The 72,089-nt window shown below is 41.2% G+C and overlaps 1 protein-coding gene across 1 annotated transcript; it reads left to right on the top strand.

Annotated features, from left to right (window-relative positions):
* The first annotated feature begins 21,683 nt into the window (after positions 1-21,683).
* Positions 21,684-34,265, top strand: LOC307126168 (uncharacterized protein). The gene is made up of 2 exons (XM_079816574.1): positions 21,684-21,865; positions 32,414-34,265. Exons 1-2 carry the CDS (start codon positions 21,739-21,741, stop codon positions 33,502-33,504), a joined length of 1,218 nt encoding a protein of 405 aa, XP_079672700.1. The 5' UTR covers positions 21,684-21,738; the 3' UTR covers positions 33,505-34,265.
* The last annotated feature ends 37,824 nt before the right edge of the window (positions 34,266-72,089 follow it).

Here is a 72,089-nt window from a genome sequence, read left to right on the forward strand (position 1 = left end):
CTAAGGGGGAAAAAATACCCATGTCTCAAAATGTGTAAAACACAATACCAAAATGATGGGTGTTGCACTATCTTGACAATTCAGTTTTCTTCACAATCGACCCCTTTCAGTGAGATTGTAAACCAACTATTTGAAGAACACAGAATATGTGGGGTTACATAACATGCAAAACAAACAAAGGTTCCCTTCAGGCAAAACCAAAACCAGGGGAATTACTAATACCAAAACACATTTTATCACAGAATGACTTGTGGGTTTTAGGTTTGGTTATATGGATGGTTCGGGGTTGAATCCAAGGGCTGGAACATAATTTAATAAACTAAATATAATATATCATATGTGGATTACTTACACTGGAAATCTTGCAAGAAATGTATCCAGTAGCCTACTGTTCTGCATCCATGTTGTACCGATTTCTGCCTGGTTCAGAGAGTGTAATTTTAAACAGTTCCTCCATAAGTTTTGCAGTCAGGGTTTGACATTTCTTAACAAACAGTGCTCTCATTTGTTTGGGATGTTAGGACATTAAAGGAATCAACAGATTTGCAACACGTTGCAAGGAAATTATGTCCACTGGAAAAGTATGGAGAGCTCAATGTGTACTACTGCGGGGGCCTTATCAATCACCTCAACAAATACCTTCTTCCATACACTGGATTGTGGACCGGGATAATGCTAGGTTTGCCATTATTAAACAACATATCCTTTTTGGGTTTATTTTCTGAAAATTAAACGCATGGCTATATTTATTTTTGTACAAAGGTGAACCTGGATGACATGGAACGGGACCACAATACGGGACCACTCTAAGACAAGGAATGTAAACCAGAAATACACTATTCCTTATCAATCGCTGTTTACATTGAAATGTAATAAAATCTGAATCATTCTTGCATTTCTGGTTATTTTATTAACTTTTAAGATACTTGTCCGAGCCCTTACTCCAGTAGCAGTCTATGGTCGAGACCTGTGTTCATTCATGGTTTCTTTTGTGCTGAAAAGCGGAGGTGATCGGTTCATGTGCGCACTGCCGTTTGTTTGAACTGAGACGCTTCGTTGAATGTCACTCCACATTAAAGCGCCAAAAAAGATTGCGACAGCTCAAGAGACATCTGTGGTATCACTCCAGTCTATGGTAAATTAGCCCAATTATTATTTTGATGTTAACAATGTTTTCAACTTTTGGTAGTGATAGACAAGTTCTCGAGATGGATAGATGCTTATCCAACAGGGCGTGCTACAGCTGCACATATTGCTAAATGTCTTGTCACTGATTTCATTCCCAGATGGGGATTACCAGATTCCATTGACTCAGAACAGGGTACACACTTCACAGGACAGGTAGTCAAAGAAGTGTCTAAAATGTTGAAAATTAAGTGGAATCTTCACTGCCCCTACAGGCCACAAGCATGAGGATAGGTTGAACGAGCAAATAGAACAATCATAACTAGGCTAAGCAAAATTCATCAGGAAGGAGTATCATGGGTCGAGGTGCTGCCAGTGGTACTGTGTAGTATGAGAGAGTCACCAAACAGATCAATAGGACTGAGCCCTCATGAGATTATTACAGGATGCCCAATGACGATGTCTGGTGTGATTGATCTTAGAAATGCTGATGTACACATTGCCTCAGATGCACTGATCACTTACTGTGAAAACCTCACAAAGGCAGTATAGAGTGCTAGAGAGAGAGTTGAGTCGTGTTGGCCGAAGCCACCAGAAGGTGGACACACAATCATCCCAGGTCAGTGGGTGATGATAGTCATTCAGAAACAAGACGTTAGAGCCTAAGTGGCACGGACCACATCAAGTGATGCTGATTACAGCAGCTGCAGTGTTGTGTCAGGGAAGGAAAACCTGAGCTGTGTTTGAAATCGCCCCCTACACCCTCATTCACACTGAGTGACCCGGAAGGGCTGCCGCTTTTGCAGTTTCTGTTTGCGGTCGTAGCAAACCTGCAGCTCCAGTAATAATGAAAAGATTTATCTTGAACTCATGCCATGGAAACTGGCATGTATAAACCTTAATCAAACTATTTAATAACCAATTAAAAAGGAATTTATACCTGTATGCATGATATTGCACTGGGCCAGTGCAGTTTGGAAGATGGATGGATGATTGATTCAGCTGCGGGCGCCATCTCCTGGCAGATATCTCCCCCATACCCTCGAACAGGGCACTTTTTGAGGGAACAGCCATTTGAAGTGGTGTCCAAAACCATAGTGGACGTTATTGAGTGCACTCATTCTATCCCACAATGCACCGCTATAACGAGCTTACAACTGATGTATGCTCGACTCAGCACGTCCTAAGGTCCTAACACTTATTAGGACCTAATAACTAAGTGTTAGGACCTTAGGACATGCTGAATTAGAGACGATAAAATTGAGTGGATCCAAAATCATTGGTCTTGTCCCACCCATATACAATGGTTCCGACGTGGATGCCATCTCCTGGCGAGATGCGGGAATTCATTCGACGCCGCGATCTCACAGTGCATTGTGGGTATTCTCTAGCAGTCGAGCATACATCGGTTAAACACAGGTTGGACGCTTTATTTCCACTTTTCTAATATATCTTCATTTTCATTGAAAATAAATGCCTTTCCGATCTGATATGTGATGGGAAAAGGGAGTATAGCGAGTTCGGCAAAAGGCGGATTCGAACCTCAGGTAGATTTGCATCAAATCTTTCTGCCATGAGTTTTACCCCTACACTTTTGTTGCTGTATATAATTCTGGGTTTTATGTAAATTTGTCTGCCCCATCCAGACGTTTAGTAAACAAGGCAATATATTTGTACTTAATGTAAATTGCATCTACTCAAATAAAAATTCTCTTTGAAATGATCCCCCACATTTTTTTTTTGCTTCCGACGCCCATGCAATATAGTAGCTACTATATAGTATATAATATTATAGGCTACTATATTTTTTTTTACATAAAAATAATTTTTTTATTTTTTTAAATAAATGCTTGAGTTACTTTATTATTCCTTACATTACCCTTTCCCAGTAAGTTTAGTGCCACACAAGTAGAGAGCGCTATATAGGGGTTAACATAAGCTTATGACTTACAAGCTGTTGACCATTGCATAAGAGAATAGACGTCTCAGTTGTTGTATGAAAAGTTCTTCATTTCGTTGTTCTCTCAGTTCTATAATTTGAAGAACAATTGAAAATAATAATATTTCGTAAAAGCTCGACATGATGCAGCAGCTGTTCTCCGAGAAAAAAATCTTGCGGGAATACTCACTTGTCTGCGCGTGACACAAAGCAATGACCACACTGTAAGCATTTATTTTATTTTAACAAACAAACAAGCAAAGCTCAAACAAAACGGCATCCCCTCTGGCGCCTTCAGTGTCAGAATTCGTTCACTCGTTTTAATTCACTCCTTTAAGTGGACTAGTGGAGTAATGGGGAATGAGGGTACACGGGGCGAATCGGACAGCGAATTTATTCAGTGCGCGAATTTATTCAGTGCGCGACTCTCAGTGTGTTGAGAGTGAGAGCGATTCAAAAGCATAAGGGGATGTTTGCTCTCGAAACGCTCTCGTGGTACTTATGAGCCGATCGGTCTGCGCAGCGCTGGTGCATTGAACAAGCCTCTTCTCCAGCCATTGCTCGTACTACATCAGCTGTACACTAGTTATTGCAGTGCATTGTGAGATTGCACTCAAAAACGTCCACTATGGTTTCAGACACCACTAAAAAAAGGTGTTACATGGTAACACTTTACAATAAGGTTGTATTAGTTAACATTAGTTAATGCATTAGTTAACATGAACTAACCATGAACAACAACTCTGTTCAGCATTAGTTAATCTTTGTTAACGTTAGTTCATAAAAATCCAGCTGTTCATGGTTTGTTCATGTTAGTTCGCAGTGCATTAACTAATGTTAGCAAGATTTTAATAATGCATTAGTAAATGTTGAAATTAACATTAACAAAGATAAAAAATGCTTTATAAGTGCAGTTCATTATTAGTTCATGTTAATTAATGTACTAATGTATTAATGTACCTTAGATTATAAAGTGTTACCCAATACATTTTTGACATTTAGACTATTTAGAAAATGATGGGTGCGTCTCAATCAGCTCCCTAGTTCAGTAGTCAGGACACTGATCAGGGAATCAGTCCGTGGGCTGACTGCTGAACTAGAGAGCTGATTGAGACGCACCCTTTGTCTGCCCATTTGTGAGGTTTAAAACTTTTTCCCCTTTTCTTAATCAAATGAAGGTGGAGATAATCAACCCATCACTCGCTGTGGTGCAGTGATCATACATCAGATTCAGCCAGCCAGGGAGTAGAAACAAAATAAGAAACTTTTTCTTTTTTTACATATTGTATGCAATATAGTGTTGCTAAATTTGGGATATTTAATTACATTTTAACATAAAAACAACATTTTGTCTTAAATATAATACTTTGATTTTTCCTAAAAATGGATGTAGATTCTGGGCAAACAAATTATAAGGTGGTTGATTTTCAGTTCTGATTGTAACATGAGGCCAGAAAAAGTGACAGGTGAAGAAGAGACAGGTACCAGAAAAATACACACACGTTATACATGCATACATATATAACCCCAAATAGGGGTGGGCGATATCTCGATATTTAAAATATATCGAGATATTTTTTAAACACGATATGGATTTTGACATATCGTATATATCGATATATTGTTTATTTTTAATTCTGATTCCAGTACTTTGCTTGTTTGTGTTCTCTGTGCTGTGCTCGCTCCTGCTCGCTCGCCCCCCGCCCCCGCTCGCTCGCCCCCCGCCTCTCGCGTGTTGTCTCATTGAACATGGCGGCGTCCGCAACCAGCCCGGAGGCGACAGAACTAGTCTCAAAAAAAAGGACAACTGGCTCCATATATATATATATGGAGATACTTTGGGTTTAAGGCGTCAGACGAACAGCAGACAGATCTCTACTGCCGTGAATGCCGAAAGTTGGTGCCAACCAAAGCTTCTAGCACCACGAACCTGTTCCACCATTTACAGACGAGGCACAAGCTTGCATACGAGGAGTGCACCAGACTAAGGATCCCACTAGCTCTGGCAACACTCCACACACTACAAACACTAACGTTACACAGATAACACTCCACAAATCATTAACGCGGAGTGTAGAATACGAAAGAAAGAGCGCAAGGTGGAGTAGCATCACCGAGTCCGTTGCACTTCATATAGCGGTGGACATGGCACCCATTTCCGTCGTTGAACAACGTGGCTTCATACGCATGCTAAAAACACTTGATCCGAGATACAGTTTACCTAGTCGGCATTATTTTGCGAGACAAGAACTCCCGCGACTGTACACTACGGAGAGAGAGCGGCTTGCTGCTGAATTGGAGAAGGTTACTTACTATGCCCTGACTACAGACATGTGGAGCAGCAGGACATGCGAGCCTTATATGTGCGTCACTGTACATTATATTTTGGACTGGAAGATTAAAAGCGCATGCCTTCAAACTACGTATTTCCCACAAGATCACACGGGTGAAAATATCGCAGAGGCCCTCAGAGACGTAACAACAACCTGGATGTTAAATCCAAATGGACCCGTGGCCATTACCACTGACAATGGAGCGAATATCGTCTGCGCAGTCCAAAACAACAACTGGCAGAGGATGCAATGTTTTGGTCACAGACTACATTTGGCGATTGGTGAGTGCAATATACCTGGTCTTACGTGTGTGTGTGTGTGTGTGTGTGTGTGTGTGTGTGTGTGTGTGTGTGTCGGTCTGTGTGCACACTGCCTGGGTGTGAAATGTTTGGTTGGGTGGAAGGGGGTGTGGCAAATAATCTGGTCTTTTAAAAAAAAACTGTGTATTGCAGAATGATTAAAAGTACAATGTCAAAATAATAACTTTATTTCAAATTAAAAATAAACTATACATGTATACTTAAACAGTCACACAATTAAGAGATAATTCATGGCATGAGCTATTAAACTACATTTAAAAACAATTTATTTAATTTTTGCTTTTACTGTGTTACAGGTCATGGAATGCAAGACCCTCGTATCACACGGGCCATTTCTCTTTGCAAGAAAACTGTGAGCGCATTCTCCTACAGCTGGAAAAAACGGAGGGAGCTGGCCGAAGTGCAGGCACAGATGAATTTACCAGCTCATCAGCTCAGTACGGAGTCGACCACGCGGTGGGGATCACGTCTACAAATGGTAGAACGCGTCCTTGAGCAGGAAAGGGCTCTTGCCAAAGTCCTGTCTGCTGACAAGAAAACAAGACCTCTGGTTCTTACCTTGCAAGACATAGAGGTGCTAGAGGCCATCCAAAGAGCACTGAAGCCCCTGCAGGACTTCACTGACGCTTTGTCAGGCGAGGAGTATGTGACACTCTCATACGTAAGACCTGTGCTCCACCTCTTTAACAGCAGCCTCCTTGCTCCCGAGGAAGGTGACAGTGAGCTAACAAAGTCCATCAAACACACCATCCTGACTTACTTAAATGAGAAGTATTCAGAGCCCTCTACCAGTGACTTGCTGGACATTGCTTCCTTTATAGACCCACGGTTTCGGGGGAAATATGTCAGCAGTGGGAAACTGGATGCATTGAAGGAGAGGGTCATCTGCGAAGCACAGAGTTTGCTAGGTGATCAGGGGAGCTCTGCAGGTGTTGACAAAGCTGTGCCTCAGTCCGCACAAGAGAGTGCCATAGCAGATCCTGTGCCCCCCATTGCTAAAAAGAAAAAAAACACTAGCCAGCTTCTTTGTCCATGATTCAACCCCTTACTCCTCTTCATTCACACCTCGCAAGTCCATTGAGAATGAGCTGTCAAGCTATTTACAGTCTGTATGTTTGGAGAGTGAGGCAGATCCACTACAATGGTGGCAGGAACATGAGGTTGCCTATCCAGCACTGAGCACCCTAGCAAAAAACCTCTGTGTGCCTGCCACTAGCAGTCCTTCTGAAAGGATCTTCAGCTGCAGTGGAAATATAGTTACTTGTCAAAGGGCTGCACTTAAGCCTGACACAGTAGACAGATTGGTATTCCTTGCTCGAAATATTAAAATGTAGGAGTTACACAAACTTGTTTTTTGGCCAATTGTTGATGGCTACAAGAGAGTTAATGCAAAGATGAGGTTGAGTTGAGTTGTTTTATTTTTGAATGAAAAGAAGGCAATATGTATTTTATTTTACAGTTAAATTATTATTATTTATGTAATCAGGGATTTTTTTTATCTTAAATGTCGCAGAAGCACTTTGTTCCTATATGCACTGCCTACCTCGAGTTAAGTTGTTTTATTTTTGAATGAAAAAAAAAAGTATTATTTCTTCCTTTATTTTACTGTTAAATTATTATTTTTGTATACAGAGATTTATTTTTTTAAATGTCGCAAAAGCACTTTGTTCCTACATTTGAACTGCCTACCTCTTTGCACTTCAATAAAAAAAGGCTGTGGTATATGGCATATTTGTTTTTGCAGTAGTTTTTGGGGGGTTATTTTTCCTGTAAAGATATCGAGATATATATCGTATATCGAGATATAGAAAAATATATCGAGATATAGTTTTTGCTCCATATCGCCCAGCCCTAACCCCAAATCAGAAAAAGTTGGGACAGTATGGAAAACGCAAATAAAAAAAAAGAGAAGTGATTTCTAAATTTACTTTGACTTGTATTTCATTGCAGACAATATGAACACAAAATATTTCATGTTTTGTCTGGTCAACTTCATGTCATTTGTAAATATGCATCCTTTCCTGTCATTCAGACCTGAGGTAAAATGGTTAAAAAATGATTGATTTGAAACAGGTGATGTCAACAGGTGATTGTAATTATGATTTGGTACAAAAGCAGCATCCAAGAAAGGTCTAATTTGTTAGGAGCAAAGATGGGCAGAGGATCGCCAGTTTGCCAACAAATACGTGAGAAAATTATTGAAATGTTTAAAAACAATGTTCCTTAAAGAAAGATAGGAAGAGATTTGGATATTTCACATTCAACAGTGCATAACATAATTAAAAGATTCAAGGAATCTGGAGGAATTTCAGTGCGTAAAGGACAAGGGCGCAAGCCTAAGCTGAACAACCGTGATCTCCGATCCCTCAGGCGGCACTGCATCAAGAATCGTCATTCATCTATAAGCGATATCACCACATGGGCTCAGGACTACTTTGGCAAACCTTTGTCAAGTACCACAATACGTAGTTACATCCACAAATGCCAGTTAAAACTGTACTGTGCCAAAAGGAAGCCCTATGTTAACAGTGTCCAGAAGCGCCGTCGACTTCTCTGGGCACGGAGGCATCTGGGATGGACCATCACACAGTGGAAACGTGTACTGTGGTCAGATGAATCAGCCTTTCTTGGCCTGGGTCCGATAGGGTCTGCGAGTGTGTGAGAATCTACTTCTCCCTTGGAGACCTGGATCAAGGATGAACTCAAGGATGAAGTCTAGAGTGCTCCTAATCTTTCCCCTGACTGATTCCCTTATGGCTGGTCCACTAGTGGTGGGTGAGGAATTGGTCAGGATTCTGTTGTCTGACCTGTATCAAAGGAATGATCGTATTCCGATGAAGTCATTGAAAGGGCCTTACCGTCCAATCGGGCAGTTAACTGCCGGACAGTTGGTGAGTTGGCCAACTGGAAGTGTGTGAGCGGAAAGGGTTTGGATATCCCCACACATTTGGGAGGGCAGCAGACATGGTCACTTCCATGAGCCTGGATCCCATCCGTTGTTTGGAGCTCGGACTGTCCAAACTCAAGTTATTCCCACATATAAAATATTGGGATGAAAACAGGAACCGGAAGGCACGTTGGAATTTCAAGGATTTTGTCGAGCTCCATCAGCCAAGTCAGATTCCATCTGCTGCGTCTTGGGCAGCCGCCTACCTCGGGGACGTATGTGCAAGAATCAAGGAGTTGGATCTGTCTTTCCCCCGGAACCTGAAGAAATACCGTGAACATGGGATGCTGTGGCTCGAGACATGCATTGATCGTCTACCTAGGGGCATGCCGAAAGAAAGATTGATGACAGTTCTGGCCTTTCTCAGCTCAGTGGGGATGATCCACAATCTCTTTTCAAAAACTGGCAGAGTTGGAGCGCCATCTTCCAGTGACTCAGCACATGAAAGATTTGCGCATCTTGTCGAAGTTGCTTCTGGTCCAGTCTCCTGCAATCTGGAGGTTCCATGAATCTGTTCCTTCAAAGCTGGTCCTGCCTCTGGTTGTGCCATCTAGACCTGCCCGTCCGCGTCCTCCTTTTGTGAAGGAAAGAAGAGAAGAAGTGACAGAAGAGGTGGATGAGCAACCTCAAGAATTGGTTGAAAGGGTCCAAACATGTACAGTACCTGCAAGTGCCAATGCTAGGTGGACTAACATGGAGATGAGCTACATTGATGTGATTGAACTTTTAAAACATACTGTTTTTTTTCATAGTTTCAAAAATGTTGTTGGTTAAAGGAATATTCTTTATTGCTTCTCAAGCCACCAGTGGCACTCACACGGACATTGACTCCTACACCACCATTGACAGTGTTACAACCCAGAAACAGATCACCACATACCCAAATCAGAAGCCTTGGATGAACAAGGAAGTGCGAACTGTTGAATTCATGCAACACTGCCTTCAGATCAGGAGATGCACAAGCCTACAGCACATCCAGAGCAAACCTGAAAAGGCCAAGCACTGCTACAAGCTAAAGATAGAGGGACACTTTTCCAACTCTGACCCTCGACGCATGTGGCAGGGCATTCAGGCCATCAGTGATTACAAACCCACCCACTCCACCCCCGCAGCCACTGATGTCAACTTCCTGAACAAGCTAAATTACTTTTATGCTCGCTTTGAAAGAGACAATAGAGAAACTGCCACCAAGCTCAAACCCTCAGCTGACCACCCGCCAATCACACTCTCCTCCACAGATGTCTGCAAGGCACTGAGCCGGATCAGCGCGCACAAGGCTGCTGGACCAGACAACATCCCTGGACGTGTTCTCAGGGCATGTGCGGAGCAGCTCGCTGGGATTTTTACAGATATTTTCAGACATTTCCTGTCTCTTTCCCAAGCAGCTGTACCAACATGCTTTAAATGCACTTCCATTGTGCCAGTGCCAAAACACTGTAGCCCGAGGTGCCCTAATGACTACCGCCCTGTAGCACTCACACCCATCGTTATGAAGTGCTTTGAGCGGCTGGTCCTGGAACACCTAAAAGACTCTCTACCATCCACATTGGACTCACACCAGTTTGCCTACCGCAGCAATAGGAGCACAGAGGATGCAGTTTCCATGGCACTGCACTCTGTGCTCATTCATCTGGACAATAAGAACACTTATGCACGTATGCTGTTTGTTGACTTCAGCTCAGCATTCAACACTGTCATCCCAACCAAGTCAATAGCCAAACTTGGAGACCTGGGCATCAACACCTCAATGTGTAACTGGATTTTGGACTTCCTAACTGACAGACCCCAGAATGTTCGATCAGGATTCACCTGCTCCACATCCATCACACTTAACACTGGTGTACCACAGGGCTGTGTGCTAAGTCCGTTTCTCTACTCCCTCTTCACCTCCGACTGCAAGCCTGTGTATGGATCTAATTCCATCGTCACGTTTGTGGACGACACTACGGTGATTGGTCTCATCAGTAACAACGATGAGACTGCCTATAGGGAGTATATCCAGCACCTGGCCACATGGTGCACTGAAAATAACCTGCTCCTCAACACCACCAAAACGAAGGAGCTCATCGTGGACTTCAGGAAAGAGTCAAGAGGCACACACGAAACCATCCACATCAATGGAATGGCTGTTGAGCGTGTCTCCAGTTTCAAGTTCCTGGGGATCCACATCTCGGCGGACATGTCGTGGACGACCAACACCTGCAGCCTGGTCAAGAAGGCTCACCAGCGCCTTTTCTTCCTGAGGACATTGAGAAAGAATCAGCTCTCCTCGGCTATCCTGGTGAACTTCTATCGCTGCGCAATAGAAAGCATCCTGACCAACTGTGTCGCAGTATGGTATGGGAGCTGCTCTGTTGCAGAGCGCAAGGCACTGCAGCGGGTGGTGAAAACTGCCCAGCGCATCCCAGGGACTCCACTACCTGCCGTCGAGCACATCCAGAGGAAACGCTGTCTGCATTGAGCTCGCAGCATCCTTAAGGACTCCTCTCACCCAGCCCACAGACTTTTTCCCACAGACCCACAGTTTTCTCTCCTGCCCTCCGGCAGGAGTTTCAGGTGCCTCCGGACCAGGACCAGCAGACTAAAGAACAGTTTTTTCCCCAGAGCTGTCTCTTTACTGAACTCGAAACTCCCATTGATCCACTTCCCTCATATACTGCTAACTCTCCTCTCCTACCTCACATCTGCCTTCACTTGTTATTTGCACTACTGGAACGTCAATTTGCACTACCGACTGTTTATTACAGTAAAAACTGTTTACTTATGCATCTTGCACTACCATACCTTAATTGGATTATGCTCATTCGCACTGCCGACTGTTATTTACAGTACCAACTGTTTACATTTGCATTTTGCACCGTACTTCTAACTGTAATATGCAATCACTTTCCACTGCACTTTTACACTTTTTTCGGATAGCTTCTGTCCATACTTTATTGCACTACCTTAATCCACTGCTATATTCCTCATCTTAGATATGTATACAACATATCATTGTATACCTCTATCTGTAAAATTCTGTTTATAGTAATAGCCATCTGTATATTTATTCACTGTACATATTCACCTGTAAATTCTGTTTATAGTAATAGCCATCTGTATATTTATTCACTGTACATATTCACCTGTAAATTCTGTTTATAGTGACAGCCATCTCTATATACTGTATATATATTCAGTACATATTCATGTCCTGCACTTATTCAACCATTGTATATCCTGCACTTATGCAACCATTGTATATCCTGCACTTGCTGCTATTGCACTTCTGGTTAGACCTAAACTGCATTTCGTTGCCTTGTACCTGTACTTGTGTAATGACAATAAAGTTTAATCTAATCTAATCTAATCTAATTCGACGATGAAAATAGAAATAGAAACTGAGCCATAAGTTCTTTATTAAAAGCCTATTCACTCCCTCTTCCTGTGAGCCTGACCTGTGGACACAGAAACAGACAACTTAGAAGAAAGAGATGTTAAATATTCGGGTAGCTCCTGGCTCTGTGTCTGGGTTGGGTCTGGTAGCGGTCCTGATCACAGTCAGAACATACAGACTTCAGATTTCAACAGCAGTCTTTATGAGCTTAAATATTCACAGACACTAGTCCATATCAATATCTGATTCATTGTACAGCCCTACTTATGATTTATTTATCCAAAAATTGCCTAATTCTGTGACGTTCCGCTTTATACAGTAAGTTCCATTTGTGATGGGATTCCGTGATTCAATCTGTTTTTTTTCGGCATCGCGGACATCATTGGGCTCTACGTGATATTTTCAGTATTAAAGAGAGTTCATTTTTTGAGTGAGTTATTTATTGTTGTGTTATGAATTTATTACCATTAGTGTACGTAGGGTATGCAGTTAATAAAGGACTGCTCTTTATACACTCTACATAGCGCTCTACAGCAGCTGTTTCAGCAACGCATTGGGGTATGTCGGTATTTGAAAGATACACATCGGTCTCGAAATTAAAACAGGTTTACCAGACGAGTCAGTTTACCGCCCAGCACTATAGTGAAGCGTTTGTTCAAGTAGACTTTGGGCCCTATCATACACTCGGAACATTGCAAGTGTTTTTGATACTTTCAGCCCGACGCAGTTGTCATCTTCATGTCCAGCGCCACATTGTTGAAATAGCAAATGCACTCGCACCTATCTGTTCGCCCCATGGGCGTGCTGGTCTGAAAACCAGGTGTTCAGGCACATTGTTGGCGCGTTGCTTTTTTCCTAACCACATAATTCGGTGGGTCACATAATTTGGCACTACAGCAGAATGAATCAGCATTGAATGAATGGTTTACTACCTTACTAAGTTAAAGCTACACTGTGTGATATTTTCCCCCATCTAGCGGTTAAAAGGTATATGACCATCCTTAGTTTCTCTTCCTCTCAATTCCGATTTCATTTTAACTCCTACGGTGGCCGATTTAGTCCAAGATTAATATGGCTTCCAGTTCGACCTCGTCCACATTCGACACAGTGCCATGGAGTGTTAAAAAAGGTGACGCTTGAATTCACGGGTATGTCCCTCTTTGGCTGATGTACTTTCAAGATGGAGGGGCAACATGGCGACCCGCATTCGAACCCATTACCATATGTATTTTCAATGGCATATTATAAACTTACGAGAATACTTTATTACTTGAAAGAAGTAAATATACATTAATGAGCACATATATTTTTGAAAGAACTAAGTGTTTTTAGCTAAGAATAAACTGAAAAAGTTACACAGTGTAGCTTTAAGACAGCCTCTCGCTGCCACCTACTGGCATAACAATGTAACCTGCTATGAAAGTGCTGAAAAAAAGCAAAAACACAGACAGTTTCTCAAAATCAGGTATAAGTTAATAATTGAATACGTTCTAAATTGTATTTTCGATGCCTTATATCAGTCATTTGTGTTGAAAATTCATTGAAGCATAAGCATTAGTTTTAGTGCAATTAGATTAGTAAGTAATTAGTAATTAGATTGCAATATAATTATTAAAATAATTACAATAATATTATTTGTATTTATTATTTAAATTTGCCAGTCATTGCATGATTTGTGTTATACTTTATTTGTACCATTTTGTTTATTGGTGTATTTTTATTGATCTATTTATCTTGTTTAGAATTTTTATTCTATTGATATCTCTGATTGTAGTCTTTTGAAAAATAATCTTGAAAAGTCCTTGAAAATAATTTAATTTGACATTATCTCTACGTAAAATGAAAAAGCAGTTATCATTTAACACTTTTTTTGTTATTTCAAACTTGTATGACTTTGTTAGACGTTAGGCTAACAGGAGATATTAAGCATAATTTGAACCAAAGAAAGACTAAGGTTAACATTAACACCTCCCTTTTTGTTCAACAGAGGAAATAAAGTCATACAGGTTTAGATTGTAATAATGTGAGGATGAAGAAATTACAGATTTTTCTTTTTTGTGAGTAAATACAATGAGTGACTACATTTGTGTGTAGTATCAATTATTGGGCCTACATATGTTAATGTAGTCTTATAAATCAACAACCAGAGGTCAGCCCTACAGGCGGTGAAATGTAAAAAGCACTGGTAATAAGCTGAATATTCAGATCTACAGAAATATTGTAACCTGTAACAAATTATAAGGAAATCTAAAAAGACCACTTAATTAATCCATTTATCTTACTATACAGTTATAATATTGTTTTATATTAAAGTCATATTACTTTCAAAGATAACATTTTAACATTTTGATGACAGCCCGTGTGAAGTACCGGTTTGGATGTGCAAAATACGTTTCTACAACATATTGAAAAACGTCTGGGTTACGTATGTAACCTCTGTTCCCTGAGAACAGGGAACGAGACGCTGCGTCGGAATGACTCCAAGGGGAAGGCCTCGGCGTGACAGGTGTCTGAAGCTACTATCGAATCACGGCAAACTCATTGACCGACGACAGCCCATGGCGTCATCAACGTGCGACCTGGAAGTATATAAGGGCGCCTTGCCAACACAAACACATCTTCTCGTCTGAAGGGACTGTATGGCAGACAGGCCCCGAGGCCTTTCGAAAGGGAACTTGCGCTGCGTCGGAATGACGCTACAGGGAACAATATACCAATGCCCCCATGCTGAGGGGAGTGTCTGCCCACTGGCAGTGACAACTGTCAGCACAAGTGAATTCAACTGAAAAACCTGAGCCAATCCCCTTCAGGTCACACTGGGCTGTCAGTGACAGCATCCCCTGTAGTCATAGCCCAAGCTATACGCCTAAAACGGGACCTTAATGCAACTGCATGAGGTCCTATCCAGACTGCTCAAAGGCCCGGGACCAACTACTTCAAAAGGGAATGTGGCTAGGGGACCCGAAGGAACCCCAGCCAAGTCACTACCCAGGGAACATATTCGCCCGAGTGCAACCAGGGAGGCCTGACCTGGTGCCCTAAGTGTTTGGACACTTCGGTTTGGCCAACCCTGTCTGTTCAGAAACAGAGCCTCTGGACGGTGCCTCAGAGAGGCATCCAGACTAAGGGACTGAAAAACTGGCAGTCCTTCTTAGCTCGGATCTCAGAGACGGGTTATCCCAGAGAGCAACACTCAGCGTAGCACTTTACAACCCGCGCTAGCGAGGGGAGTCTACCTGCTCAAATCAAGTTTCTACCAAGTACTTGTGTTTCAAAGCAATAGGGAGGCCGGACAGGCCTACGGATTGATCTAACTGGGAGGCCTCACGAGAGGCCTGCGACCGTCTGATCAGACTCAGGTGGCTGTGTGCTCATAGACAACCCTCAGTGAGGGGAGCACCTGAACCTGCCTGGCGGGTAACCCCCAGCTCTAGGCTAAGCTACCATAGGTTCTACTCACAGAGAACTGGTAACAGAGAAGTGCCTAAACTTGGGAACTTTGCCCTCAAGGAGGCCCAGTGGGGCCTACTACCTGATAACAAGTTTCTCAGGGAGGCCTAAAGAGGCCTACCACCTGATAGCAATTTATGCCGGCTTCAAGAGCATTCAAGCTCACCTTCAGGGAGGCCTGGTGAGGCCTACTACCTGCCAGCGAGGCATGCTAATCCCAAGCAGCTGAGATCACCTCTAGGGAGGCCCAGTGCGGGCCTACTGTCTGATAGCAATTCATGCTAACTGTCTAAGTGACCACAACCTGGGAGCTCACCTTCAGGGAGGCCTAGTAAGGCCTTCCACCTGATAGCCTGCTAGGCTAAATACCCTGATGCCACACATCTGTACTCACCTTCAGGGAAGCCTGGTGAGTACTCCTACCTGATAGCAAGGCTCCAGGGAGGCCTGACGAGGCCTAACACCTGATAGCCTGCTAGGCTAAATACCCTGATGCCACACATCGGTACTCACCTTCAGGGAGGCCTGGTGAGGCCTTCCAACTGATAGCACTCCCTTCAGGGAGGCCTGGTGAGGCCTACCCCAATAGCAAGTCATGCTAGCTGCCCGAGCACCCAACCTCGGGAGCTCACCTTCTAAAAGAAGCCTAGCGAGGCCTTCTATCTGATAGCAAGCCTTCTAGGGAGGCCTGGGGCCTCATTTATAAACGTTGCGGACGCACAAAAGAAGGCGTACGCCACTCTCTACGCAATAATTGGTATTTATAAAAAGCAAACTTGACGGGAAAATGTGCGGTCCTTCACGCAAGCTCTGACCCAGGCGTACGCACAAAAATGGGTGAAATGAGAAATGGCGACACCGTCGGCAGATGGAAGAAACATGTGAAAGTGTGTGAAACTGCAGACCGTTGTGTAAAAGAAATGGCAATACTGCCTCTCATAAATAACTTGAAGACTTCACAAAGCAAGTATTACAATTAACAGCCTACACAAACACCCGTTTGATCGATCTGCAGTGTAAAACAAACAAAATCAAACGAAAATTACAACAGAAATACAAAAAAAAAAAAGTGAAATATGTTCTGCAACAATATTGGCATGATATGCAATTCATCCTCATAAATAATATGGTAAACAGAACGAAATAATGTACAAAACTGATATTCTCGTCAATGTGTCCGTCTGGCGGAGCAGATATAGATGCAATTAGATAGACAGATAGATAGATAGATAGATAATTAGGGAGATATATAAATAAATAGATAGATAGATGTATTAATTGTCCACTGGGGAAAGTTGTTTTCATAGTAAAAATTTCTTCATCAGCTACGGAATCATGGTATTCATGCAAATGCCTTTAGTTTGTTTTATTTTCGATAAAATAACATATGACGTATCTCTCAACCATTCAGAAAGCTGCAAGAAATTACATTTGCACTGAACTATTTCCCATTTCCACGTAGATAATAGGGATAGGGATTAATAGGGATTCCCCAATAATTGCCGCCAGTCTCTCATCAAGAGGGGTCAGCTCCGGTGTCCCCTTTCCCCCACCCGTGGCACTCTGGCGATGGAGCGCTAGACGCTTTTTTGCCTCGATGTCCGATCATTTCTTTTTTTTTTCGGCCACGGTCCGAGGTTGTGATGCTACAGCATTTACGGCGTCTGCAACCTTTTGCCACTCAAGTGCCTTTTTGGCATTAGTAGGCTAATGCCCACACTGTGCCCTCCAAAAAATATTTTTCTCCTCTTTTCCACCTCTCCAACGATAATTTCTACTTCACATTGAGTGAAGTTACGTTTTTTTTATTTCCTCTCTGTACTTGCCATGATTTCGCAATCGATAAATATTAACTTGTGGACTATTTATGGGCAACTATGGGCGTGACATGAAGCCGCAAAAGCTGCGATACATTTAGAATTGATTGTGATTTATTAAGGGAAAACTGCGTAGGATGTGCGTGCGCACGGTTTAATAAATCCGAATATTTCTGTGTGTACGCATGTCCTATGTTTCATGCGTACGCCACTTCTGACGCAAATCCTACGCAAAGTTTTATAAATGAGGCCCCTGGTGAGGCCTACCACCTGCTAGCATCAAACATGCTAACCGTCAAATGACTGAGACTCAGAACACTGAGAGGCCTACTAACTGATAACAATTATGCAAATTGTCAGAGTAACCAAAAAGACCCTGGGGGCCCATCTTCACGGAGGCCTGGTGAGGCCTACTACCTGATAGCCAGTCAGGCTAGCCATCCCGATGCCACGCATCGGCACTCGCCTTCAAGCAGGCCTGATGAGGCCTACTACTTGATAGCAAGCCATGCTAGGTACCCGAGTATCCAACTCCGGAACTCGCCTCCAGTGAGGCCTGGTGAGGCCTACCACCTGGTAGAAAAGTTTTCAACTGACTGCTATGAAAACCTTGACAGTTAGACCACTGGCTAACTAATAACTACCCATTGCACTGATGGGGACCCGTCCTCAGGGAGGCTCCGTAGAGCCTACTAGCTGGTAACAAGTCTTCACAAAGCCAAAGTCTTTGGGAAGCATGTCACACCAATTCACACAAACTGGGGCTGCCCACAGGAGGCCTCTTAGGCAGCTACCTGGTCGCAGCTGCTATGCACCCCGACATTAGACAAAAGGGCGGGCTCTGACCGAGCGACTCTCACGTGAGAGGAGGCTGATAACACAGGGATGCTATATGGGCTTAAATTCACGTAGTGAACAGCCAGTGGTGATCATGCCTCAGCAAAGCACCTTCATCATCCCTACAGCCTAGGCCAACTAAGCAAACACACCCAACTGAAGCTCCAGCGTCAGTCTCAAGTAAACGCACTCTAGAAGTGACAAACTACTCTAACCTGCGGTGGCTTAGGGAACCGAAGACACACAGTAACAAACCCCAAGCGGTAGCAAACACACCATACCACCGGAAGGAAGTCCTACCGCTTAGAATTCCGCTAACATTTCAGAGGAAATGAGCGGCGGCCTTACACAACTCTCACCCTGATAGGAAGCCTAATTTACATACATATGACACCATGAGCGGCGGACTGCCCCGCGAGACCACAAAGGGGAAAGCCAACACACACTCACCTCCACAGCCCAGAACCTGGTGCTGTAATAAGCCACCTACAGGGGTAAACTTCAGTTAACTTCCTCCTACGTTTGACGTAAAACCCATACTCTATTCAGGGAACGGAGGTCTGTAAGAAATACATCTTTAGTGTTACACACAAAAATTACCACTCTCACCTGCGGCACATAGAGCGAAGACTCACCACGCAGCTCTCACCGCGATGTTCTACCGCCCTTGCATGCCTGAAAGTGGTGTTCTCACTAACCAAGCCAAAGCGGGCCGTCAGAACATAGTTCATCTCATCATAGGCCCGCCTCAGGCCTGATGTAAGAAGCGCCTAGGAATTAAAATACATTAAAAAGGAAAAAGGAGAGGGTTAAGATGTAAACGCCCTCAAGAGAAGTGATCCATCACCAACGCCAAGCGCGTTTGTCCTGGATCACCTCCCTCAGATTCTTTTTCCTGCGGGACTCCCGTCTCCTCTGTGCCCTACTCCTCCACGGAGGGGGGCCACGAGAGGAGACGCTAACCCTCTGGTCCTGCCTACGGCCCTCAAGCCGTGAAGGACCAGGTCCCGCCAACGAAAAGTTCAGTAGGTGAAATCGGTGAATCGTGGAGAAAGCCCTTCTCTTTCTCCCCGATGTCGACCAGGCTCAACCACAGATGCCTCAGCATGAAGGTCCGGGAGGAATGGAAGGCTCGTCAGAGGTGTTGGTCTATGGACGGGGAGAAATCGATCGTCGAGTCTGCCACGAGTGAGCTCTCCCCCAGCGCGCCGCTAAGGTAGCCGCAGCCCATAGCATTCAACAGCTCAGCGTACGCGGGACAGGGTGGCTGAGAGGGTCCAGGCTGATCCTAGTCGCTGTTACCACCCTCCTCAGCCCTCTCGTGCCCGTCCAGAAGAGCACTCGCTGCAGAGCTCGACTGAGAACTCATTCTCCAGCCGCCAGATCATCTGAGAGAACAACACCTCTCTCCAGACGATCAGCGAGCTCCATCTGGGAACCCCATGATGTGCGTAGCCGCTCTGCCTCAGCACGAGCGGGACTCACATCGGCAGCACCAGATGCTGTGCCCTCCTTCTTCGAGAAGAGGGCCAGACGAGAGCGGAGCGTTCTCAGCGGAAAACGCGCACCTTTTGCACAGGCAGCTCCCTCAAGAACTGCCTGTGCGTGCTCTTCACCCAGGCAAAAAACGCACAGAGTGTGTGTGTCCTCCGGTGTCAGCACACTTCCTGAAACTCTGTCTCTTCTCTGCGTTTCATTTCTCTTTCCTAATAGTTTACTTTTTTTATTACCAGATCCGCAGTACCGCTTCAAACAGACAGTCCCTGAAGACGAAAAAGATGTGTTTGTGTTGGCAAGGCGCCCTTATATACTTCCGGGTCGCACGTTGATGACGTCATGGGCTGTCGTCGGTCAATGAGTTTGTCGTGATTCGATAGTAACTTCAGACACCTGTCACGCCGAGGAGTTCCCCGTAGCGTCATTCCGACGCAGCGCGAGTTCCCTTTCGAAAGGGAAATGTATTTATAACATGAAAAAAAATATACGGCGTGAAAAAAAAAAGGCGTAGCCATGGTATGGCCATGGTACGGCCGCGAAGATTCGCGACTATTACGCAGGAATGAGAAAGTAGTTCCTAGCCATATAGGTGTAGAAAATCGCAACTTTTAATTTTCAGTTTGTCTTAGCACACGATGTAACTGTAGAAAAGTTTTAAATAGGAAAAATGTTGAAAGTGTCTTTGGTCATTTTTTGAATGAGATGCTAATGGACTGATTAGAATCAATGATGTATGCTAAGCTATGCTAAAAGTGCTACCGCCAGATACAAAGATCGGCTGAATGGATTCAAAAGCGGTAAAACTCAACTATTTAACTCTAGGGGACTTGTAAAATGAGCCTATTTTCAAAAAAAGTGGAGTGTTCCTTTAATATCAGCTGAAATGTTAACCATTCCGTTTTGATTTTCCATTTTCAAGTCTACGTTTGAAAGAGTCATGAAAGTAAATAATAAACCATGAACACATTTACTTACAGCAGATGAGCTCAGTCAAAATGAAATCAAACACTATTTCACAATCATTTTTATTGTGTTTGCCACTTTATAAATTAATTTTAAAAATACTTTCAGGAAAACACATTAATACAATAAATACAATATGAAGAAATAATTATTTATTTGTGTATAATGTATAAACAGGACAGATTTTAATTTATATATAATAGAAACTGGAGCAGGTATGAATTGAGTCTGTTCACTCATTAGTGTTTAATAGTGTTTAATTAGTATTTGTTTAGTATTTGTTTAATTAGTAATTAAACAAACTTTTTAACATGTTTGTTTTTATCACATTTGTCACTGTTTTAAGTTTAATATAGGGATTGTCTGGTAAAAATAGTGGACAGACATTTCTCTGCACTTCTGTGATTATAAGACAGAGTGTGAACAGGACTTTTATTTTGGTGTGGCGATGTGACGTCATAAGGCTGCGCCGCGCTCCTGCATCTGTTGTGATTCGCCTAAAGAAAGGTTTGTTTTAAGCATTTAATCTGTTTAAAGCGATAGAAACCGTTCAATGGTTCATAATTTATTAACTATTGAATATAACATTGTAATGCTTTATCTAACTTTAATGAAGGCTATTTTGAGGGAGTAAATCGCATCCAAACCGGTAAAAGATGCGTCTCATTTCTCTTCCTCTATCCTGAATTATTTCATCACGAGTTCAATCTCTGGCGAGTAGTGGTGGAGAAACTGAACTTTTCGAAACTCCGAGTCAATTGAATCAAATACTTTGCGAAATGATTCCGTGATTCGAATCGCGACTCGAATAAAACAGTGTAAATGAACGAGAACAAACACTAACACGTGTTATGAAAACTTTAACAAACTAACTGCTAATGTTTTCATGAACGTGTAATCCTTAAAATACAATCTGTAATTCATTAAATATCAAATGTTGATCATAAATGCCATGATGTGTCTGTAATCCCTCTCTGACTCTTACCAGTGACTGAACTACTGAACTGATTGAGGCACTCAGATTGATTTCGCTTTCCTTTCCTTTCCTTTTTTTATTTTTTTATCATCATCTTAAACAGGACAAACACAAAGATTAACTCTGGGTGAAGTGACTGAGATCCACATGACACCATTATGAAGATGGTGTTTATTAAAGAGGAGATTGAAGACATAAAGATGGAGTTCATTAAAGAGGAGAGTCAAGACATGAAGATTGAAGAAACATTGAGAGTGAAAGATGAAGAAACTGAGGAACAAACAGGTTGGTTTCATTCTCAAAGCTGAACTCACTCATTTGATCTTTATTAAAATGTCCAGCTCTACAGAAATGGAGAATATACAGAAGTATAATCATACAACGATATGTACCCTAAACAAAACAAAAAATTATTGTTTTAAACCCAATATCTACTTGCTATAAACATTTGAATATCCCTGAACATAAATAGCAGTAAATAAACATTAAATCAAGCAATAAATAAGTCATAATTCAGGGCTCCAGACTAACATTTGAGAGCAGTAGCACTGGTGCCACTAACTAGCGCTGAAGGGCGAGGGGGGATTTTTATTTAAAAAATGTATCATAAAGGCCATTTAATCATAAAATGATTATTGTGTTGCATTGATTAGTGCAGTTACTAATAATATTACGGCCTAGTTTCACAGACCGGTCTTCGATTAAGCCAGGATTAGGCCTTAGGACCTTCAATTAGGACATTTAAGTAGCTTTTATAAATGTGTCTTAGAGAAAAAAACATTAATGATGTGCATCTTTAGACAAAACATTGAGCATGTTTACATGCACACCAGTAAAATGATAACTCACAAATATCAGCTTATTGAAATAACCAGTTTTCCCCGTTTTCATGCAAACCAGTAAACTGACAACGCAAGTAAACCGCGTTTACATGACTTTATTAATAAATCGGGTTATTTCCTTGAAGTGACGTAAAAAATTATAATTTTCGTATCTGACTCTTTCGTAAATGTTATGTCAGTTGTAATAAAGTTAAATAAAGCTTGCAACATGTGGAAATTTAAAGCTCATATTATTCTCTCGTGCAGTTACAGATGCAGTATTTTAACTAAACCTCTTCTACTTCTGCTGCATGAGATGAGAACACATTTTGGCCGCATTTACACTGCAGGTCTTGATGCACAATTCCGATTTGGTGACTAAATCCGATTTTTTTGACGACCCGCTTACATCATCTTAAAGGTCCTGTTCTTCGTGATCCCATTTTTCAAACTTTAGTTAGTGTGTAATGTTGCTGCTAGAGCATAAATAATACCTGTAAAATTACAAAGCTCAAAATTCAATGCCAAGCGAGATATTTTATTTAACAGAAGTTCCCTTTCAAAGTCTAAGGCTGCGTTCACACTGCAGGCTGAAACGACCCAATTCCGATTTTTTTGCCCTTATGCGACCTGTATCTGATCTTTTCATGACAGTCTGAACGACACAGATCCGATCTTTTCAAATGCGACCCAGGCCACTTGGGTATGTGGTCCAAATCCGATACATATCCGATCTTTTGAAATGCGTCTTCAGTCTGAACTGCCAGGTCACATGTATCCGACCCGCACGTCGTTGATACGCGACAAACTTCATCATTGTAACTCCCGTTCCTTACTCCAGTCCAGTGGTGGCGGTAATGCACAAGAAATAGTTGCTAACCGCCAATAAAAGAAGTACGTACCTGTTGCTAGCCAATACACTCCAACTCCAACGCGTTTCTGCACTGTTATGGGCCGCCGCAGACGTGTCTCTTCCCGTGACAAAGTTAGTTGAAGGCGCTCGCAAACATAATTGAAGGTGGATCTGGTCATTCTGAAGTTACTGACGAATTCGGTGTCAGTAAAGCCACACACATCAGTATCCCACCACTCCTGGCTGCGACTCCGCACACACACGTTTCTCTGTACCGACGTTGCTACCACTGCTCCACAAAACGCCATGGCCAAAAACCTTGCTCTCCTCCTCCTTTTTTAATTTTCTTCTTAACATGAGAAGGTTGTAATGGTGCTGGCTCCGTTGCGAAAATAACTTTAATAAAGCTAAACGAACTCCAATGCTGACACCCATATTTGGCTACTTCCGTAAACAACAAGTGACGTCGTTGACCGTTGAGTACTCTTCTGTGCATGCGGGTCACTTCTGAGTCATTTCACGTTCACACAGGAGATCACAAAAGGTTGCATTTAATTGGAAATGTGAACGGCCTTGCAAAAAAATCGCATTTTTTCAAAAAATCGGAATTGAGCATTAAGCCCTGCAGTGTGAACACAGCCTAAAGCGAACGGCCGGTTTGGACTACATCCCTCTACATCCTGCTTTAATGACGTCAGTAGAACAGTTTGTTGACTAACCTCCGCCCACAAGAATACGCGAAAAAGGGGGCGTGGTCTTGTTGCTCCCGCGTGGAGAAGAGGAAGTGTTGCGTTTGTATAGTTTGTTTGTCGCCATGTCGTCGAGACGCTGTTATTTTCATCCCGGAGTCAAATCACCTTTGTTTGGCTTTCCCAGGGACGCTGTACTTAGAGATCATTGAGCGCATGCATCTCCGTTATGGTAAGAGGCGTGACCTTTCCGGGCAACGTGCGCTAAGCTGCTGTCGAATCACAACACGGGAACCGCTGGCACAATCAGAACTCGTTACGTATTTCCAGAGGTGGGTAGTAACGAATTACATTTACTTCGTTACATTTACTTGAGTACATTTTTTGGGTAACTTGTACTTTTAGAGTAGATTTAAAGATGGGAACTTTTACTCTTACTCAAGTAAATTTCTTGTGAAAAAACTGTACTTTTACTTAGTTACATTCGGTGGCGTTCCTCCGTTACTGTCAAATGGTAATAATTATATTATATATATTAAAATAAGTGAATATGACTTTCGCAAGTCTCGCGAAACGTTGGAGAGGCTGCTTCGCGAGAGGTTGCTACGCATCACCCGCTTATAATTAGCGCGCGTTTAGTCGGAAGATGTGTGTGAGCTACGGGAGGCAGATTGCCCGTGGCCTCAAGTTCAGTCTATGTTTTCACTCCAAGATGTCAAAAAGAATAGTTTCATAATGCGATGCATGTTGTGTGCACCAAAACGAACTGACATCTCAGCACACAAGAATTCCACCCTGAAAAGAGCATGTAACGTTAGCGGTAAGTGTCACAATGATGCCTATATTTGAACACTATTAACGGTCATTTGGTAACTATGGGAAATTTTCCCTTATTATAATACTATTTCACACACTGTCCGAGTGTTTTCCTCATATGCGCTCTTGTGCAAGCAATGAATCGTTTGAATCCTCCAAACAATACACGTCCACGAACAAACGTTCTCATCTTCACATTTACATATCCTTTTCTTCACAAAACGAAACAAATTGAATAGCCTAATGTGACGTCTTGCATTTATACACAAATCCGGACAGTCACCTGTCTGAAGTGTAGAAAATACATACAAATAAAAACGGTATTGTATTCCTACCTAAAGAATAGCCTATATACTTATACAAATATAAGAACAAAGTATGTTTTAAAAAGAGCTCTAGTTAGCCCAGCACACCATTAATTTACACTGTTTAACCATTAATCTCACACACACACACACACACACACACACACACACACACACACACACACACGTTTGTTTTTGTGAAATGTGAGGACATTCCATAGGCGTAATGGTTTTTATACCGTACAAACCGTATTTTCTATCCCCTTACACTGACCCTAAACCTACCCATCACACACACACACACACACACACACACACACACACACACACACACACACACACACACACACACACACACACACACACACACACACTGCCCCTGCCCCTAAACCTAACCCTCACAGGAGACTGTGCAGTTCACTTTCTGTGAAAAAAAACTTGTTCTGTGTGATTTATAAGCATTTTGAAAAGTGAGGACATGGGGAACGTCCTCATATTTCACCCTCTTTTTGTAATACCTATGTCATACCCATGTCATTATACACATTTCTGTCCTGATATTTCACAAAAACATGCCCCCACACACACACACACACACACACACACACACACACACACACACACACACACACACACACACACACACACACACACACACACACACACACATATATATATATAAGGTTCATTAGCTTACATTAGTTAACATGAACTAATAATGAACTGCACTTATAAAGCACTTATTTATCTTTATGTTAATTTAAACATTTACTAATGCATTATTAAAATATTGTTAACATTAGTCAATGCACTGTGAACTAACATGAATAAACCATGAACAGCTGGATTTTTATGAACTAACGTTGAAAAAGATTAACTAATGCTGAACAGAGGTGTTGTTCATGGTTAGTTCATGTTAACTAATACATTAACTAATGTTAACTAATACAACCTTATTGTAAAGTGTTACAGAGAGGTGTGTGAAAGCTCTCCAAGTAGGGTTTTCGCTTCTTATCAATCAGATTGAAAGTAACTAGTAACTAACTACTTGAGTAGTTTTCTCATCGAATACTTTTTTACTCTTACTCAAGTAAATATTACGATTGTTACTTTTACTTTTACTTGAGTAAATATTTCAGTAAGTACTTGTACTTTTACTTGAGTACAGATTTTGGCTACTCTACCCACCTCTGCGTATTTCTGAAGAAGGGACTTCATAGAGCGAGTTCTCAGGCCGTTTTGAGGACAGTGAAAACAGCGGTATACAGATGAGTAAATTGTGTGAAAAATACTGTGTTTTTTTACACGCGAAACATGAACACATGTTATATTGCACACTGTAAACACAATCAAAGCTTCAAAAAAACATTTAAAAGCGACCCGTATCCGTATTTACACTATAAACTGGCAAAACAGCCCAAGACGTTCTGACCGGAACAGGAAGTAGCCTAAAACGGCAATGGATGCAGAAGAATTGATTATGTGTTTTGCTTTCCACACTATATTTAAAGGTCAGCAAAACTCGTAAGGCGGAGAAAAAAGAGGATTAATGTCATTAATGTCATGTGATCGCATGCAGGGGCGCAACTACCAAGTGCCAGAGGGGTATGCAGCAACAATTTTGGCGCCCCCTCCAAAATTTTTTTTTATATATATATGTGAGCCAGACATCATTATATATGGGCTTTAAATAATAAATGTTTATTTTAAAGTATATCAGCCACTGTAGGTCTACCGTAATTATGTACATATATATTATTAACAATGTTAACAAATAAAAAACAGTCACAATTGACAAACATTAACATTATGATCGGATTCCAATAAAGAAACGAAAAGAAAGAAAAGAATCGGAGTACCAAACATTCTAGAGCGCTCTTTAGTTCCTACTAAATTGTGACATGGCACGCGTTTTCACTTGCCCATTAATCTAGTATTGATGATCATTGCAAAAACTGTCATGCAGATCGGCTGAGGATGGGAACCGATGATAGTGAATTTAAATTTTACTGTAACTATAATCATAGGCGTGAGCGAGATGATTGACAGGACGATAGCGGAGGCACAAGTGCAAGATCACTTTTGTTAATAAAAAAAAAAACACAAGCCACAAACTGAGTTTTAAAGGGGAATTACCAACTATCTTTTATTTATTTGTTATAATGTATAAAAATATATATATACTGTTGCCTGAAGTCAACTTATGACGTTTGCGTGGTTTTTACATTCAAGAACATCAAAATGAACAAGTAATATGCTATTTTATACCCTGGTTTTGAGCCTAGCTCCTGAAACGCTTGCTTTTTATGGGCGTGCTGCATTGAAGACCTTGAAGTAAACGCCCACAGCTATGATTGGATTACAGTTTTGCATATTATAATGAGTTTCAGCTCCCCCATCAGTACATGTGGCAATTGATTTGAAAGCGTTTGGGGAAAAACGGCAATCTGAATGATTCGCCCACAGGGTTCACAAAATGTATTTTTCTCATCCACCCGCAATTTATTGGAATGCTATTTTTATTGGCCTGCCCGATCGGTGGATATAACCGCAAACCGCATCACTAATGCCTAGTTCAGACTGCACGATTTTCAAACTGGTCGGATCACTGCTCTTTTCACACTGCATGACTATCTGGGCCAGCATTCAGTCACTGCTGTGTTCACACTGACCGATGAATCGGCGACAGGGGGTTTCACACTGCATGACCATATATATATATATATATATGTTTTATTAACACACACATGGGGAAAAATTATATATAATTTTTCCCCATGTGTGCTCGAAAAAATGCAAAATATCAGCATATGGATAATGCATACTGGTATATTGCATTTTTTCTAGCACACAGAAAATTTTTAATAAATACAGTCTTAATAAATAAATATATAAATAAATATATATATATATATATATTAGTGCTGTCAGTTAAACGCGTTATTAACGACGTTAACGCAAACCTATTTTAACGGCGTCAATTTTTTTATCGCGAGATTAACGTTCTTTTTGGTCTAACAAACTTTGTAGTTTTTTCACATGCTGTTGCAGCAACTAGTAACGTTAGAAAAACTACAACACCACTCCGGATGTAGCTAGACCGGAAACAAAACATCAGGCACGCTGCGGCTGCCCACACTTGTTTGGGCCATTAAAAGAGTAGACGTGGATGGCAAGCGTGAGACGCCGAAATGAGAAACGTATTATGCCATGGTTTAACTCAGGGGTCTTCAACTAAAAGTGCTTGTCTTGAGCGCTGCTTTCTGCTCTGATGGTGCATTCACACCGGACGCGAATGAAGCGTTTTGCGCGAGTGATTTAAGTCAATGCAAAGACGCAAATAGACATTCTGCGGCGCGGATTAAGCGGCGTGCATGTCGCGTCATTCGCGTCCGGTGTGAACGCACCTGCATGCTTGACCGCGCGTCTGGGTCTGAATGTAACAGTGAGCATTGCAACGTTAACTGTTTCATTAGCCTACGTCAAAAGGCTTCGCGGTCCGGATTTGGACCGGAGTCCGCTAGTTGGCGACCCCTGGTTTAACTGCACTATAGGCGGAGTCCTAGTTTACCTCGCATGTGCACTTAGTAATTTTATTTTGTATCACCCTGTTTTGATCCCTTAGAAAGGGCTGTTTGAAGGGGCTGTTTGTGCAACAAAGTATTTTTTTTCACCCTTTTATTGATGGACAGGGTTACATTGTGTGAGCGATTATTTGCTCCAAGTGTGAATGACTGCTTCAAGTGAGAATGTTGGTGTGAAATCGAACACTAAAGTATGCCAATGTTGTTTTCAATAAAACAAACATTTGAACAAAGCAAGCCGATCCACTTTTCTATGTTGATAAGAGCATTAAAATAAGAAAAAATAATGGGACAAAAAGAAATCAAGGGACATTTAGAATAAATAAAAATGTGCGATTAATTGTGATTAATTGTGAGTTAACTATGGCATTAATGCGATTAATCGCGATTAAATATTTTAATCGTTTGACAGCACTAATATATATATATATATATATATATATATATATATATATATATATATAATATATATATATATATATATATATATATATAAACAATTACATGTTATATACGTGTGTGTGTATATATATCTAATTTTCCCCCATGTGTGCTAGAAAAAATGCAAAATATCAGCATATGTATAATGCATACTGGTATATTGCATTTTTTCTAGCACACAGAAAAAATAAAATAAATACATTCTCTCACACATTCTCAATATACATAAACAACTACACATAGCAACTCACCGGTATAAAATTGGACCAACTTCTCCGTCAACAAGCATATCACCGTCATCGCTGTCTTCACTCTCCTCAATGTTTTCCACATCGCTGCTTCGAGTGAGCTCAAATAAACATCTTCAGCAGAAAAAAAACTTCTTTTGACGATCCATTGGATAATAAATTCCGTCCAGTACGTAAGACTAGCAAACAGTTACTGCAAAGAGACCGTCTGTTTACTAGGCTGTTAGCTGTCAAATGACAGGGGAGGTGTGTCACAGACTACGTCGCAGCTACTCGTGGAGAGAGAGAGAGCGCCAGATTCAAATGAATAAATAATCACGCCCAGATGTTAATCTCTCGAGTCTTCAGGTTTGAGTCATTCGTTCATCAAGTCCCAGCCCCATAGGCAAGGCTATGCAGTAACCGGAAACAGAAAAGATTAGTTCATCTCTCGAGTCTTCTCGTTCGAGTCATTCGGGGATTGCCGCCTCGACAGGCACCGGAGACCTTACGGCCACAGCTCCGAGCAGCCGTGTTGACAATGGAGGTGGAGAACATGGTCCACTCGGATTCAATATCTCCAGACTCCCTCGGGATCCGGTCAAAGCTCCACCGGAAGTGGGAGTTGAAGATCTCTCTGACATGGGGCTCGGCCAAACGTTCCCAACAGACCCTCACAGTACGTTTGGGTCTACCGAGTCTGTCCAGCTTCCTCCCCCGCCATCGGATCCAACACACCACCAGGTGGTGATCAGTTGACAGCTCCGCCCCTCTCTTCACCCGAGTGTCCCAGACATCTCCAAGACACGGCCGGAGATCCGATGAGAGGACCACAAAGTCGATCATCGACCTTTGGTCTAGGGTTTTTTGGTGCCACGTCCACTGATGGACACCCTTATGCTTGAACATGGTGTTCGTTATGGACAAGCCATGACTAGCACAGAAGTCCAATAACAGAACACCACTCGGGTTCAGATGAGGGGGGCTGTTCCTCCCAATCACGCCCCTCCAGGTGTCACTGCCCACGTGAACGATGGAGTCTCCAGTCGGAGCACTTTCCAGCACCCCCTCCCAGAGACTCCAAGAGGGCCGGGTACTCCGCACTGCCGTTAGGCCCGTAGGCACATATGACAGTGAGAGACCTATCCCCGACTCGAAGGCGCAGGGAAGTTTCCAACACATGTTTTTAATCACAGTCTGTCTGCAAATCCAGTCTCGAACTGTGTCTTGTTTACAAATGAATCCACAGTGAAATGAACAAGGAAGTTTTCAGTTCTGAAACTTACAGAATATTATTTTACCATGACATTTTATGTATCAAAAGCTCAAGGGAAAGTTGATTCTCAATTCATGACCCCTTTAAAAAATGTCCTGTCTAATCCAAGCTTTATAGTGCCAGTAAATGGTAGCCCAAAATTTGAGCCAACAAAGAGCATCCATCCATTACAGAAAAGTAATCCATACGGCTCCGGGAGTTAATAAATGCATTCTGAAGTGAAACGATGGGTTTGAGTAAGAATAATATCCATGTTTAACACCTTTTTAATTTTTAAGTTAAATATCTAGCTTCCTGCGGACTGACTTCTGGTGTAAAGTGTTGAAAAAGTGTGAAGCACTTGAAAGTCCTTGAATTTTAATCTATGAACCTTGAAATGAATAATGTAAAAACATTTGACTGTTACCACCACAATACCATTGTTACAGTTAGCGCTGTTATGTTAAATCCATGGTGAATGTCGGTGAAAACTTGCATTTTATACTTCTTATACCTTTCATATTTCTTATACCTCTTGATGGGTTCAACATTTCATTCAGTAACGTTAAAAAGCTTGCTGAATAATATTTGATGATTGCATTAGTTTGCATGTACTTGATCAAAGCTTCTATCGCTTGTTTCTGCTTCTTTGTCTGTGTTTCGATCCGGAGATTCTGTACTGATTCAGAAGATGTCATAGCACCCCCTACCATATACCAGTGAAAACATAGACTGCCGGAAACTCCTGTCAATGGCGGGAAAGCGCTGTGTCATAAATGATAAAAAATCTCATCAATGGCAGGAAAAGTTATATATGAGTGATTTATAGATTTTTTTAATCACGGAAATGACGAAATCCAGTCACAAATGGAGCTTGCTCTATAAAGTGGAAGGTCACAAAGTTTTTGGATGAATAGATCAAAAGTGTGACTGTACAATAAATCAGATATTGATATGGACTAGTGTCTGTGAATATTAAAGCTCATAAAGACTGTTGAAATCTGAAGTCTGTTTGTTCTGCCGTGAATGAACGCTGCGGTTTCGTCTACTACTACACAAACTGTTCAGCATCTGCTGTCTCACTATATGAGGGCACATGAACTTCATCTGTAGTGTCAGTCACTTAATGAACATTTCACCATTTAATTTGATAAAACTATTGACATTTGTCATTTCATATACACAGGAAATCACAGGTCTTCACGACAACCAGTCAAAATAAAAGTTCGGTATAACATGAACGAACAAATATATTCGTATTGTACATTAGCGTACTTTGATTAATAAATGAATGAATGAATGAATTAATTAATAAATAAATAAATAAAATACAGTTTGTAAAAACACACAATCTCCAAGGTCTTCATTCCAAGCCGGCAAAGTAAAAGCTTGGTCTACCTTGAAATTATTACATAAATTGCACAGTAAAGCATACTTATTATTATTATTATTATTATTATTAATAATTTTTAAATAATATTTATAATACAATTTTCATTTCTAAATTGTTAGGATATATAAAAACTGCGATTTATACTGTTAAATCATCAAACTCCAGCAAAATACATGATTTTTGGTCAAACCGCCCAGCACTACTCCATCCTTGATCAAACACACCTGCAAAATTAAACCCAACCCCCAAATTTAACTCTGAAGTCTAAAGGACTGTTTGAAATTAAAGGCAGGCATCTTTTATTAAAGCGTAACTCTGCAAGACAGTTGACCTCCAGGACCAAAGCTGCCCACCCCTGATCCCTAGGATAGATTATATATCATACTACCCTTTACCCTGCTATTGATGCTTTAAATGTCTAAATTGTTTTGTGTCTGTTTTTGCCCTAGATCTCATGGCATTGAAAAAGGTAAGTCATGAACTTAATGAAAGGGAAGAATTGAAATATCATGATTTCAAGACTGGAGAAAGATCGACACAGGCTAAAAAGACTTCCTCACAAAAAAGGGCTCAAAAGACAGTAACTAAAAGCTATTTCACCTGCCAACAGTGTGGAACGAGTTTCAGACACAAAGGAAATCTTAACGTTCACATGAGAACTCACACTGGAGAGAAGCCTTACATCTGCCAACAGTGTGGAACGAGTTTCAGACATAAAGGAAGCCTTGAAGTTCACATGAGAATTCACACTGGAGAGAAGCCTTACACCTGCCAACAGTGTGGAAAGAGTTTCAGAAGTAAAGAAGTCCTTGACAGGCACATGAGAGTTCACACTGGAGAGAAGCCTTACACCTGCCAACAGTGTGGAAAGCATTTCAGACGTAAAGGAAACCTCGAAGTCCACATGACAATTCACACTGGAGAGAAGCCTTTCACCTGCCAACAGTGTGGAATGAGTGTCAGACATAAAGGAAACCTTGAAGTCCACATGAGAGTTCACACTGGAGAGAAGCCTTTCACCTGCCAACAGTGTGGAACGAGTTTCAGAAGTAAAGAAAGCCTTGACAGGCACATGAGAGTTCACACTGGAGAGAAGCCTTTCACCTGCCAACAATGTGGAAAGCATTTCGGACGTAAAGGAAACCTTGAAGTCCACATGAGAATTCACACTGGAGAGAAGCCTTACACCTGCCAACAGTGTGGAAAGAGTGTCAGACATAAAGGAGATCTTAACGTCCACATGAGAATTCACACTGGAGAGAAGCCTTTCACCTGCCAACAGTGTGGCAAGAGTTTCAGATGTAAAGAAAGCCTTGACCGACACATGAGAATTCACACTGGAGAGAAGCCTTACACCTGCCAACAGTGTGGCAAGAGTTTCAATCAACAAGGAAGCCTTAAAGTCCACATGAGAGTTCACAACAGAAAGAAGCCTCACACCTGCACTCTGTGTGGGAATAGCTTCACACGGAAAGTAAGCCTTAGGGAACATATGAGTGTTCACACCGGAGAAAAGACATTTACATGTGATCAGTGTTGAAAGAGCTTCAGATGTAAATTAACCACATGATACTGTATTTTCCAGACTATAAGTCGCTCCGGAGTATAAGTCGCATCAGGGCTGGCCCAAGCCCTTATGGGGCCCTAAGCAGAATTATTGTCAATTCTTGATAATTCGCACATCAATGTTAGTAGTTGTAGCTGTGTTGCTTACATCATGTCTGGCTGTCATGTTTTTACCCTTATACGGTTTTTAATTGTGACAGTAGCAAACCCACAAGAGTGGCCAGGTGTTAATATTCAAAGCCTATTACAGTTCAAACTGGGATATGAATGTTTTTATTTATTTGTATTCTTTTAAGTAGCCTAGTTTCTTATGCTGAATGCTCACTTTTCCCCAGGATTCTTTGATGAATAGAAGGTTCAAAAGAACAGCATTTCTATGAAATAGAAAGCTTTCAAAAAATCCTAAAAATATTGTACACAACTGTTTTCAACACTGATAATCATAAATGTTTGTTGATCATCAAATCATCATGAGAATGATTAGTGAAGGATCATGTGACATTGAAGACTGGAGTAATGATGATAAATTTAGCTTTGATCACAGGAATAACTTACACTTTACTATATATACGCATAGAAAACAGCTGTTTTACATTATAATAATATTTCACAATATTACTGTTTTTACTGTATTTTTAATCAAATAAATACAGCCTTGCAGAGCAGAAGAGACTTCTTTTAAAAACAAAAAATGTTGATTTATTTCAAACATTAAACAGAGCTTTTATTTTGGCGAAAATAAAATGTTATTTTTTGCATTCCATTCGACTGTGTAGAAAGAACCTTTTAATTTTCTAAATAAAACTTCCAAAATACAGGCTACACAACTTATAATTCCAAGGGGACGATATAGCACTCGCAGAAAAAACATTTACTGAGAAGCTGGAAGCTATGCTGTACTCTGTCCAAAACATGCAGCACGTCAGACAAGATATTCACACTAAACCATAGCGCATTCTCAAATCCATCCATTAATAAAAAGGTTACCGGGCAACTGGCGAGTTTTCTCGCACTTTGGACTTTGAAACCTGGCTAACAAGCGAATAGTGTCCGGCCGATGGCGCCGCGAGCTTGTGCAGCGCGGTCAGAATCAATCCGTGGGATATATTAAGAAACTTAACTTTTTGCAGTTTATTTAGTAATTGTTTAAGGCCATTTCGCGATTTCAATCATCATAAAATAACAGCATTAAGTCATTTCACGCAAGCGTTGTTAGGGCAGAAGCAGTGCAAAGAGCGGGAGCCTGCCCGCTGTGCATTCACACTGGCAGAGTTTGTCTCGCGCAGCTGAGCCTCTCCCGGCAGAGAGTTCAGCGTTGTTCAAGCACCCATCTGTGAACTCGTTCCTCCAGCTCTGGCCATCTTGCTTTCAGTCCGCGATTAGCTTTCTTTGCTTTCTTCATTACAGTTAAAGTAACCTTTGCTTTTTGCCAGTCCCTCACAAGTTTCTCACTCACTCCAAACTTTCTTTCTGCTGCTCGATTACCGTTTTTGGCTGCATATTTTACTAACGTTACCTGCAGTTTGTAATTTGCAGAATAGGTTTTTCTTTTTTGGGGGGCATTTTGTTTGTGTTCAGTCTGTCTCAGTTGTCTTTTAAGTTAATATTTCAGTTAACAGGTTTTCAGTTTTCAGTTGTTTTCAGTCAGTTTTTTCAGGGGTAGGCTACAGGAGCAGCATAGAGCGGCCTCTCGCGGCTGTAGGCGTAGCTAAATGTTTATTCTTGTCAGTCAGTATGAATTAATTTTGATATATAAGTCGCACCTGACTATAAGTCTCAGGACCAGCCAAACTATGAAAAAAAGTCTTATAGTCCGGAAAATACGGTAATTCACACTGGAGAGAGCCCATTAATATGTGGTCAGTGTGGAAAGGGTTTCAGATTTAAAGATAACCTTAATGCCGAGTTTAGACTGCATGATTTTCAAACTGGTCAGATCACAGTTCTATATATAGTTCTTTTTATATATTTGTATATATACATATATTTATCACCATTTGCTAGAACCATTAGGTGGTTTCCATAAGAAGCATTCCCATACAATTCTCTTCTCTTCCATTGTGTTCAACAGCATTGCATGTATCCATTCTGTGATCGCATCATTTATTGGTCTTATTGTTTCATTCATTACTTTTATTTGTGGTTATTAGTTTACAATCCTTTAGAAGTGCATATTCATTACTAGCATTATTAATCATTGAAGTATTACTCTTGCATATCTATTGTTAATAAATTTCATTCATTTGATTACACTGTCGATGATCAAAGACTCTACTAGTTTTCAAGACTCACAAATCCTTCAGATAAATCAGCTGACCAACTCGCTTTAGTTTACATTAATTCTGAATTATTGAACAGCTCTTTTGGGAGTGACCACACCACTCATAACCACACCTTATGTGACACGTGATCTAAAAATCACTACATCATCGGTGAATTGAGTAAAAGTCACTACACCGTTTACTTTGAGGTCAATTTATATATTCATCTGTTGCTACATTAGGCCCATCAAAATGAAGTGAAAAACTAAGAAATGCTGTTGAACGACTCTTACAGCAAAAAAAATAAAGACCCTCATTGACCCATAAGAAAGACAAAAAAGGCAGGTGATTGGATAGATGTGACTTGGGTCACATGACATCTGTCTAATCAACGGTTGGTCAAATCATGTCAATCATTTTCATTTACATCACTGCGGTTGCTAGACAGGCAAGTCGGCTAAATATCCAAAAGAAAGTATGATAGTGGAGCACAAAAACGTAAAATACAAAGGTAAAAAAGAACAACGTAACCAAGATATCCAGAAAAAAATATCCCTAAATTGACTGGATACTTCAAGGCTGCTGAATCTTCATCCAGTCAAGGACAAGATCCACAGCAGGAGGGCTGCCAGCGAGCATCTGCTCTTTAAGGCTGGTTCTATTTTTTCAACCCCAGTGTTGCTTCCTTGATGCTCTGTTGAGTTGAACATTGACAGGCGTAGAAGGCTCTATTTTTGTTTTTCGATACACACATTCTTCGAGGGCACATAGACTTGGGATTTTTACTCTTTGAGTATTTGGTTTGACGATGTAGTGGGTTTAGCATAGTGGTTCCCAACCACGTTCCTGGAGGCCCACCAACAGTGCACATTTTGCATGTTAAACGCACGTCTGGAGGTCCTGCGGCACAATGGACGCAATTCCACCTTGTTCGCACAAATTTGATGCGACGTGAGCGTCTTGCGCGATACACGCAAATGGTGCTTTTTGTGCATTCACTCGTTTGAAGCGACTTTGCGTTTGATGCCCAAGTTGAACATTTTTAACTTTGGCGTCAATTCGCGCCGCGTTAACTAGGGGTGCTCCGATTGATCGGCGGTGTCCAAAAAGGCCGATCTCATGAACCGATCGCATGCTGACGACACATAAAACCCGCACCTGCCGTGAGAGCTAGGGCATGATATGCAGCGACACCGTCTCATTCTCTTTCCAGCGCGGGTAAAATAATTATAATGCTGAAGGTGAGGTACAATTCATATTTCTATATTAAATAACTTACGCAGTCATTTGAAAACTTTCTGTGGGAAGCAAGTTCACAAACAGCGCACGTGAATCACCGCGTGTGCGCGCTCTCTCTCTCCCTTTCAAAATGCTCAAATGGCTTCACATCAGCGCATCGCATCTGCACTAAAATCGAGCTGCACAGTTTACACAGGATTTGCCACTTTGCACAATCGAGGCAGTGTCGCATCGTCACTAAAGTTTATCATTTGCATTTATTTTTAAGTCTTGCCAGTGTTCAAACCACTCAGCACTCGCGCGCACGGTCTGGAGAGAGAGAGACACACACACACACACACACACACACACACACACACACAGGCCATCTCACAAAAAGCTTGCGAGTACAAATTGCGCTGAAATGGTCAGATACACACAAATGTATGTACTAAATGACCGTCTTGACGAGTAAGCACGTAAACCCTGTCGTGACTCGTGAGTGAACGTTTGTGCAGCTGCATGTAACCTTATTCGCTCTTAAAGTGACAGCTGTCGAATAAACTGCTGCTGTTTCTCTTTGTCTTGTGTTGTTTGATGAACCTTTATGACACTCACTGCTCTTGAATGACTAACTTTTGCATCCTTAAGTGTAAGGATTAATCTAATTTAATTTATTCAGGGAAGACCAATATTCATTTACATTTGATTTCTTATTAAATGTCTTTAGTATTTCTTACCTCAATACTAATGTTAGATCTACCTGAAAAATTATTTTTAAAAACAAAAATGCACTGCATGATCAAATATTTAGGTGAGATAATTATATACATTTATTTGGGAAAGATGGCCTACTACAGTAGCCTTAAGTTATCTAATTTTCTAAAATAAACACTTGGTGGTTCTTCAAGATCTTGACTCAGTTAATTTAGTGTTAGTTTCATTTCTACAAATGGTGCAAACTCTGCAAGATTATAGATAAAAGATTGCCATTCCCCTGCCATTCTGTGATCGGCAATCGGCAGATCATGAAATTGGTGATCGGTAATCGGTGATCGGCCCCAAAAATGCTGATCGGAGCATCTCTAGCGTTAACCAATCAGGAGCCTGCTCGCTGCTGTCACGTGGTAAAGTGATGTGATGAGAAACCCCGCATAATTTGAAAATACTACTATCGTGTCACAAAATGTAGTTTTAAGACTTTTTTTAGGTGAGAATGTAGTTGTTTAAAGCTCAAATCTGTGGTTTATTTATAAAGAGAGCGCCTATTTAAAAAAAATAATCTTGTGTTTTTGGAGTTGTGAGATCCAGGCGATCACCGGGCACTCAGCGCTCATTAACCGAGAGCAGCCTTTCCTCAGCCAGTCCTTCTAACGTTTGTCGCTCTGATGTCCTGTAGTGGTTTGTCTTGTGTGGATCTAACGGGCCATCTTTGGTGTCATGAATCATTTGTTGTCTGCCAAATCGTTTTGACTGGGGGCAAAGAAGTTTCATAACTTAATTTTTTAAGGATTTTTAAATATACATGCAGTGAAGATAATGTGGGAGTTGCCTGGACCACATTTGTGTGGCTATTGTATTGTTTATACGTAATTCCTTTGCGCAGCTGCGCATTGCATGCAATCTCTGAATCAAATTTTGGTGGTTTCGTACAGCAAAGCTATGGATATAAAAAAGTGGTTTAAAGATTCATCTTTGACAAAGACGACTTTGACAAACAACAATGTGTGTGGAGACGACTCTGGAGCTAATGAGATGGTAGGAATGGAGAATTTGTCTAATGACACAGTTCACAGCGTAGCCAGAGCAGCGGGTGTAATTATGAATGGGCCTACTACTAGTGATGGAATCGTTATTACGTGTCTGCTCTCATTGATGTTGTGGGATTTCTCGCTGAAAATCAGTTGCCTTTCAGAGGGAGCTGTGCTGCTTTGGATGACATGGCAGAGAATGGTAGTGGTCTTTTTCTCTCCCTGTTGAATTATACTGTTAAGAAAGACCCTACATTGTCTGAAATAATAAAACACATCCCCCATAATGCAAGCTACACAAGTCCGGATATGCAAAATGAAAAGAGAAAATAAACAGAAGTTGAGATCATACAGTGAAGTATTATATTTGAAGAATTGAACAAAACAAGACTTAAATATATAACGTGGTCTATTTTAGTTATAGCCTAATATGTTGTTTTGGTATCATTTAAAAAAGTGTGCCCCCCTATGAAAACGGCGACGGCCCTGCGTCTAGGTTGGAATGGGAGATTTGGATGCTATGGAGGGCTTTCATCACGGGGTCTTCTGCAGGCTGAAGATGGGAGATGTTGCCAGATCTCTTTGTACTACTCTCGTCGGGACGGGTGCATTAGAGGAATGGGAACGGTGCTTCCTTTTAGCAGCAGCCTTTCTGGAGCCGGATGGTGTTGGAGTCAATGGAATCTGAGAAATCTTGCTATTCCAAGAAGAATTTAAAGTTCCTTGTAATTAATTCTGAGAGGTGCCTGAATGGTATGGCTATACAAAGTCATGAGAATTTTTTCAGCGGGCCAGTCTGAAATGAGCGGAGAAGGTGTATTATTGGCCAGACGCAAATTTCTGCAAACAGGGACTAGCTCTTCATTTGGATCAATATTTTCACCTGCGTTATCCGGGAAAAGTTGTTCTTCTTCTGAGTCCAGATCAGACATGGTGAGTAATAGAAGAATGAGTTGTGCTAAAAATAGCAGTTTCCTCATTGCAAGTCAATATTATTTTTAGTGCGCGGCCATGCAATGGTTAGAGTTAGATGCAGTGAGCAGCTAAGCAATAAAGAGAGGCTGAATGAGCCGCTGTGATAAGTGTCACAACTGGATTGTTACACGTCAAAAACAGCTGACTGTCAGCTGGTGCAAGCTTGACTGACTTGGCCTGCCTGAACTAACGTGATGCTTGACTTGTCTAAGAAAACAGCAGAAACAATTGAATGTCCTACAAGAAAAGTCTTCTCCTTTAAACTGGAAGGACCTTGCTAAAGTGACCCTGGCACAAGAAATCCTCTTCAACTGTTGTAGAGCATAGGTATCCCGAATGTTTGTCTGCGTTCCTGTCAAAGGAAACATCAGAAACACACAAAGATGCAAACCTAGCCCTTACAGCACTCGAGCAGAAACTTTGCAAACATTTTGTCCAGATTGCCATAGTAGGAAAGAGATGAACTAAAGTCCCTGTTCTCCTTACCCCAGTCATGAGGGACTCGCTATACTTTTGACTGAGAAGTGAGAAGAGTGTGGAGTACTGAATGAAAACGGATTCTTGTTTGCATTGCCACTCTCTATCCTGGTTTACATTACAGATTTGTATGTTGATAAAAAAAAATTATTAGGCGACTAAAACGCAGATTCCGCTCGTAACAAGTCATTCCAAAAATCATGCAGAGGGATGTTGGTGGGTTCATGTATATTGCAGCCACGGCACTAGACATTATTTTGAATCAGAGGAGACATAGGCATGTTATCTGACCATTTAATGGTAAGGAAAGCCCCTTACACTTGTAAACAGCCACATGTGAGGTGTTCCTGGGTGGTTATAGTATGCGATTTCACAGAGGAACTGTGAATTTAGAATTTCTGGATGAATATTTAATAAAGAATAGTTTAATTTAAAAAAACTATCGCTTCTTCTGTCCAAACATACCGCACCATCTTTAAAGAATGATCATGTGAAAAATGACGCCAGGTGACCTGTAAATGCGGAAGAAAACAGCAATGCGGTTTCCTTTACAGTTTTGCGAAATATTCCTTTTTCGAATTGCCTGAAAAACCACCTCATGCGAGCGTAAAAACTTTTTTCAATATATGGGAGTTGTTGCAAATTTAACCTGTTTTTCCTCAACAAAACTAAGGAAACATATTGCTACTCTGTCGACTGATCTGAATCTCAAGACTACAGAACTTGACCAAGGCAGATTTCCTTGGGCATAACACTGAGGTCCACAGAAAGAACTACCGCCTTCCAGAGCAGATACTGTATCATTAGCAGATAGTTTTGCTTGTTTTAATTTTAATGAATTGATTTAAGAATTTTTTGATATTTGGACTGGAAACCAGACAAAAAAAAAAAACACTTCTGTATTTGATTATTTTAATGGACAGAGAAGCCAGATAGAATTAAAGATGTATACTATAGTCACATGGTAACAGCATAGTTTCTGCAAGTCTTGATCCTGGAGCTAGACTCAAAACAAAACAAAAAACGGCTAAGACTCTGAAGACAAAACTCTTAATTTAAAGCTGCAGTCCGTACATTTTGCCTCTGTCGCCATCTCTGTTTGAAACCTGCAATTGCAGTTATTTGCAGAATTATCATCTTTACTTGGATTGTGCATCGGCACAGCTCCTCAGCACGGATGAATCTAATGTTTTGAGGAGTATGTGCAGCTGTCAGTCACTGCAGCGGTGTGGATACTGTACTTCGGAATCACAGATACTACGTCTTGGAAGTATGACCAAAATAATACTTTTCACAGGAAAATGTCATCTGAACAAGTAAGTAACATGTCTGCCATTTTTGTTCTGACCAACTGAGAAAAAAGCATTACAATAAATCACGCAACCAACAGTGATTAATTTAGCTCACTTCAAACCGTGCAAATTATTATTGTTGTTATACTTTGTTCTCAAATTGTCAATGTTAACAACATCAGCGTTGCGTGACTACATGTATTTATGTGTATTAGTGTTACCTGTAGAATTAAATTTCTGTCCTGTCTAATCTTTTGCTTTTGACTACAGGTGAATCTCCAGTTATCACTAATGATGTAATTTGGACCTTTCGTTACAATCCGCCATCAAAATGAAAGGTTTATTTTTTACAGCTGCTGTGAGAAAAGGCTATAAATGATCCACCACCTGCAGCACACTCACATGCAATACTACTACTAGCCGGACTCCTCCTTTATGTATACGGACGTGACGTAATGACACAAAGACTTGCTCAAATTTCCCACGGAGACCCACCAGTACCACTCAAATTATAACATATTTTTACAAGTTTATCATTGTTAATTGGGCTAAGGTAAGGAGATAGTTCTGAACACTGGCTGGTTATGTAATTTTGTTAAAAAATTGATACTGAAATTGAATTTTTAACCAAAAAAAGTTATGGAATGCAGCTTTAAAGGTCCCATGGCATGAAATTTTCATTTTATGAGGTTTTTCAACATTAATATGAGTTCCCCTAGCCTGAATATTGTCCCCAAGTGGATAGAAATGTTGATCGGTGTAAACCCGAGTTCTGGCTGTCTCTCTCTGCCTTTGAGAAAATGACAGGCCAGACGAGCCAATCCTGAAGTCTCCTGGTTTGACGTCCAAGCAGGAACGGTTACCTCCCTTTCCTCCACCCAGAGAATCTGGCACGCCCATGCAAACGCTCGAGAGATCATTCCTTGTGAACGAGTGAACGCTGGCAGTTTCTCAGTGTTTGGATGTACAAATGAAAACAGAAGTCTTTTTTCAGTTCCTTCTGATCTGTGATCAGTGATTTCTTATGTGTAGCTAATTATTTATTATTCGTGCACACACTGCGGCTTCTCTCTCTTCCGACAGAGCGGTGTTTTCGTGTTTTCTATCTTGTGAGTCAGTGTTTTTGTACGTCCTCCTCGCGTCTATCGGTTCTAAAATGTGCATACAGTCATGAGTTTCTGCTCAACATCGGCCTCACACACGCCGAAGCTCGGGCTGCACTGGCCGTTGGCCTTCAACATCCCCGACCCCCAGTACTGCATCTGGCCCACAGCGGAGGCACCAAACGCGGCGTGAGATTAAGCAGAAGGGGGGTAAGCGTGAGCATATTTGGGCTAGCCAGCCTAGCCCCACAATAAACTGGATTACATTCGATTACTGCTGTTGTGTCTTTGTTTGCGCTGTGTACTCAACGCGCGTCACTGACGCTTTTATTTTATTTTAAAAATAATGCTATTATCAACACTTACTTTTAACTCGTTCATCTCGACAGCTGTAATGGTACATTGCATGTGTTACAAAGTTGGTAATAATGATGAAGACGGACTCGGTGTGACTGGGACTCGTGTTTATTCAGAACTCTCAGATACAAACACAATAAACTCGCGCTGACTGACAGCGCTCTCATAACTCAGTAGGTACTATAAATAACTTTGTTAGCGATCGCTGAGCTCCGTCTCTGGTGCGTTAGTGATGTCCGGTTCGCGAACGATCTTTCTTTTGAACCGGTTCTTTTTAGTGAACCGAATCAGTTCACCAAATCGGACTGAATCGTTCTAAACGGTTCGCGTCTCCAGTCAGCGCTGATCCATAATTTACTAAAGTTACTAACTTTCTGACATGAGTGACAGCCCCTCCGACTAGAAATAGACTAATAACCTGAAGTATATGCTGTAACTACAACAGTTCAGACATGCTGAGAACTGATGTGAAGTGAACTCAGGTCCATCCGTCTCTCGGGCAGCAGCTCGTGCCTGCTCGTGCCTCGTAGACCTCGTTAAACCACGCCCCCTCCGCTCATATCAAATGCAAAGATGTCAGCCAATCACAACAGTGGGCGTTTTTACTGAAGTCTCACAGCAGACACGCCTCTTGAAGCAGGGCATTCAGCCACAGGGCAAACAGCAGTATTGAAAAAATGCCTTTTATTTCTAAATTATGACATTTTATGATGTAAAAGTCATACTAACAATATAAGTACACCTCAGGAAACATTATAAAATAATAGAAAAATGCCATGCCATGGGACCTTTAAAAGGTACGAGCAGTGCTTATGTATAAGTTTGAGGACTCTTTCATGTTCCTCTTGACGCTGTATCGTCATTGCGTTTGCACTTTTTTGCACACGTAGGCTATAAGAACGGCAATTAACTGACCTGTATAAACTGTGTAAAACATGCAGTTACTATAGTAATTCTGGGCATCTATAAACAAAGATAACTGCTCCTGCATCTCTCTGTGTGCCTGCAAAATGCACTTGATGTGACTGACGGGGCAGAGTCACGTGACTAAAACCGAAATAACCGACATGGGAAAAAATGCGTCAGTTAGAGGTTCTGAATTTCGGTTTCGACTATTTTTCGATTAATCGTACAGCCCTACATGTACCTTTCTTTTAGTGTGGCCATGACAATCTTAAACTGTTCCCACACAAAACTTGTAAATACTATTATATCTGATGCTTTCACAACTGCAGTTTTCTCACCACATTTATTTTGTAACTGAAAGGAAAATGCACAGCACATATTTACATATTCATTAAAATGCCACATGGGATATTCACTAAGTGCACTGCCCCTAAGCAAAGACTGGAAAATTACTTTGCCGTGGCCTTGAGGGCTGGTGATGGCCCATGAAATGAATCTCTCCAGTACGAGTTATTACATGAACCCTAAGGTTTTTCTGTCTGCAACTCATTCCAGACTGATGACATAAAACCGTTCTCTCATAAGTGAATGCTCATGTGGTGCTTAAAGGTTTCTTTATATTTGAAACTCTCTACACAGAGATCACAAATGAACGGCTTCTCTCCAGTGTGAACTCTCATGTGTGTGTTAAGGGTTCCTTTTTGGTTGAAACTTTTTCCACATTGTTTGCATGTAAACGGCTTCTCTCCAGTGTGAATTCTCATGTGCCTGTTAAGGCTTTCTTTTCGGTTGAAACTCTTTCCACACTGTTGGCAGGTGAAAGGCTTCTCTCCAGTGTGAATTCTTATGTGGTCCTCAAAGTGTCCTTTTTGAGTGAAACTCTTTCCACACCATTGGCAGGTGTACGGCGTCTCTCCAGTGTGAGTTTGTATGTGCCTGTTATAGTTTCCTTTTAGAGTGAAACTCTTTCCACACTGTTGGCAGGTGTAAGGCTTCTCTCTAGTGTGAATTCTCATGTGGTCTTGAAAGTGTGCTCTTTGATTGAAACTCTTTCCGCACTGAGGGCACGTGTAGAGTTTCTTTCCTGTGTGAACTTTCATGTGAGCCTTGAGGTTTCCTTTTCGGCTGAAACTCGTATCACACTGTTGGCAGGTGTAAGGCTTCTCTCCAGTGTGAACTCTCATGTGAGCATTGAGGTTTCCTTTTCGGCTGAAACTTGTATCACACTGTTGGCAGGTGTAAGGCTTCTCTCCAGAGTGAATTCTCATGTGGACTGTAAGGTTTCTTTGTTGATTGAAACTCTTTCCATCCTGAAGGCAGGTGAAATAAGTTTCTGTCTTTTGAGCTTTTTCAGTCTGTGAGCAACTAATATATTTTTCTTCAGTTATGAAATCATGATGTTTCTCATATTGATCTTTCTCTTTCATTTCATTCAGATCTTGACTCTCCTCTTTCAGCGCCATCAGGTCTAAAGAAAAAAGACATAAAATTTAACCTGCATTATGGGATTTAACTATAATTAATAGGCTATTTTCTGCCTTGGTTTTGAGGCTCTCTGAAGAAACGCTCGGATTTTATGGCCGTGCCGCACTGAAGACTTGGAAGTAAACGCCCACGGCTAGATTGGATAAAATTTGCATATTTAATGAGCTTCAGCTCTCCTCAGTACATGTGGGAATCATCTGGGGATACACTCATTTGAATGTTATTTTTTTATTACTTGGCCCGTCCGATCGGTGATTATAACCGCGAACCATGTACACACAACACACACATGCATGCATGCAAGAAATTGTTTTATTATTATTATTATTATTATTAACAAGGTTTGGGAGAAGCATGTTCAGATAATTGACACAGGTGGAGAGCACAACAAGGTGGAGAGCCAATCAACAATAGAGGTGTATATACACAGCAGTCCTACCTCCGTTTGTTGACAGTTATCAGCAACCCTCCACCACCCCTTCTCCACACTTTTTACTCTAAACCACTTACATATACGGGGGGTACTCTGGGTTCGGCCCTAAATTCGAGCTCGAAGCCCTCTCCCTGGACAGCACGGCAAATACGCATTAAATTACTCTCTATAAATTATATGTAAGTGCGAACTCGTGAAAGGAATGTTATTTCACTATTTAAGATAGCCTGTCGGCATGCCAGTGATGCGTTTTGGTAGCCCATCTGAAAAACACGTAGCCTTTTACACATAGGACTTTTAAACACATAGGGCTCTTAAAAAAAGTCAAGTCCGAGCCCTGGCCCATAACGTTACAAGTCCGAGTCTGATCACGAATGAACCAATAACACCTTCTCCAGCCTGTGACCGCGTGCTAAGGTATGTAATCAATAGATATCAAACGATCTGTAACAATGCAATACTATCACATATAAAAAACATGTTTTACTGACATAAGTGTGTTGCACCGTTCCTGTCGGATCCAAAATAGGAGGCACAGCATTGTGTTTTAATCTCAATATAGCCCCGTTTCCTCTGAAATTACCCGGAACAATTTGTACCAGGAACTTTTTTACACATACTCCCCCCCAGACCTGCTACTGTCTGCGTTTCCACTGCGGTGTAAAGTACCGTGAAGATTACGCAAATTAGTCCGGTGATGCATGCGACTGCTCCTCCCAGTCAGCGACGGACAGTAATCACTTTTGCGCGACACTGTCTAGTAACAAGGAGGAGATCAAAGCAGCGCTGCTTTTGCTGGTTATGTATTGGTTTACTAAAGAGGTAATTAACAAAACAGCAGAAAAGAGACGAGCACTGATACTAAAGCGTATTCTGAAAGCTCGTAAAGCTAGATTTAAAATAAAACAATGTAGGTTATAATCAGCTATTACGGACATTCCCATGAGATGGCTGAGACAAACGCGCCATCGGACAGAAAGAGCAAGACTGATATTTTACTGAACGCAGAACGAACCTCGCAAAAGACTTTTAAAAATGCCGGTTGAATGAAATAAAATGCTGCGTGAGTTCAACCAAGCATGTTCAGCGCCCAAGTCCCTGAACTTTGAAAAAGTACTACCTTGCGAGCAGGGACGTTTGGAGGGGGAAATATTTACCCGGAACTTAATTTAGACCCTGGTTTCTGCGGTCGAAACACACCGAGTACCACCCCAAAGTTCCTAGTTCCTGGGTAAAGTTCCTGCGGTGGAAACACGGCTTATGTCTGCAAATCCAGTCTTGACCTTTATCTTGTTTACAATCGATTCTGCAGTGAAATGAATGAACAAACGCACAATGTCTTGCACACGCGAGCTGGAACCGGCATGTTTATTGCTCGGTAGTGCGATCCGTTTAGCTCCACGAGTCTGTGGGCGGGGCTACAGAAGCAGGCGTACATATTTATCTGTAGAGATGGCGTTTCAGCAATACAATGACTTACAGGGTTGACATATTCTGAGATCTCTCGTTTTCTGGGCCTGGTGTCAATAAAAGCTTTTCTTTGACTAACAAGGAAGTTTTCAGCTCTGAAACTTACAAGAAATTCTTATATCACAATTAACTTTTATATATCAAAGGCTCAAGGGAAAGTTGATTTCTCAATTCATCACCCCTTTAAGTGACATAAATTATGGGTTTTCAAATCAGAAGTAGATTTTGGGTTTAATGTCACACAAGTAATTATAAAAGGCTGTTACTGAATTATTGTTCCTAATTTAATGTGTCGTAATAACAAATGGAAGTCAGATCTTCACAGGTTCACTTAAAGGCAGTATTAGTATTTGTAAGGTCATGTGATCTCAACATGTCTGTCCACATGAGGCGACCCGCTCCATGTCAAATAATAGCGCTTTAATCTGGACACTCGCATTACATTCTTCAAAAATATCAATCAATTCTGTAGAGCTGGAGATTTTAATAAGGATCAAATGACTGAGTTCAGCTTTGAGAATGAAACCAACCTGTTTGTTCCTCAGTTTCTTCATGTTTCACTCTGAATGTTTCTTCAATCTTCATTTCTTCACTCTCCTCTTTCTTTGTTTGTTCCTCAGTTTCTTCATGTTTCACTCTCAATGTTTCTTCAATCTTCAGGTCTTCACTCTCCACTTTAATAGACACCATCTTTATGTCTTCGATTCCTTTAATAAACGCCATCTTTATAATAGTGTGTCACGTGGATCTCAGTCACTTCACCAGGAGTTTTTCTGTGTTTGTCCTGTTTAAGATGAGAATAATTAACAGAAAAATAAATAAATCCAATGAGTGTCAATCAGCTCTAGTTCAGTAGTTCTAACTCAACTAATAGGAAAGGCAAGTTTATTTATATAGCACATTTCATACACAATGGTAATTCAAAGTGCTTTACATAGAAAAGGTATTAAAATATTGATAGAATAATCACAACAAATGCATAAGAAATAGAAATACCATGTACAAGAAAGAAAATAACAATACTAAATTTGGAGCTCCCCTGTCTGAACAGACGAGTCAAAAGATTTCCGGTTTGTGAGACACACTAGTAGCAGCCCGGCTTCCTAGTGACCTCCTGCCCTTCCAAGGACCGCCTGAGTGTGTACCGTCTCACTTCCCAACTCTCACAACTCTCCCAACCAGACAGCACTCACCAAAAATGAATAAAATTGTAACCAAAAATAGGTTAGATTAAAACAGTAATAAAAAGATGAGATATAGATAAGATAAGGTGCAATTAGTCGGACGTACAGTGGCACAGCTCATTCAGTAAATGCATAGCTAAACGTGTTTTGAGTCTGGATTTGAAAGTGGCTACTGTTGGAGCACATCTGATCTGTTCAGGAAGCTGGTTCCAGCTACGCCTGGCATAATAGCTAAACGTAGACTCTCCTTGCTTTGAGTGAACCCTTGGTATTTCTAATTGACTTGATCCTGATGATCTGAGTGATCTGTTTGGTTTATATTTAATCAGCGTATCTGCAATGTATTGAGGTCCTAGGCCATTGAGTGATTTATACCAGTGATAATACTTTAAAATCAATTCTAAATGTCACTGGAAGCCATTGTAAAGACCTGAGGAATGGTGTGATATGGTCATATTTCTGGGTCTGTATGTGCTGCAGCTGTCTAATGGTCTTTTTGGGAAGGACGGTGAGGAGTACATTACAATAGTCCACCCTACTGGTGATGAAGGCATGACCGAGTTTCTCTAAGTTTTGTCTCTGGAAACAAAACATCTAATTCTTGCAATATTTTTGAGATGATAGTAGGCTAAGCAGATTTAGTTATTGCTTTGACATGACAACTTAAACTCAAGTCTAACTCCTAATAAAAGAATGCAATTATACAGATTATACAGACTTAATATACTAGGAAGTTTAGCTATTTAATGATTTGTAGAAATCGAGATAGAAATAGAAATTGAGCGCTTCGAATCACTGAATCATATGTTGCACATCAATTGACTCGGAGAGTCTAAAGCTCCGGTTCTCTTGTCACTCGCTAGAGACTGAATTCATGTTTGAACTGATTCACGATAAAGAGAGAAATGAGACGCTCCTTCTGTTACTCATGAGTTTCATAATGTTACTTTACTCACACAACGCTGATAAATGTTAATATAAATCAATGCAGTGTTACATTTAATAATACATAATTAATTCTGTTACTTTTCACATGAAAAAATACTATAGGATATTGTAGTATATTATAGTAAAATTACTCCAGTAAATACTATAGTGTTTTTGAACCATACTATAGTAAAGATACTACAGTAAATTGTAGTATATTATAGTATTTACTACACTTTGTTAATTTACTGTAGTATATTTACTATTTTTACTATAATATACTATAGTATTTTTTAATGTGGGTAAGGTAAACTGTTTCTGTCGCTTTAAATACTTTAAACGCTTAAAACACAAACCTCTCTTCAGCCGAATCACAACAGATGCAGGAGCGCGGCGCATCATTATGACGTCACACATGGATAACAAATAAAAGTCCCGTTCACACACTGCTGCGTCTAAAATCACAAAGGTGCATAGAAATGTATGTAGAAAAAATCTATAAAAAATGTCAAAATGAAAAGACAGCTGAATGTATTATTGAATTACGTTTAATAATAAGTTACATTTCTGTAACGTTGCGAGGAGACATGGTAACGTGATAAAAACTTTATAAATATGTATCAACAACTTATTTATAACGTGAACAAAAATATATACGGCAGATAAAAACGTTATCACAATGTGAAAAACCAAACCTTTTTATAACGAAGTTGTGTTTGCTGGATGTACTTCTAGAGTTACAGGGTTTCCAATAAAATGATTATTGTATTTAGAAACTCAACACTATTCACTCTTAATATCAGCTGAAATGTTAACCATTACGTTTTGATTTTACATTTTCAAGTCTACATTAAAAACAGTCATGAACATAAACAGAGTGAATAATAAAACATGAACACATTTACTTACAGATGATCTCTGTCAAAATTAACTCTATTTCACAATCATTTTTATTGTGTTTGCTACTTTATAAATTAGTCTTAAAGATACTTTCAGGAAAACACATTAATACAATACAAAATGAAGCAATACATCTTTATTTGTGTATAATTTTTAAACAGGACATTTACTGAACTGGCAGATTTGTGTAAGAATATAAATTATATTATTATATATTAATTATAGATGATATAATAGAAACTTAACCAGGTGTGATTTGTGTTTGTTCATATATATATATATTACACATTTTACACTTATTTTTAGACTCAAATGAACTTTTTGTCCACATTTTTTATAATATTGGCAAAACACATTGGCCCTCATTTATCAATCTTGCGTAGAAACGGGCGTATATGTTGGCGTAAGATTATGCTTACACTCCTCTCACCGCCTGATTTATGAAGCTGTGCGCACTTCTGAAATCCAGGCGTACGCAAAACCTGCCCTTGATAAATGCAGCGGCTGAAAACGATCGTCATTAGAATAACACGCCCCGATATATTCAAGTCTCTGCCTCCCCCACGCCCTCATTTTACGCCATGGACACTCGGAAGACGGCAAAGAAGCGAAACTTCTCTGACGTGGAGATCGAGACCATCACCAGGGAAGTGGAAAAAAAACTAAATTGTTTTATTTGGGAGTTTAAAGAGTGGAATTAAAGGCGCCCATAAAAATGTGTAAGGTGGAAATCCAGTTTAAATAGCTTTTTGAATGAGAAATTACCTATCACAATTCATTATTTTACAGCACGTGTTTTGAAATAATATGCATTTAATTTCGTATCACATCACATGTATTGGGGTGTACAATAGTGATGATGATGATGTGATGTGGAGTACCATTCATTCACATTAATAGTTGCATGACAATTTGTTAGATTCTTATTATTATTATGATTTGTATTATTAATGACGCTTATTGCTATTTAGAAGAAGAATGTCGTTATTATTATTATTTATTTTATTATTATTTAAAAGAATAAGAATGTCACTTTTATTATTTTGTCAGTCTGGATTATGTTCAGTCCCAGTCCGTGCGCAGCTGCCGGGCCTAACCAACATCAGGTAAAGCGCACAGGCTCGCAACTGGAGGAATACATATGCCTACAAATCAAATGCTTTGGTAAAGTCACACAAATTAAACATTGAAGTCCATGTTGCACAAAAATAAACACTGAAGTTTATAATTACTTCCCTATTCGCACGGGATTAGTATATGTGGGGAGCTCTGGTGATTTGTAATAATTGCAGAGAATGTCTGTGATCTTAATCCCGAGCGAATCGGCCATGTCTGTAATATGTAAAGTAAAAATTCCCCCGCAAATGACCTACCATATTTCGCCGAGCACGAGGTCCTGTGATAATATTAGTCCTGTGCGAATCGGCATCTATTTGGCTGGGATTAGGCGGATCGTAAATAATTTTTGCAAGGTTTTTGTGTCCTGTGCGCATTTCTATCTTTATCTTTCACGAAGAATGGAGCTAGTGTGCACCGTTATGAATTCCTGTGCGGCCGCGCGGATTATAGGCTATACTTTCACTTTAGAATGAGCACAATTTGGGAGTAATTGCTTGAATGGTGTGTTTAATATTATTCTTAATGAAAAACACAAAAACAGAACAGTACAATGACAACTCGCTTAAATGGGCACTTTTACATTTAGCTTTGAAACTGAATCTTCCTATATTGTTATTATATTGCTCAGTTACGTTTTTAATTGCGTCTGTTCTCTAACTGAACGAAATTATTTGTATTCCTATAAAACAATCAAAATGATATCGATACGACTGTTTATAATTTCATACAGCTATATAACGAAAAAACATTTTCAAGTAACATCATATCCGGGAGATAAGTCAGTAAATTCGAGTAAAATCACAGCTTATCCCGTGCGAATGCGCCACGCAAAACTCAGATGTGGGGGAGTAATTTCTAAATCACACGAGGTCCCCAGATAATACTTATCCCGTGCGAATAGGGCTTTATTTGTTGTTGTTGTTGCTGTTTTTTACAGTGGGTCATAATATAGCATATCTTTGTCAGTGCGTTTTGTGGTGTTAGGAATTGTTTTTCTGCGTATTTTCGCACTAACTCAAAACGTGCGTACACCACCTCCTGAGCTGGCGTAGGATTTGAGCGTGCCGTACGCCAACGTCCATATTGATAAATCTCAAAGTTACCGTGGTTTTGGGTGTACGCCAGGTGTACGCTGGAAAATTGGTGTACGCACTTTTGATAAATGAGGGCCAATGACTGTATGTGTTTCAAATCGGACACATGTATGAACTCTGCTTTATGAAGTCATGCACTCTTTTTAACATATTTGTTTTCATCACATTTGTCACGGTTTTAATTTTAATATAGGGATTATCTGATAAAAAAAAATAGTAGACAGACATTTCTCTGCACATCTGTGATTGTAGACAGCAGAGTGTGAACGGGACTTTTATTTTGCTGTGGTGTGATGTCATAAAACTGCGCCACGCTCCTGCATCTGTTGTGATTCGACTGAAGAAAGGTTTGTTTTAAGAATTTAATCTGTTTAAATCATTAGAAATCGTTCAATGGTTCACAGTTTTTACAAGCAACGTGAAATTGGTTTATTTACTGTTGAATGTAATATTGGAATGCTTTATATAACTTTAATGAAGGAAAATGAGAGGCTAAAACGAAATAAAACGGAATATTTTGCATGAGTAAATCGCATCCACACCAGTAACAGAAAAGCTGCGTCTCATTTCTCTCCCTCTATCGTGAATCAGTTCATTATAAACACGAGTTCAGTCTCTGGCGAGTAGTGATGGAGAAACTGAGCTTTTCGTGTCAATTGAATCAAATACTTTTCAAAATGATTCAGTGATTCGATTCACGACTCGTGCTGCTCAAAAAGCGCAAATGAACGAGAACAAACACTAACAAAACACTAGTAACGAGTCATGACAACTTTAACAAACTGCTAATGTTTTCTTGAAAGTGTAATCATTTAAATACAATATGTAATTTATTAAATATTAAATGTAGATCATGGCCATGATAGTAATCGGTAATCCATTAAAGGATTAGTTTACCCCAAAATGAAAATGATCCCATGATTTACTCACCACCAAGCCATCCTGAAAGAAGAATGTCATATACACAGAGCCGGATTAACGCAAAGGCAAACTAGGCACGTGCCTAGGGCCCGATTGGCGGGATGGGGCCCAGACAGAGGGACAAAAAAAAAAAAAAAACATTAAAATGTACAAATGTCCTATCTACAGTTTATTTCAATATTTATTAATTACCTAAAAATAGTGACGATGTGTATCTTAACCATAGACTGTTACATTACGTCACATTAACGCCAGCCCATGACTGTATTTATTATAATCAGGTCAGAGCGGGACAACAAAGCTAGCAGGCAGGTGTTTTGAGTAGGCTAACATTCAAGATGCTTTCGGGGTGCGGCAAAACGTAAAAAAAAAAAAAAAATGAAGAGGAACAAAAGAAGAGACAGCGGGGGGCTTTATAGAAGTTTCTGTCGGGCAGCTGTGAACCTGCTCGAGTCAGCAGAGCCAAAGGCCGAGCCATGCCCGGAGACACGAGGCGTTTCTCAATGTCAAGGAAGGATCCTCGGAAGCCAGAATTCTGAGGATGCTACGTCATCGACGTCCGTCGAAGGACTGTTCCAATGTCGAGGATCCTCGGAATTTCAACCAAGGTCTGAGTCCTTCGTTCGAAAAATATGCCATATACAGGAAAGGATGCATACGAGTAGATTTCGCGCACTTAGCGTTCTCAAATCACCCACAATCCTATGCGCGCAGCTTTGCTATCTTGTTCAAAAAATACAAATTATCGGACGTTGGCAGAGTCGGAGCGTTAACGGGGCAATATGCTTTCAAGTGTAAGTATTTACGTTACCAAACATTTGTTATAACCGTAGTAAATATAAGTAAAGTTTAACTTGTAAATGCCAGTACAAATTACAACCGTATACAAATGACGTTATTGATAACGGACGCTAACGGACCTTTTCACTGACGTAATGAGGCTGACGTGCACTTGCTAGCCTGTTCCATTTGCCTGTTCTCCGAATGCTAAAGAGGAGCCTCGTCTAGTCTCTGAAGGAAGTGACTTGGAAGGATCAGTCCTGCAGAGGAAGGATCCTTGACATTGAGAAACACCTACGGCCCAAAGACGCGGTGGAAGATGCGGCGGAAAATAAGTAAAACATCATTTCCGTGTCAAGTTTTATGCTGCGTTCACACCAAACGCGAATAGAGCGTCTGGCGCGAGTGATTTCAATGTTAAGTCAATGGAAAGGCGCGTTTATGCGTGTGGAGGTCCCGCGGCGCGGAAGGCGCGTTTCGCGTGGAACGCAGCATTAAGTTACAAGAAAATCTAATTCAAAATGATAAAAGATAAAAACAAATGTAAAAAAAGAAATCAATCAATAAAAGAATAATGGCATGGCCCTACTTTACATATGATATAATAATCATCATGTATGGCTCCCATAATTGTACAAAGTCCTTTATTTTACTCTTGGAGATATAAGTCAGCCTTTCCAGTCCAATGCACTCTGAAAGTTCTTTTATCCATTGTTTTATAGAAGGTGCTTCCATGCTCTTCCAGTTCAGCAATGGCTTTTCTGGCATGTAACAATCCAAAGTCCAGTCTAGTGTGTTTCTTTGTTTGTGAGAAACCTGTAGGATATATTCCCAGTACACAAAGTTTGGCACAATGTGGTATTTTAAGATTAAACCGTTCTGACAAACATTTTATGACATCCTTCCAGAAGTTCTGTATATCAGAACATTCCCATAGACAGTGAATTAGAGTTCCTTTATAAATTCCTTTATAAAATATATATCAGGAATATTGCTAGACAAATGATTGAGTTTTTCAGGTGTTAAACCCTTGTCAACCATTTATACTGTAATAATTTAAGCCGCGTGTTTATGATTTGTTTTTGCGCCTTTAAACATGCTTCAGTCCATTCAAATTCCTCTATTTATTCTTGAATGGCTTTCCTCCTTTCTTTTAATTTGTCTACAGCAGACTCTTTTGAGTTAGACATTATAATTTCCCTTTCGAGGGAACTTCACACTGCGTCCACTAGGGACAGCTTTGGGAACGCCCACAGCGTGATAGCGTCTGATGCACGTATGTCAACTCAGCCAATGGCGAGAGTGAGCGTCACGGGCGGGTGACGTCACGTCCAGGAAAGGATAAATATACATCCGGTCCGATCGCACTTCAGCTTTTCTGCCTCAGCTAAGCGATCTGTGTGAAAACTGTCTCTGTCTATCTATTGTTGTCCGTCAAAAGCACAATAAGTCTCAGTTTAAAAATGGCGAATGCATCAGTATTCAAACAGTGTACTCCTCCGTGTCCCCGTTTCCTTACGGGTGGAGATACACATGATTTGTGTGTGATGTGTTTGGGAGTGGAGCATGCTCTGTCAGCCTTCGAGGGGGCTGAGTGTGAGCATTGTGAGAAGCTGCCGCTTCGCATGCTCCGCTCCCGCCTGTCACTCTTCGAGAAGGGTGATCAGGATCGCGTTCCCTCTGGTTCTGGACCCGCTGCTGCTGAGGCACAGCGGAGAAGGACATCATGGGGTTCGCAGATGGATCTCTCGGCGGGGTTTGAGACGAGCGCAAGCGCTCTTTCTCTGCCTTCACCCGGGAGATCTGTCGCTCAATCTCTGGTGTCGGAAGCCCGCGCTGCGGCTTCTTCCGCCCAGAGTGAGAGCCCGTCGCTTCAAATCTCCAGCTCTGAGGAGGTGGATGTGTTGAGCGTCGGATTGGGGGAAGATGATTCGCCATCTCTTTCCCCCGCACACGAAGAGCTGGTGGAGGTGATTACTCGCGCTGTGGCGAAGTTAAATATTGATTGGCCAGCCGAGAAACAAGGCGCTCGTCCGAAAAGCAAATTAGACGAGCGCTTTTTGACGTCAAATGTGTCACCTTCACCACGGGGTCTTCCTTTCTTTCCTGATTTACACAGTGAGCTGTGTAGATCATGGAAGAAACCATATTCATCACGTCTTTTCAGCCCTCAAGTAAAAACATACAGTGATATAAGGGGGCTGAAAGAATATGGTTATGGGGCGATGCCTAAAGTGGATCAGACGCTTGCTAGTTATCTGTCCCCTACTTCAGCATCGTCCCTGAAGGCCCCCACGCTCCCCACTAAACCATTAAAAACAACATCAGGGCTAGTGGGGAAAGCGTACACGGCAGCAGGGCAGGCTGGTGCATGTTTGCATACAATGAGTATTTTGCAAGCGTACCAGGCTGAACTGCTGGGGGATTTGGATGGCGGCGAAACAGTGAGCCCTGAGGCAGTGCGCGAACTGCGTCGGGCCACAGATTTATCTCTGAGAGCCACCAAGGAGACCGCTAGAGCTATTGGGCGGTCTATGGCAGCCTTGGTGGCGACAGAGAGACATCTGTGGCTCAATTTATCTGAAATTAAGGATAAAGACAGGGCTTTTCTCCTTGATGCGCCAGTTGAACCCGCTGGTCTGTTCGGCGACGCTGTAAATGAAGTCGTCGACAGATTTCAGGAGAATAAAAAGCAAGCGGAGGCTTTTAAAAAAATATCTCCCGCGCCGCCACCAACCCTCTGGGGCTGCTGGGCGTGAGCAGCCCCAGCCGTCTAGCTCTTCTTACAGGCAGCAGCAAAAAGAGAGTGTCGCATCTCGTGCTCCACCTCAGAGATACGGTGGGCCAGGTCGGCACTCTCAGCCGAAGCCTTCTAAGCCGAAGACCGACCTGAGGGTCGTGCTTCAGGCGAAGAAGGCTTCAGGCCAAAAGAGGTCCTGACGCCAGCAGCGTCAGGTCTCCGAGGGCGCCCCCCTGCGGGGTGGATTGGTGTTCACCTCAGTATACGGTGCCCACTCCACTTCGTTGCCCTCAGGGGACCGTTCTGCCAACCCCGCCACCCTTGGTGCTTCGGGGCGCAGCGGTTTCCAGCGAGCTCGTGACTCGGCGTCCACAGGACAAAATGTCACACTCGCAGCCTCCAAGGAGGTTAGAAACGCAGCCAGATCGGTTAGGTGCTGCCAGTATGCTTCAGGCCGCCGAGATGGTTGCAGTGGAAATATCAGAGACCAGCCTCGAGAGGCTGGTTCCCTTAGTAGATTTTGTGGCAGAATGGAAACGTCTACCAAATATATCGCTATGGGTCCTGCAGACGGTAGAAAAGGGGTACAGAATTCAGTTTGGGTTCCACCCACCTCGTTTCAACGGAGTGCTGGTAACATCAGTACGTCCCGAGCAGGCTCTGATAATGGAACAGGAAGTAGAAACCTTGTTAAAAAAGGGGGCTATAGAACAGGTCCCTGTACAGAACAGAGAGTCGGGTTTTTACAGCCGGTACTTCTTAGTTCCAAAAAAGGATGGAGGGTTGCGCCCCATATTAGATCTTCGTCGTCTGAATTGTACGGTCAGGAAACTAAAATTCAAGATGCTGACGCTAAGTCAGATTGTGACCCAAATCAGATCCGAGGATTGGTTTGTCACAATAGATCTGAAGGACGCATATGTCTTCCATGTCTCCATCCTTCCACAACACAGGAAGTTCCTGAGGTTTGCTTTCGGGGGCAAAGCGTACCAGTATCGGGTTCTTCCATTTGGTCTAGCTCTCTCACCCCGCACGTTCACGAAATGCGTAGATGCAGCTCTGGCCCCGCTCAGGCTGCAGGGCATACGCATTCTGAACTATATAGACGACTGGCTGATTCTGGCACAGTCGCAGGAGATGGCGGTTCGGCATCGAGATGTCGTCCTCGCGCATATTCAAAAGTTGGGGTTGAGGCTGAACGCGAAGAAGAGTGTGCTTTCTCCAGTGCAGAGGACCACTTTCCTAGGCGTGGTTTGGGATTCCGTAGCAATGCGGGCAGTGCTTTCACCCACGTGCATTGCTGCGATTCTGTCAGCTATAAAGAGAGTCAAACTAGGCCAGTCATTCACTGTCAAGCAGTTTCAAAACTTGCTGGGGTTATTGGCAGCGGCGTCCAACGTGATTCCTTTTGGCCTGCTGTACATGAGGCCCTTACAGTGGTGGCTCAGGACCAGAGGGTTTTCCCCGAGGGGGAACCCTTTTCGTATGATCAAGATCACGCGGCGTTGTCTCCGCGCCTTGGTCATATGGAAGAAAGCCTGGTTCCTGTCCCAGGGTCCGGTGCTGGGGGCACTATGTCGTCGAGTCACCCTGACGACAGATGCCTCTCTCACGGGCTGGGGAGCGGTAATGGAAGGCCGCTCAGCTCAGGGTCTGTGGGGGGACCATCATCTTTCGTGGCACATCAACTGCCTGGAGATGATGGCAGTCTTCAATGCTTTGAAGTTCTTCCTCCCGGACCTGAGGGGCCATCATGTGTTGGTCCGTACGGACAACACATCGGTGGTTTCCTATGTAAATCGTCAGGGGGGTCTGCGTTCGCGCCCACTGTGCAAACTAGCGCACCAGATCCTCCTGTGGTCTCTGGGGAAGTTACTCTCCTTGAGAGCAATCTTTATCCCGGGGGCCCAGAATATTGGAGCGGACATCCTGTCGAGACAGGGGCTGAGGCCAGGGGAATGGAGACTTCACCCCGAGGTGGTGAAGCTCATTTGGGAGATTTACGGCCAGGCGGAAGTGGATCTGTTTGCGTCTCAGAATACGACGCACTGTCCACTCTGGTTCTCGTTGACACATCCAGCTCCTCTGGGACTGGATGCCATGGTACAGACGTGGCCGAGGCGGCGTCTGTACGCATTTCCCCCAGTGGTTCTGCTCCAGGGAGTTCTGGAGAAAGTTCGCCGGGAGGGGATAAGTCTACTGCTAGTAGCTCCTTACTGGCCGAGCCGGATTTGGTTCTCGAACCTTGTAACACTGCTCGATGGCTCACCTTGGAAGATTCCGATAAGGAGGGATCTTCTATCTCAGGCTGAGGGCTCCATATTTCACCCCCGCCCAGAAATGTGGAACCTATGGGTTTGGCCGCTGAGGGGGCTGAGCTCATAGAGTCTGGTCTCTCTTCCGAGGTAGTGGAGACCATTCTTAGCTCCAGAGCTCCATCCACGAGGAGACTATATGCCCTGAAGTGGAAGTTGTTCACTTCTTGGTGTCAAGAACGACATTTAGATCCAGTCAACTGCCCTGTTGGTTCAGTGCTAGATTTTTTACAAGAGCGATTCTCTTCTGGGTTGACCCCTGCTACACTAAAGGTGTATGTTTCATCTATTTCTGCTTACCATGCCCATGTGGATGGTATTACTGTGGGGAGAGACCCGTTGGTAACTCGTTTCCTTCGTGGCACTAAGAGGCTGAGGCCTGCGGTGCGTACTAGAGTTCCTACTTGGGATTTGGCTATAGTGTTGGAAGGTTTATCTGCGGCTCCGTTCGAATCACTTGACATCATCTCAGAAAAGTTTCTGACTCTGAAAACCATCTTCCTTCTTGCCATCTCTTCTATTAAGAGAGTAGGAGACCTTCAGGCCTTATCAATATCCCCTTCGTGCTTGGAGTTTGCACCAGGGATGGTTAAAGCTTTCCTTTACCCTAGATTAGGGTATGTTCCGAAGGTGTTAACCAATGTTCCACGGCCTATAGTGTTGCAGGCTCTCTGTCCTCCTCCATTTGTTAATCCAGACCAGGAAAGATTGAACCTTATATGTCCAGTGCGAGCACTGGATGCTTATGTCCACAGAGCTGCCCTGTGGAGAAAAGCGGATCTATTGTTTGTTTGTTTTGGACCTCAGAACAGGGGTCTCCCTGCGTCCAAACATACAATGAGCAAGTGGATAGTCGAGGCTATCTCACTGGCTTATGGGTCATCTGATCAGCAGTGTCCCTTAGCTGTCAAAGCCCACTCTACTAGGAGTATGGCGGCCTCTAAGGCCTTGGTATCGGGGGTTTCCCTCAAAGAAGTCTGCGATGCGGCCGGTTGGTCCTCGCCTCTTACGTTTGTGAGATACTATGATCTTGACCTGGAATGTGCTCCAGGTTCTTCAGTGCTCCTGTCTTGAATGTGCCACAGTTTCACACGACAGGCATTTGGTATTATGGCGTTTTGGTATTTCGTTCCCAAAGCTGTCCCTAGTGGACGCAGTGTGAAGTTCCCTCGAAAGGGAACGTCTCAGGTTATGACTATAACCATAGTTCCCTGAGAAGGGAACGAAACACTGCGTCCCTTTGCCATACTCCCTGCATCCCTGTGATCCCTTGCTTCGGCAGTTTAGCTGAAGTGCGATCGGACCGGATGTATATTTATCCTTTCCTGGACGTGACGTCACCCCCCCGTGACGCTCACTCTCGCCATTGGCTGAGTTGACATACGTGCATCAGATGCTATCACGCTGTGGGCGTTCCCAAAGCTGTCCCTAGTGGACGCAGTGTTTCGTTCCCTTCTCAGGGAACTATGGTTATAGTCATAACCTGAGACGATTTTGACAATTGGCCCTTTTCACCTCTTTTTTCAATTATTTCCTCAATTAATGACAGTTTGGGAATGTACATAATATCTGTAGACCTGGAAGACATAAAACTTTTAAGCTGTGAATATTTAAAAAAAAAAAATGTTTTGAGGGAATCTGGTGTTTATCACACAATTCTTGAAATGTAAGAAGTATACCATCCATATACAAGTCTTTAATAGTCTGAATACCTTTAGTTTTCCATAGTTTAAATCCTCCATCCTTATATTTATTATTATTTAGTGTTAGACAGTTTCTAAATGGTCTTGATGAATGTGAAGGGGTCATGTTTGCCTTCTTGTTGTTAATTACAACATTTATAAATGTTGTAAGCTATTGCATTTTGCAGAAAATCTTAATTAAATGTGTTGATTAAATGTAAACAGAGCAAATAAGATAAACTTATTTGCTCTATTTACATAGTTTACTGATACCTATTGGTTATTTACTGGTACTACTGCCTTAACAATGACACTCCCAATGGATGAGGATAATTTAATAGCATTTAATAGAGCCGTGTAATGACGTATAAATAATGAATATCAAAAAATAGTCTGATAGACTGTTTAATATACAACACAACCAATTTGTAACCAAAGACTAAAATGTGAATTCACTTTTATTAGTAACTTTGGTAAGTTTCAGATTTCAATTCATAAATAACATCGATGGAGGGGGGCCCAAAAAATGCAGCCTGCCTAGTGTAGTCCATTTATTTAATCCGGCTCTGCATATACACCTAGGATGGCTTTAGGGTGAGTAAATCATGGGATCATTTTCATTTTTGGGTGAACAAACTCTTTAACGCTCTCTGACTCTCTTACCAGAGACTGAACTACTGAACTAGAGCTGATTGAGACACTCAGAGATTTAGTTTGGATTTATTTTTCTCATCTTAAACAGGACAAACACACAGAAAAACTCTTGGTGAAGTGACTGAGATCCACGTGACACACTGTAATAAAGATGGCATTTATTAAAGAGGAGAGTCAAGACATGAAGATTGAAGAAACATTGAGAGTGAAACATGAAGAAACTGAGGAACAAACAGGTTGGTTTCATTCTCAAAGCTGAACTCAGTCATTCATTCATTATTAAAATATCCAGCTCTACAGAAATGGAGAATTTACAGACGTATAATCATACAGTGATTTAATACTGAAGTACCGTAAACAAAACAATTGTAACATTAAACCCAATATCTACTTGCTCTAAACATTTTAACATCCCTGAATGTAAATAGCAGTAAATAAGCCAAGCAATAAATAATTCAGGGCTCCAGGCTAGAGGTCTGCTACCCGACCCGATGGGTCCCGAAAAACGTGCAGTTTCGGGTCGGGTTCGGGCTAATGTTTAATGAACAGCCTCGGGTTCGGTTTTTTAACTAAAAAAAAATTAATCGTCTGTATACTGTATATGACAGGTGTGCTTTAGAGGGCTGCATTGGGATTGAGTCCCGCCGGGTCCCGCGGGACCCAACGTAAATCTCGCGGGAGCGGGCGGTTTGAATTTTGCTGCGGGCGGGAATGGGCGGCTAAAAAAAACACAGCGGGAATGGGCGGCTAAAAAAAACACAGCGGGAATCGGCGGGATAGGGAAGTTGCCTAACGACATGATGGAGATGTCAATAGATGATGTAGAAAAGAACCTCAAACGAGGTATTTACAGCACAAAAGCTAAGCAAGGAAAGTCTGACATTTGGAGAAGTTTCTCAATTGTTTTGGTAGGCAAAATCATGCGGTATAACGTTATATGTATCCACATATTGCGCAGCTGGCAAATACATAGCTACTTGATCATACCTCACCAAAAACGCTCAGCACTCCCTGCAGGTCAAGTTGACTGTTTGGTGTTTTTGACAAACAATACATAGAAGTTTAGTGAGTGGAAATGGATTGTTTCTAAATGTCCGTTTGCTATTTTGTGTTCACATTACGTTCTGTTGAAGCATGTTTTCTCAGGTTTCCTTTCAGTCGGTCACGTTCGACGGAATTGGGATCTGTTTTTTGTTTCTCAATCTGGTTTTCTGTTTTGCAAAGCAGTCTATTTTTATGTGCAAAGTTTTTGATAAAAACGAAATTATATTTGAATGTATTTGGCCTTTTTTTTTTTTTACATGCAGGCCAGGGAAACGAAACAAACAACCCCATGAATCTCTTTAATAATATCAATACAAATACGTGTTTTTTTTCCCCTGCGGGACGGGAGAAGACACAAAATCAATGCATCTCTATTATTGTGCGGGAATAAATTCTCGGAGTTTTGCGGGTGCGGGCGGGAGTGGACATACATATTGCGGGAGCGGGCGGGAGTGTAACACATACGTTGCGGGAGTGGTCGGTAATGGTCAGAAATTCGGCGGGTGCGGGTGGGAGCGGGATGAAGAAAACAGTCCCGTGCAGGGCTCTAGTGTGCTTTGCCTGCTTGTTGTGACCAAAGGAGAGCGTGTGCAGGAAAAGCTGCACTCTGGAAGAATTATGATCAACTGTCGATGCCATTCTCTTCCTTCATAACTCATAGGCTACTGAGAAGGATATATTCGTGTAAATAGTTTAGCAACACTGCGTGAACTTATGGAAGTTTAAAGTTTGAGTTCCGGAGAAATGTGTGACTGTTACACCTGTTCGACCACAGCAAAGTTACATAATTGGTAAGTCCGTGCTTATAGGGCCGCTGTGCCTGTGTTTGTACATGTATTTATTTACCGTTGCAAGCTATCTTTAAATACAACATATTGCAAACATGGTAACTTATTTGCTGTTAGAAACGGACCTCGGGTTCGGGCTTAACATGTCAACGTAATGGTCGCGTCGGGTTAAAGGATCTTGGGTTCGGGCTTCAGTTTAAAACCCGTGCAGGATCTCTATTCCAGATTAACATTTGAGAGCAGTAGCACTGGTGCCATCAACTAGCGCTGAGGGGCGAGGGGGTGGAGAATCAAATACTTTTCAAAATGATTCAGTGATTCGATTCACGACTCGTGCTGCTCAAAAAGCGCAAATGAACGAGAACAAACACTAACAAAACACTAGTAACGAGTCATGACAACTTTAACAAACTGCTAATGTTTTCTTGAAAGTGTAATCATTTAAATACAATATGTAATTTATTAAATATTAAATATAGATCATGGCGATCAAAAAAAGTACTGCAAAGGTTTCGTTTTTCTATTCAATAAACTCAGTATTGCAGTATCATCAGAAAATTTGATGAAAAATGTATTCTCCTGACTAGCAACACAATCATTTGTATAAAGTGTAAATAAAATGGGTGAACTGACACAACCTTGCGGGGCCCCTGTATTAATGGTTTTCACTTCAGAATAAGAGTTGTTAACTCTGACCTGTTGTGTCCGATTAGTTAAGAATGAATAGAACCACTTAATGCAGAATGGATTTACGTTTAACTCAATCAACTTTTTTATCAGTATCTTGGGTTGAAGTGTATTAAACGCTGAGCTAAAATCTATAAAAAGTAAACGGGCATATGCATGTGAATCTTCTAAATGGCTATTAACCAAATGAGTGATGCAATTAATAGCATCTTCAGTGCCCCTTCCAACCTTGTATGCGAACTGAAATGGGTCAAGGAATGGTTTAACCTGATCCTTTAAAACAGATACAACAAGCTTTTCAAAGCATTTCATAATATTTGAGGTCAAAGCCACAGGTCTAAAATCACAATTCTCAACTGGGCAAGCTGTCTTAGGAACTGGCGTAATTATAGTTTTTTTTCCACAAAGATGGAATAATAGGAATAATATTTCTGAAAGATGGGGCAGAATGCTGAAGTAAGCTCATTAGCACAAGTTTTTAGCAGAAAAGCAGAAATTCCATCAGGACCTGTAGATTTTTTAGTACATACCCCTCTAAATAACGCCCTTACTCTTTTTGGTGTAACTTCTAGCCTCTGACCTGAGTCACATGTAATATAGTCTAGAGTACAAATTGGTTCTGCCGATGACTCAAACCTAAGAAAAAAAACATTCAGGTCATCTGCTTTTTGCTGGTCGTTGCTGGTTATAAGCTTTTTCCTTGAGTAAGTCCTTGAGTTAATACGTAGCTCCTCTATTTTGTTCCTTAAAGACCGCACATTGCTCAAAATCATGGACGGCAGCGGTGGTTTGTTGCCCGGTTTCTGAGACGGAGACGGATTCCTCCTCTCTTTCCTCTTTTCCGGGGCTTCGGCGGATGAACCCGCTTCCTCCTGACATCTTCAGGTATGTCTGTGGATAGCGCCGTCCTGGCAGGCCTCAGTGAAAGCAGCTCCTCTCTGGTATAGCAAAACGATAGTAAGCCTGCAGAGCGTGCAGGTGTCACAAGATTCGAATCGAAAATTTCCTCTCCGATCAGTACCAAGAGTAAAAACTGTGCCAAAATCGTCTTCATTATGATAAAAGCGTACTTAACTGAACCAAAACCAGAAAAATAAAATACGTACTTAAAACATAAACACATACAACAACAAACTGGCCAATGCACACGTGTCCGAGTCGCCAGCAGAGCAGGGCCACCGAAATCAACTAGCTAGTCACGATTGTTTCCCGAAACCGTGAAATACTAAAGAAATACATCTTATTCAGTCACTTTGTCCGAGGTAAACTAAGTCAGTCAACAACCTAGCGTAATTACCAGCTCTCTTGGCTTACATGTAACAGCAAAACTTGACTTGGCAGTTACAAATTTTGTCATGTTATTTGAGTTAAGAGAACTGATGGGGATGTTTTTTTAATTGTTATTCAAGCAATGTATGTCTCGTTGCCAACTTACATGCACTTCATGGATGATCATCGTTGTGTTGTGATTGCAGCGCTCAGCTGGATCAGCTGGTGTTGCCAACCCGGCACGTTGTAGAGTGCCCTCTGGTGGACAAACTATGAAACGCCAACACTCAATGTGTTTGAGCGGTGTTTCGTCCGTTTTTTTTTTTTAATATTCATTTATCGGCCATCATAAATGCCGATACCGATAGTTTGGAAAAAGCCTAATATCGGCCCGCCGATATATTGGTCGGGCTCTACCACCTTCTACACAGTTTCAGCTGATGTACAGACAGACATTCTCATTTTTCAGACATTCGTCAGAAAGAAGAATGTCATATAGACATTTCATCAGACGCACGCACGTTGCCACGGTTACGCGCCTGTCCCGAAGTTAAATTCCGGTCTGTGTTTGTTTATCGGTCTGGCAAGGGGATAGTACGCCACACTACTCAGTAGAAACACATTTTTGACGTACTATTCTTGGATAACATGATATAAATATTAACGATCAAGCAGAGAGAATATGACACCAGCTCAAAAACAGTGTGTACGACTCGCCAAAAAGCCTTAAATGCTTCATAAATATCAAGTCATACGAGAGCAGCGTCTAAAGTAATTTAGACTGTATGTCTAATGTAATTTACTTATTTATGTTGCTTGTTATCAGAAATAATCTACTCTAGAGCTAACTTATTCTGGCTGCTCACTAGGGCTGGGCGATATATCGATATAAAAAAATATATCGATATATTTTTAGACGCGATATGGAATTAGACCATATCGCGTATATCGATATAGTTCAAATTTGCCCTGCTCCCCGCGCCACCGCCCCTCCTCTTCGAGGGGGGGAGGGGGCAGGCACACAGAGCCACTGGCTGCGTCCCAATTCGCCTACTTATACTACGTCCTAAAAGTATGTACTCTTTTTGTGAAGAAAAAGTACATACTTTTGAGTGTGTAGCAGAAGAGTATGCAAGCTTTGGGACATACTACTTCGTCATCTTTAACGGACTCTGTTAAGTGCGTCCCGTCACCGTTTAAACTGCCCTGTCAATCATCGTCACAGTTCAAATCCCCCGCTTTCAATTTAATTTCCTACCGGATCGGAGAGAAATGTAGTCGCTCGTTGATCTGCCTTTTGTGGGTCTTTAATGCAGAGACTCCTCTCATGTGTTTGCAAAGTTAATGGCCAAACGTATCATTACAAAAGTTCTCAATGCTGCTGAAGGAGAAATATAATGTGGATAATATTGAATAAATATCTTTTCGTCAGGTTAAATACTGATAATTGCTCACTCAAACCACTGTATCTAATCCTCTCCACTTAACCGTCAGACTCGCGTAACCGTCATGTTTGTAGTTTTTTAACACTTTTTATCCGCGTTTGTAGTTCTAATCGAATCCTCGTCCATCTCGCAATGGGTTGTGGGCAATATCAGCCGTTAGAGTGCGCATCGATCTGCACTTCGGATTCTGACCGGAAATAGTAAATCATCCAGGAATCTTTGGAATACTTTTTTCAACATACTAAGATTTGGGACATACTAATTCTTTTTTCGAATACTATTTAGTACGGATAGTATGCGAATTGGGACGCAGCCACTCTTAAACAAACATGGAGGAAGCAACTACGTCTGCGGAGCAAGCGATTGCGACAATAGCCTATATGGTTTGTGTTTTTCCAGCCATCTCAAGGTATTTATTGACAATAAAAAATATAAATAATGCAGTGCTAACTGACAGCCTTTTTAATGTTTAGTATCTTCTGCTTGCCAAGGCTGCATTTATTTAATAAAAAATACAGTTAAAACATTAATATTGCGAAATATATTCACATATATATTCACAGATGTTTTAATTTGTATAATAAAGTGTAATTTATTCCTGTGATCAAAGTTGAATTTTCAGCATCATTACTCCAGTCTTCAGTATCACATGCTCCTTCTGAAATAATTCTAATATGATCATTTGATGAAAAGGAAACATTTAGGATTATAATCATTGTTGAAAACAGCTGTGGAAACCATGATGCATTTTATTTTTCAGGATTTTTTAATGAATAAAAAGTTAAATGAACAGCATTTATTTGCATTGAATAAAGCATGGATAAATCTTTTGTTATATTATAAATGCCACTTGATCAATTTAAAGCATGTTTGATGAATAAAAGTATACATTTCTCTCTTTTTTTATCTTACCACAAATGTTTGAATAGTTTCATGATTTCCACAAAATGAAGCAGCACAACTGTTTTCAACATTGATAATAATCATAAATGTTTCTTGAGCATCAAATGAACATATTAGAATGATTTCTGAAAGATCATGTGACACTGAAGACTGGCGTAATGATGATAAATTCAGCTTAGATCACAGGAATAAATTACAAAGATTTCTTTCTTTTTTACTATATATTCACATAGCTGCTTTACATTGGGATAATATTTCCCTGTATTACTTTTTTACTGCATTTTTTTATTAAATAAATGCAGCCTTGGTGAGCAGAAGACTTCTTTCAAAAACATTTAACCATTGTAATGTTTCCAAACTTTTGATAGGTACTGTATATTTTCTGCCTTATTCAGTGATATTTTTTTTACAAAGCATAAAATCCATGGGGACTTAATGCACAAGTGTTTGTAGTACATAAACCAATCATAAAATTGGCATAACATATAGGAAAAACATTATATATATTAGTGGTTATTGTTCAGCAGTGTATTTGATATCTTACTGAATTAAAAGCAAGAGATAAGATCAATTAAATCTGTCAATTAGACAAAGGTCAGAAAAAAACTTTGATTACACCTGACATTTCTGTCCCCTTCACTTCTGAAAAGATGGCTACGCCCCTGCTCCTGTCCTATTGTTATACAGTATTTTTTTTTTTTACATTTTATTGTTATTTGAACAGTTGAGCATTTAATTATGAACCAGGTGAAGAAACCTGTTTACTATTTATTCATTTGATTTTGCAACTGTTCACTGAAATGGCTGGTTTCAATAAAACTTGTGACGTCATATTTGGCTTTGACTTTGACTGAACATTTGCTCTCACTTTGCGGAAAAATATTGGGATATATATCGTATATCGATATTCAGCCTAAATATATCGGGATATGACTTTTTGTCCATATCGCCCAGCCCTACTGCTCACCGTGATCATCAGTCAATCAGGACACGGCGAGTTTACAATTGTTCACATCAAGTGGTCACCATCTGGATAACTGATCGGATTTATGTTTCCCGCAAAATATTTAAATGCGCCTTTATCACAGAGTGCAAAACAACTTTCGCTTTGTCCTCTATTAATGGCAGTGCCCATAGAGCACGGCATTGTGATGCATTCAATCTCAAATAGGGTATTTTATCTACAAGTTAACTTTCCTAACATTAATCTTATGTTATGAAACAAAGAAACATGTTATTCCGATGCATTGCATGATTGAAGGCGAGCGCGCAAGCATTTATAGATAGTGTACAGAAAACGGCATTACGCGGTCTTCAAAGGGTTAGTTCACCCAAAAATGTTAATTATTTCATGTCATTATTACTCTTCCACATGTCGTTCCAAACCTGTAAGACCTACGTTCATCATCGGAGCACAACTTAAGATATTTTTCTTCTTCTCTACGGTCTTACGCGTTGAGGGGTCGACATGAGGGTGAGTAATTAATGTATGAATTTACATTTTTGGGTGAACTAACCCTTTAAGGGGGGTGTTTCCCCCACTCTATATTGCTGGCAGAAATGGGAGATTATTTATAATAAATATGCTGAAACAATAAAAACATGTAAATTAAGATAATGCATCCCAAAATTAAAATGAAAGATGATAGCGCATAAGAAAGATAACGCAGCCTCTGTTGTTGTTGATTCTTTGCGGTCGTCTACTGGAAGTTAAGTTTGGGCCACAAAGGCGCGCATGCGCAGTGACGTTTGTTTATGTTGTTGCCGTTGAAACCGTCTATACACCTAGAATGACTTGAGGGTGAGTAAATCATGGGCTAATTTTCATTTTTCGGTGAACTATCCCTTTAATGATCATCTTGAGACAAAACAATGGGCCTATCCAGATGGGACTAGTTTTTAAGGGGGACGTTAGAGAAATTCCTACTTTGCTTTTTTTAATCCCATCAAAGTTTTTTCCTCACTCAACCTCCAGGATAAAGTACCTAAAACTCAATAAAGTCGCCAAACTCAACAGGGCTCTGAGAAATCTAATGCTGTCCGAATGCGAAGGTGATTGCTGATGTTGTATTATCCTAAAGCTAGGAACACACCAAACCGACGCCAACCAACCTGCGTAAGAGGAAATACCAGTTCTGTCTTTGCAAGGTTGAGTTTCAAGTGATGTTCCTTCATCCAAGAAGAAATGTCTGTTAGGCAGGCAGCAATACGAACACCAACCATGGGATCATCTGGTTGAGATGAGAAGTAGAGTTGAGTGTCGTCGGCATAGCAGTGATAGGAAAAGCCATGTTTCTGAATGACAGATCCTAGTGATGACATGTAGATGAAGAAGAGAAGTGGTCCAAGCACTGAGCGCTGGGGAACTCCATGGTTAGAGGATCTGGTGGTTAACTGTGTCAAAAGCAGCAGACAAATTCAGTAAGATATTTGCAAGTACCTTTCACCCGGAGTCAAAGTGTCTTATCTTCCAATGTTCAGTACAATGGGCAAAAGCTATAAGGCTTTGATACAAAATTACCAAAAATAGTAAATAGACAACAAAAATATTTAAAATCGAAATAGAATTGTGCAGTAACTACACACTAAATTACAACTGTGCATGACATATTTACAATAGTCTACAGATTACAATATGCTAAAAAATCTGTTTACACTTTACATTGTGTCTTAAATTGCGTCTATTTGGTAACACAAATGTTGTATGTTCATATTTTACTTTATTTTTTATTATTTTATTGCTTGTTGTTCGAAATAAAAAAATAAAGAAAGAAAGAAAGTAAATCTGATAACATTACAGGTCTGTATACTGACTGACAGACGCATCCAGTGCATGGTTGTGGCCCACTCAATATTTGAAAATGCACGCATCAACCTCGTGCTGGAAATGTGGCAGTACATGTGGTGGCAAAGTCCACATTCTGTGTTCTGGATGTTTGCAGTAAGCCGAGGTGGCATCACTGGTGTTTTCATGTGATACCAGCTTTTCTAGAGTTTTGCCAATGATGTGCATTAAGTTTGTGGACTCCTCAGTGGAGGATTCATCCTGCACCTTCCTGCGCTTTCCCGGAGGTCTTGATTGAACGTAGGTGCTTTGCTCCTTTTTCTTGGCTATGGACTCAGCTCCACAGATGGTAGATTCAGCTAAGGGTGTACTGGGCCGTAGCTCAGCCTCAATGAAGCTGGGCTCTTCATGGGTGCCAGTCCAGGTGTTACTGTTGGCACCATCTGAGGGTGAACAGGAATCACTTTCAGCTGAAGGTTCCTTAAAAGAAACAATCAAAATGTGAACGAGGTGATACCACAGATTCTTACACTTGTTCACCAATCACCCATAACAATAACAGGGCATAGCTAAAACAATACCCTGCAAATTGGCTAAATGGATCTATTCAGATGCACATGTGGAAGTTAATGTGTTGAGTTACTTGTAAATAGACCCATCTGAACAATCAGTGGCCACTTTACCAAAAGCGAAATGTTTATTTTTATTCTTCTCTGTTTATTTACCCTGATAGTTAGATTTGAGGTGCTCTCCTTCCTTTTTGTGTGAGGCTCTAGAAAGAATGAAGACATGAATTAAGTGTTTTGGTATCTTTAGTGCAATTTGAATGTGAAATAAACTGCGGTGCAAAGATGGAAGTTGGTTAATAGAACTGTGTGAGGAATTTTGCAAAGTGACCTAAGTAATGAGAAATGTACCCTTGCGATTATAATACAACCCCAAATCAGAAAAAGTTGGGACAGTATGGAAAACGCAAAAAAAAAAGAAAGAAGTGATTTCTAAATTTACTTTGACTTGTATTTCATTGCAGACAATATGAACACAAAATATTTCATGTTTTGTCTGGTCAACTTCATGTAATTTGTAAATATGCATCCTTTCCTTTCATTCAGACCTGCAACACATTTCAAAAAAAGTTGGGACAGGAGCAATTTAGGGCTAGTAATGAGGTAAAATGGTTAAATAATGATGTGATTTGAAACAGGTGATGTCAACAGGTGATTGTAATTATGATTTGGTACAAAAGCAGCATCCAAGAAAGGTCTAATCCTTTCTGGAGCAAAGATGGGCCGAGGGTCGCCAGTTTGCCAACAAATATGTCAGAAATGTTTAAAAACAATGTTCCTCAAAGAAAGATAGGAAGAGATTTGGATATTTCACATTAAACAGTGCATACCATAATTTAAAGATTCAAGGAATCTGGAGGAATTTCAGTGCGTAAAGGACAAGGGCGCAAGCCTAAGCTGAACAACCGTGATCGGGGATCCCTCAGGCGGCACTGCATCAAGAATCGTCATTCATCTATAAGCGATATCACCACATGGGCTCAGGACTACTTTGGCAAACCTTTGTCAAGTACCACAATACGTAGTTA

The sequence above is a fragment of the Gobio gobio genome (assembly GCF_949357685.1).
Source record: "Gobio gobio genome assembly, chromosome: 5".
In the NCBI taxonomy this organism is placed as follows: Eukaryota; Metazoa; Chordata; class Actinopteri; order Cypriniformes; family Gobionidae; genus Gobio; species Gobio gobio.

Bases quoted from the DNA above. Each gene is read 5' to 3' on its own strand.
- LOC307126168 (XM_079816574.1), top strand. From the start codon at position 21,739: ATGAAGATGGTGTTTATTAAAGAGGAGATTGAAGACATAAAGATGGAG. The intron at 21,866-32,413 runs GTTGGTTTCATT...TTTTTGCCCTAG, and splicing joins AGAAACTGAGGAACAAACAG to ATCTCATGGCATTGAAAAAG.